The sequence below is a fragment of the Onychomys torridus genome, chromosome 6 (genome assembly GCF_903995425.1).
Source record: "Onychomys torridus chromosome 6, mOncTor1.1, whole genome shotgun sequence".
In the NCBI taxonomy this organism is placed as follows: Eukaryota; Metazoa; Chordata; class Mammalia; order Rodentia; family Cricetidae; genus Onychomys; species Onychomys torridus.
Genome location: NC_050448.1, coordinates 8,879,858 through 8,951,946, shown reverse-complemented (window position 1 = coordinate 8,951,946; position 72,089 = coordinate 8,879,858). Strand labels below are relative to the sequence as shown.

Below are 72,089 nucleotides of genomic sequence, written 5' to 3'. Positions count from 1 at the left end.
TGTTCCCCATGCTTGTAGTTTCATATTTCCCAGAATGTCATATAAATGGAGTCGTAAACCATAGTAGTTTTCTCAGTTTGTCTAGCTCTTTCATCTAGCAAAATGCATGTAAGATTAATGTATCTAGCCACAAGAATCAATTCTATGTTCCCTTTTATTGAGCAGTATTTTGTGTTCTGAATGTGTTGTGTTTATCCATTGGCTGAAAGATGCTGTTCAGTTTTTAGAGATTATTCATAAAGTGTGGGAGCCCACAAAACTTCCTAGTGAGATCTGAGCTTGCTTTACACAGCAGGGCAGCATTAGGGGATGGCTTGACCACATGCGTTGTCACCAGGTGTCTGGGATGCTCTGCACTTGGCTGTGCTGGGGGGAGGCCTTTTGCTCCACCCCTAGCATTCCTTTAAAAGCCCTTTAGTAGACACAGAAGGGGCCGGTGGACAAGGACCCAGGCCCACTCAAGGCTACCCTGTGTTTCTAACTGTCTCTCTCCTCTATATTTCTATTTAAATCTCTTATCCCTCACCCCTCAAGAGTCCCTGGGGTAAATAAATGCTGGAGCTGGTCTTCCACAATAGAGCTATAGATGTTTGTGTAAAAACTGGTTGTGAGCACTAGTTTTCATTTCTGTTGAAAATATAACTGGGATGATTGGGTCCCATGTTCAGAAGGAACTGTCCAGATGTTTACCAAAGTGGCTGTGAAGACTTGCATGCCAGCTGTTAATGAGCACTGAGTCTACATTCTTATTGGCATATATAATAACTGAACATTTTATTTTGGCTAATCTGTTGTTAGTTTTTGTCAACGACACAAGCTAGAGTCATCTGAGAAGAGGGAATCTCAATCGAGAAAATGCTCCCATCAGATCATCATGTTGGCAAGCCTGTCTGGGGCATTTTCTTAATGATTGTTGTGGAAGGGCCCAACACACTGGGGCAGTGCCATCCCTGGGCAGGTCTACATCCCTGGGTATATAAGAAAGCAAACTGAGTAAGCCAGAAGCAGTGCTCCTCCAAGCTCTCTGCTTCAGTTCCTGCCTCCAGGTTCCTGCCGCCTGGACTGACTTCCTTCATGATAGACTACAATTGTGAGCTGAGGTAAACCCTTTCCTTCCCAACTAGCTATTAGTCATGACATTTTATCACAGAGCCACAACTAATACCCTGCATTTTTGATACATTGCTTGTATTCCCATTATAATGAAGGTGTTGCTTCTTTCAATATAGCTGCTGGATTAAAGTGTCTGCTCTCATCAGCATTGCATTCTTATTCAGCTGTTCCATTATTGTTCATAAGAGCCCTGGATCAGATTTGCTCTTTAAACTCTCTCTTAATTTGTGGCTTATCCTTTAAGTCTTAATTGTATTTTGAACATATCCTTCTCTCCCCTCCTTTTCAAATGGTGCTACAGATTTGAATATGGGGTCGTATGTATGCCAGGCAAGCACTGTACCATTCACATCTATCTCTAGCTCAAGCTATTTTGATAAAGTTCAATTTATTAGTTTTTTCAGTGAGTGTGTTTGTGTTTGTGTGCACAGAAATGTGTGTATGTATGTGTGTGTGGACATGTGGGTAGATGTCAGAAGTTAACTCTAGCTGTCAGGCCTCAGAATCTATTCACCTTGGTTTTTGAGATGTTATCTTTCACCAACCTTAAGCTAGACTATCTGGCTAGAGATATGCTTATCTCTACCTTCCCCGCCCTGGGATTTCAAGTGCACACCATTATGCTACTATGCTTTTTAAAATTTTTCTTATTTTTAATTTTTTAACTTTCTTTTTATTTATTCTTAGTGTCTTTCACATCATGCATCTCAATCCCATTCATTTCCTGTCCCTGTGTATCCGCTCTCTGCCCCTGATAAAATTTAAGAGAAAAAATAAAAAAGAAGGGAAAAGAAATCTTGTCATGGAAGCTGTAGTGTGACACAGTGAGTCACACAGTAAACCCCTTTGTCCATGTATCTCTACTTGCAAGTGTTCATTGCAAAGAGTCATTGGTCTAGCTGAAGGACTCTGGCTTCTGCTACACTGTTGATGCTGGGCCGTCACTGGGACTCCTCTTGGTTATCCTGCTGTTGCCCTGTGTTGTGGAGATCCTGCAGCTGTGGGTCTGCAGGACCAGTTTTTTCACATGCTCCAGCAGATCACAGATGGGGTGGATATTGGGTGTGGTCCAGCCCCTAACCCTGGTCCTGGGCCTGGATACTTGCAGGGTTGGTCAGCCCACCCACTCTCCCTTGTCCTCACCACTAGGGTGAGCTCTCCAGCATTTCCCTGGCAAGTTCACTCCTTGCAGTGATGAGCAGGGGGTGAGGTGTAGTGGGTAGCCATCCCAGCATTGGCCTGGAAGTTCCAACCCCCACTGAGGCTTCGGTAATGGTCACGCCCACAAGGCGGGGTGGAGGAGGAAGCGGAAGACGAGGGATCGGGAAGAGCTCTCGCAGGGTTCCCAGACTCTGGGCGCTGGAGGTAGACCGAGCAGAGTTCTCCAGAGAACACCGCCGGACTGCGCTATACCCTTGCCAGACCCTGTAACCTACCCCTTCATTTGTAAGTTACCCCACAAAATAAACCTCCCTTTTAACTACGTGGAGTGGCCTTAATAATTTAACCAATATCTGGCGCTCACGTGGGGCAAATTCCAAAGGCCTAGGCGGCTCCCTCCCTCAGCCTCCTCCCCGGCTGGCGGGTACCTAAAACTGCCTGCAAAGTTCCATTTAACCAGGGGACACCTACACGGTTCCATTCCCGAAAAAGGGAGCAGCTAGTCCAGTCTCAGTTCCCTAGCTTATCCCCCAGACCAGCGAAAACCGCTGTGAGTGAGATCTTACCACTCCTCCGAGTGCCGTTTCCCCGCCTTCTTGGCTCCTGCCTTCAGCTGCCACCAGCCAAGGTTGCCAGCAGGCCCTGCTTTGGAGCTATACCAACGCCTCCTGCTGGCTGAAAAGTGCTATTGCACCCCCGAAAACCATGGAAAGATAAGCTTCTTTCAAGTAAAAGTACTTGATAATTTTACACCTTAAAACTGACTAACAAATTTTGAGTAATTCTTGTAATATGGCTGACAACATTACCTCACAAGAATTTAATAACCTTTTTGCCTGTATGCTGAATGACATTTTCCTGGAAATATACGACCTCCCTAAGACATATCTGGCCTGTACCATTTTGACATTCATTGTAATAATTCACACAGTGTTCAAACACTGGTTTAATAATAAGAACAAAGATGAGTCATTATTGGGACTGATACAGGCTTTAAAAGTTAGCAATGAAAGCTTACAGAAAAAGATTCTGTCTATGGAATCTGCTGACCAGGACTTACATAAACAGATTCTCTTTCTGGAATCTGCTAACTAGGAATTACAGGTTTTAAAAGATAGCAATGAAGGCTTACAGAAAAAGATTCTCTTTCTGGAATCTGCTAACCAGGATTTACAGGCTTTAAAAGTTAGCAATGAAGGCTTACAGAAAAAGATTCTGTCTATGGAATCTGCTGACCAGGAATTACATAAAAAGATTCTCTTTCTGGAATCTGCTAACCAGGAGTTACAGGTTTTAAAAGATAGCAATGAAGGCTTACAGAAAAAGATTCTTTCTCTGGAATCTGCTGGCCAGGACTTACATAAAAAGATTCTCTCTCTGGAATCTGCTAACCAGAATTTACAAAACAAGCTTGTACCCAAAATTGCTTTTATTGATAATAAATATGAGTATTTAATGGATAGAACACTAACTCTCCAGAGTGAAGTTGTAGCTACTCAGACAATATATAAGGAAGAAAAATTATCATTACTTGATAGGATAAGGTCCATGGAATCATGTGTTTCAGAAGAACATAAAAACTTCCATGATTCCATGAAAAATCTGGAATCCCTTACAAGAGAGGAGGTTTACTCCCTGGAACAGACCGTAGGTGCTTGTTTACAAGCCCTGGAGGAAACTCTAAATAAACATGACAAGGGACCTAATAAGCAGAAGGGCAAGACCATACAGGTTGTAACATCTCCAAATGGCTCTCATACAATGGCTTATCCTGTTATCATCCATGAGAAGCCAGCAGATGACACATACCCCGAGCCATATACAACATATACATTACAACCAATTTCAACAAGGGACTTTAAAAATATAAAGGAAGCAGTAGTTACATATGGGATACACTCCACATATGTAAAACAGATGTTAAATTCGTGGTCTACCTCACATAGAATCATTCCAGATGACTGGCATCAGTTAATTTCAGCTGTTCTAGAATATAGCCAGCAGTTACAGTGGAAAAGCTGGTTGAGAGAAGAGGCAAGAAATTTAGAACAACAAGGTAAACTCAGAGGTTTTGAGATGTCCCAAGATCAAATACTTGGTGAGGGATGTTTCGCTGACAGGAATGTACAAGCCATTTATGATGAGCATACAATATCCCTATGCCGTACAGCAGCTCTAAATGCTTGGGAAAAAATTCCAGAACCTGGAAAAGCAACTGAGGTATACACAAAGATATTTCAGGGACCACATGAACCCTTCACTGATTTTTTACAAAGGCTGAACACAGCTATAACAAAAGCTGTATCAGATAAAGAATTAAGAAAAGTATTAACTGAGTCCTTGGCATTCGACAATGCTAATGCAGAATGCAAAAGAATACTTACACCATTAAAGATCAGATCAGCTCCTTTGGAAGAATGGATTCAGTATACTAATAGTGTTGAATCTCTTAACTACAGTAATGAGGCTTGGATAGGAGAGACAAATCCCAGAGGTGTAAGAAGGCCCCGTGGTACCAAATGTTTTAAATGTGGTACACCAGGTCATATAAGTAAAAACTGTACATGGGGTAATCCTAGAAGTAATACTCCTTCTAGGAATAGCCTAAACAGAAGACCCCAACCACCTCCTGGATTATGTAGAAGATGTGGCAAAGGCCGACATTGGACCAGTGAGTGCAGATCAAAAATAGATATACGAGGCAACCCTTTAGTAGCAGGAAACGCCTCAGGGGGCCTCTTGCAGGCCCCCAAATCAAATGTGGTAAGAACATTCCCAGCCACTGTGGAAGACATTCCTCTCCAGGACAACTGAATAAACCAATGTCTAATGTAAAAACTGATACTGCAATGGATGATAAAACAGCTCTGATAGATGAATCACAGTTTACAAAGAACACAATAAAACAAATATTTTGGCAGACTTCCATAAATGAACAAAGGCCAAAGCTTAGAATTCGAATTAATGGCTTGGTTCTGGAGGGCCTGGTAGACACAGGTGCGGATGTGACTGTAATTACACCAAAATCATGGCATCCAAATTGGCCTCTTCAAGAGGTAGATGTCCAACTTTTAGGAATTGGCACCCTATCTCAGATAAAACAGAGTTCAAGATGGGTTGAATGCATAGGGCCAGAAGGACAGAGAGGAAGGCTGAAGCCATATGTAGCAAATGTAGCAGTAAATCTATGGGGCCGAGATCTGTTACAACAGTGGAATACCCAGATTAAAATTCCTACACTCTCAGAAAAGGAATACGTGCCAATGCATGTTTCTAGGAATAATATCATAAAATGCTATAAAAAACAGTCACCAACTATTCAGGCTGTACACAAACAGAGCATAACTGCTGTTGAACTCACAGAAGTACCAACTGCCTTACCTTTAAAATGGCTAACTAATAAACCTGTCTGGGTTGGACAGTGGCCTTTGACAAAAGAGAAGCTACAAGCTTTAGAACAGCTGGTTCAAGAGCAGTTAAATGCTCAACACATTGAAGAATCTACCAGCCCTTGGAATTCTCCTGTATTTGTTATTAAAAAAAACTCTGGTAATTGGAGAATGCTGACAGATCTGAGAGCTATTAATAAAGTAATTCAGCCAATGGGCTCCCTACAGACTGGGATGCCCTTGCCCTCTCTGCTACCCAAAGAATGGCCTATAATAGTTATTGACTTAAAAGACTGTTTCTTTACCATACCCTTACAAGAAAATGATAGAGAAAATTTTGCCTTCACAGTTCTGAATTATAACAATTCTCAGCCAGTCAAGAGATATCAATGGAAGGTCCTCCCACAGGGAATGTTAAACAGCCCTACCTTATGCCAATACTTTGTGCAAAAACCATTGGAGTTAATTCATGTAAAGTTTCCACAATCCATAATTTATCACTATATGGATGATATCCTATTAGCAGATCCAAAGTTAGACACATTAGAAAGCATGTTTGAAGAAGTAAAAAAAGTTTTGCCTCGCTGGGGACTGCAAATTGCTCCTGAAAAAATACAAAGAGGAGATTCTATTAATTACTTAGGATATAAGATAGAGTTACAAAAAATTAGACCCCAAAAGGTACAACTGAGGAGAGATCGATTAAAGACTCTTAATGATTTTCAAAAGTTGTTAGGAAGCATTTCCAACTTATTGGGTATCATGGGAATACCCAAAGATGGAGTACAAAATTTGGCTAATACTCTAGAAGGGGACAAAGAATTAAATAGTCCAAGAGAATTATCAGCCGAAGCTGAGAAGGAATTGGCTCTAGTAGAAAAGACAATTCGAGAAGCACATGTGGATCGTGTGGATCCACAACTTAAATGTATTCTTGTCATATTCCCCTCCAGACATTCCCCCACAGGTATTTTGATGCAGAGGGAAGATATTATATTGGAATGGATATTCCTACCACGTAAACCAAATAAGAAATTAAAGTCTTATATAGAAAAGATCTCTGATTTGATTCAGAAAGGTAAATTAAGACTTCGTCAGTTGACAGGAATGGACCCAGCAGAAATTGTAGTACCTTTAACTAATGAGGAAATTTCGTCACTATGGAAAGATAATGAATACTGGCAGAGAGCCTGCAGTAACTTTTTGGGAGAGATTAACAACCATTATCCCAAAAGCAAGAGAATAGAATTCATAAAGAAGACTGAATGGGTCCTTCCTCACATTGTACGACACAAGCCAATTTCTGGAGTCCTCACATTCTATACAGATGCAAATAAATCAGGGAAAGCAGGATACAAATCAGGAGACTTAAGTAAAGTAGTACAAAGTCCATACAGCTCTGTACAAAAGGCAGAACTGTATGCCGTTCTTATGGTACTGATGGACTTCACAGAACCCCTCAATATAGTCACTGACTCTCAATATGCAGAGAGAGTTGTTTTACACATTGAAACTGCTGAATTTATTCCTGATAATACAGAATTAACTTCATTATTCATACAATTGCAGGAAATCATCAGAAAAAGGGAACATCCTATATATATAAACACATATCAGATCCCATACAGGTCTGCCAGGACCTCTAGCACAAGGTAATGATGAGATTGATCAGTTACTAATAGGTAATGTGCTAGAAGCCTCAGAATTTCATAAGAAACACCATGTAAATAGCAAAGGTTTGAAGAAGGATTTCTCCATTACTTGGCAACAAGCTAAGGATATTGTGAAAAAATGTCCTACTTGTTCCTTCTATAACCAAACTCCATTACCTGCAGGAAGCAATCCAAAGGGTATACAAAGAAATGAAATTTGGCAGATGGATGTGTTTCTTTTGCAGAATTTGGAAGATTAAAGTATGTACACCATACCATTGACACCTATTCAGGATTTCAGTGGGCAACTCCTATGAGTTCTGAAAAGGCTGATTCTGTGATTACACACCTATTAGAAGTTATGGCCATCATGGCAATACCTGTACAAATTAAGACAGACAATGCCCCAGCATATGTCTCCAATAAAATGAGACAGTTCTTTGCTTATTACAATATAAAGCATGTTACAGGTATACCACACAATCCCACAGGCCAAGCAGTCATAGAAAGATCCAATCGAACTTTAAAGGATATGCTAAATAAACAGCAACAGGTAACAATGACTCCTAGAAATCGATTGCATAGTGCTTTATTAACCTTGAATTTTCTCAATGCTGATGAGAAAGGAACAACAGCTGCGGAGAGACATTGGACGACAGACAAAACTCCTGAGCTAAACCAACCAGTTTATTTCAAAGATGTGTTGACCTCAGAATGGAAACCTGGATATGTCCTACGTTGGGGAAGGGGTTTTGCTTTTGTTTCCACAGGAGAAGAAAAGCTATGGATACCAACAAAATTAATAAAAATTCGATTCGAACAGGAGAAACCCCTTGATGAGGAGAAGTAAAAGATCATCCACCAATGTGACATCTCTTCAGGTTGTAAGAAAAATTTAACAATCAAAGGTTGGGGTAGGGTTCTGTTTTTGTCTTTCCAGGATAATGGAAATACCCATCTTCAGGAAATCATAAGGCCTTGGATATCCAGATGTTTACAGCAGAAAGAAAGAATCTATTGGTACCAATCTACACAGGGTAAGATATCACTGTCTAACATCTATATCTATATCAATCTAGAATAGTTGTGGTTCCAATTTAATTATAAACCAAGCTGGCTTTGGAGATGGAACTGGCTCACTCCTTCTCTAAACCCAAGCATATTGATAAAAGAAAAGGTTGAGAGATTCTTCAGTCCCATATCAGAAGAGCCCTCTGGTGTGAGACAGAAGGAAACCAATTATAAGGGACCATTATCTTCAAGATTCTAATTCTCTCCATGCTTACTCTTGATTTCTTGGAATCCTTTCTTACATGTCATGACATCTTTAAATCCAAACCTTCCATTCTGATAAAAAAAATAAGTTTTTTCCAATAGCAATCTCTGAAGTCTCAAGAAGGAAGAAGGGGCCCCAACAACAACAACTCTACCCAATCCAGAATGATGCCATGGTAATCATCATCATATTACACTTCTTGCCAAAATTTCAGACAATCTTACCCATTACTCTGAGAGTTGCTGCAGAATCTACAGTTAGTCTAACTGAGATTTAACTATCTGAGCTTTCTCAGAATACCCAATAGAGGTACCATCGCTTCCTAAACAGCAGGAAGCAATTCTAAGAAAACGACGCCCCTTCTCCCTAAGGTTTCATATTTCTCAGGGTTATGGATAATGGTTCTAGGGTTGGGGGTGGAAGAAACTGTTAAACTCAGTACTCTCCTTAAGGAAAGAAAATATGTCTCAAAAAAAAAAAGGGATAAGAAGAAATGGAATGGATAGGTATAAGATATTATGGTAGACTGTCATATACATTAGTAAACAAATTTAGTAATATAGCAGCCTTTGCACTGTTATGAATTCTTATATGTTGATACAAATATAAACTTTTTACATTCCTATTTAAGATAATTTGTATATTGATACAAATACAGAACTATGTTTGTTATATTGTACATATATTTTTACTCTTATGTGAAATATTTGTATATTGATACAAATGTGAATTTATATCTGTCATACTGTATGTATGTTCTACTTCTGTTTAAGATATTCTGTATACTGATATATATTTAGGATTATTATCATATTGCATATTGCACTATACATTCCTACCTCTGTTAAAGATATTTTGTGTATTGTCACAATTTAAAGTCATTGTCCTTTTACTTTTCATTTGCTTACAGACTGTTTGCCTTATTTATAGGAAGCTTAGTCCTTAGGTTGTTTAGGTAGACAAGACTTACATAGTTATTGTCACCTATGCTTGTCATCTCTATAATTATGTTAGTTAGGTCATCCAGATTAATAAATCCATAGGTCAGATGGACAGGTAATCTTCAAACACTTCATGGACCTAGAGAACATGGCATTTAAATAACTTAGAATTCTGTTGACGTGAGACATAATTGCTCCTGGCAGCACCAATTTGTTCCCGAGAGAATGTTGGGCTTCTAAGACATTTCCATTTGGAAGTTTGTCTTCTTGGCACAAAATGCCCTACTGGGCAAAGAACTGCCCTTGCCTCAACTGCTGACAGTACAAATGCTGTCCTTTCTGGACAAGCGGGACACAAGGAAAGCGACCACTATACTTTGCCAAGACAGGGTAAGACGGTCTTTCAGAATTCCTGCTTCTGAAAATGGTCTGTCAGATACTTTAGGCCTGTAGCCAATTTGAATGCACCAACGATGCTGAGAAACATTAGGTGACTGTCCAGGCTGCTAGCTGTCTCTGTCTACTCTTGCAAGACTCCCGAAAGTTGCTTGCATCCTTCTCCCATTCCTCAGGTATTATTATATTCCTTCCCAGGTCTTTGATGAGGTTGGAGATTAGCAGTTATAGTTACAACTTAGTATATATACATATATAATATCTTAGATAGGATATATTAAGTATTACACTCAGGTTCTTTAGGATAGGACACCTTTTGGAATGATCTTTGTAACACGCCACCTACCCATGCCCTAGACTTCCCTGGATTTTACTATGTGTTTTTTGCTTGATATTGTTTGTACTTATTATAATTCCAACTTATCTAGGTCATTATCCCTCATTACTCCTAGACAATATTTGATAAGCATCTCTTTGTATATAGTCTTGTATTAGGTTAGAGCTTTCTTATTTAGACAAAAGGGGGAGATGTAGTGGGTAGCCATCCCAGCATTGGCTTGGAAGTTCCAACCCCCACTGAGGCTTCGGTAATGGTCACGCCCACAAGGCGGGGCGGAGGAGGAAGCGGAAGACGAGGGATCGGGAAGAGCTCTTGCGGGGGTTCCCAGACTCTGGGCGCTGGAGTTAGACCGAGCAGAGTTCTCCAGAGAACACCGCCGGACTGCGCTATACCCTTGCCAGACCCTGTAACCTACCCCTTCATTTGTAAGTTACCCCACAAAATAAACCTTCCTTTTAACTACGTGGAGTGGCCTTAATAATTTAACCAATAGTGAGGCCACTCTCCTGCACTCATGTCCTCAAGGTCAGTTCTCCCACACCTTCAGGGCCAGCTCTACTGTGCTGTCCAGGTGTGGCACAGGGGCCACTCTCCTGAGAGCCACAGCAGATGAGGGGCAGGATCAGCTCTCCCACCTGCCTCAGGCATTGATGGGGAGCATCTCCCTTCCACCCATGCCACCGAATGGCAGGTGAGTAATGGGGACAGCTCTTCCATGCTCACAATATCAGGGCTGGATTGCCCACACCTTTGTCAGTGGGGTTGGCTCTACTGTGCTGCCCAGGTGAGGTGCAGGGCCTCCCACTCTTCTGACCTCTGGGCCAGTCAGCTCACCTGCCTCAGGCGCTGATGGGCGTGTGTGCAGGCGAGGGCCTCTCTCCCCAGCCCATGCTACCTCATGACAGATGAGTAATGGGGACAGTTCTCCCACACTCACAACTTCAGGGCTGGCTCACCACACCTCTGCCAACATGACTGGCTCTATTGTGCTGTCCTGGCAAGGTGCAGGGCCTGCTCTCCCAAGTGTTGCAGCTGGTGCTATGCCTTTTTAAAAATGTGTGTGCTGGGGTTACAACTCAGTCCTTTACACTTGTATGGCAAGCACTCACTACAAGCTATCCTCCCAGCCCTGCTAATTTATCCTTACATGTGTTGTGTTCTCGGTGTCAGAGTTAGGAATCTTTGCCCAAGTCAGGATCACAGAGATTTCTCATATGTGTGTGTGCATACATATATCTGTATGTTTATGTATATACTTTCTGGTCTACTATTGGAGAATGAATCTAGGACCTGTGTTTGCTGGATAAACACTGTACCACTAAACTTTGACCTTATTCCTTTTTTATTTTGAGATAAAATCGCACTAAGTTGCAAGCCTAAACGTAGCCCAAGTAGTCCTTGAACTTATTGTTTAGATTTTTTTTTTTGAGACAGGGTTTCTCTGTGAAGCCCTGGTTGTCCTGGAACTCACTCTGTAGACCAGGCTAGCCTCAAACACAGAGATTCACCTGCCTCTGCCTCCTGAGTGCTGGGATTAAAGGCATGCAATATCACCATCCAGCTTTATTTGTGATCATTTATTTATGTCTATGTGCACATGTGTTTATGTGCATGTATGAGCACACAAGTGAAGGTGCCCTTGAAGGCTAGAGGAGGGCATCAGATATCCTGGAGCTGAAGTTTACAGGCTCTTGTGAGAGGACATAGGTACTGGGAGCTGAACTATAGCGCCCTGGAGGAACAGTGTGAACTTAACTACTGAGCTGCCTTTATTTACCCCAGGCCTTGAACTGTGATCCTTGTGCCTCAGCTTCCTAAGTAGTTGGGATTGCTGTGCCTGGCTAGATTTTTCTCATGTGCTTTTCCCGGAAGTTTTTTAGTACTGTGTTCTCCATTTTGTTCTGTAATGCAGCTTTCTGTAGCCTCTCTCCCTCCCTCCCTCTCCCCCTCCTCTATTTTTTGTTTACTTTGAAGGGTATGGATACAAACTCAGTCTAGGCAGATGGATATTCAGTTATTCTCTATTCAGATACTCAGTTATAGACTACTGGAAAGAATCTGCTTCCTCTACCGTGTGCCTTTAACCTTTGCTCATCAGTCATCGCCATATATGTAGATGTGTTTCTGGTCTCACTGTTATGCTCCTGATCTATACTATTATCTTCTTTGCCAATACTATTTTAATTTAATTGCTGTAGTTCTAGAATAATTCATGAAACCAGCTAGTATTAGCCTTTTAACTTTGCTCTTCTTTATCAAACTTATTTTGTCTATAAGAAGTTAGTTTTAAGAATCAGTTTAAGGAGAACTAATATATTAATAATATTGAGGCTGACCACTCATTAATAAAAGACATTATTAGTTTACTCAGGTCTTAATTTTATGGCAGAAATATTCTGGAGATATCAGTGTACAAGTTTTTGATATCTCTTTAGATTTATCTCTAAATATTTAGTGATTTAAATTTTTTCTCTTGACTATTACTCCTAGTTTATAGAGTCTTAAAAAACCTTTATTTATTTATTTTATATGCATGGGTATTTTGTATGCATGTATGTTTGTGGGCTATATGCATGCCGAGTGCCAGCAGACATGAGGAGAGGACAATGTATCCCATGGAACTGGAGTTGATGATGTTTGTGATCCACCATGTGAGTGCTGGGAATTGAACCTAGATTCTTTGGAAGAACAACCAGTGCTCTCAATAGCTGAGCCATCTCTCCAGCCCCCTATAGAAAAATTTCATTAAAACTTTATTATAAAGCTGGGAAGTGGTGGCGCACATCTTTAATCCCAGCACTCAGGAGGCAGAGGCAGGCAGATCTCTGTGAGTTTGAGGCCAGCCTGAGCTACAGAGTGAATTCCAGGACAGCCAAGACTACACAGAGAAACCCTGTCTCAAAACATCAAAAAACAAATAAACAAAAACCAGAAAAAACCAAAACAACAAGATCAACAACAACAACAACAACAAAACTTTATTATAAAGAACTTTCAAATAAAAAATTCACACACCAAAATTAACCAGACCTGCAGTCTGTACATCTCAATCAACTCTGATACAGTAACAATAGCCATTTTGAATAGAAATTTAATTAATTTTGTGTATTAATCTTGTATCATTCCACCTTGCTAAAAAATTTGTAGAAATTTATAAAATCACCTGAAAGAATAGTAAGATAGCAGTTAAAGAATTTAAATGAAGGCAATCTGTGTTAGTGGGAAAGGACACTTTGTTGGGAAACAAAACAAAACATTACCAGGTTGGGCTACCTCCCAGTGAATTAAAGAACATTGCCATTGCTGTTAGTTGTGTACCAAGACTAAATGCTAAGTCCCTATTATTGAACACCTCACGCACTTTTGCTACAGGACATGGAGAAACCTGTCTTGGAATGGTGTCTTAGTTAGGGTTTCTATTGCTGTGAAGAGACACCATGACCACAGCAACTCTTATAAAGGAAACATTTAATTGGGGTGGCTTACATCTTCAGAGGTTTAGTCCATTATCATCATGGTGATACATGGTGGCATGCAGGCAGCCATGGTGCTGGAGGAGCTGGGAGTCCTACATCTTGACCTGCAGGCAACAGGAAGTGGTCTGAGACATTGGGCGTGGCATAAGCATATTTGAGACCCCAAAGCCTGCCTCCACAGTGACACACTTCTTCCAACAAGACCACACCTACTCCAACAAAGCCACACTTCCTAATAGTGTCACTCCCTTTGGGGGCCATTTTCTTTCAAATCACCACAAATGGGATTGAAATTTCCTCTTCTTCTGACTACCTGTTGTAATGCCAGGAAGTACCATGCAATGTTAGGAGAAAATTGTCACATGCTGGAGAAGATGTGCCTGCTGATGTGATAGTGGTATAACTGTTGTAGGGTAACTCAAGTTGTGTTCTCAGCCCCATGTCAGGAACTCTACAACTGCCTGAAAATTCAGCTCCGACATCCTCCTTTGGCTTCCATGGGCGCACACACACACACACACACGCATACAGTTTTTAAAAAGTGTTTTAATATTTCATATTTGACAATTTGTGGATAATGTGCCATGGTGAAATCTTTTGGTTGAGTCTGGTTGGATGCTTTTGAGCATCAGGTACCTAAATATTCCTGTCTTTCTCCAGGCTTGGAAATCACTCATTATTTATTTAAATAAACTTTGTGTCCCTGTATTTCTTTCCTTTCTATAAATTTTAGGATATGAATGTTAGTTTTCCTGGTAGAATTCCATAATCTCCTGATTTCCCCATTTCTTTTCAGGCTTTTCTAGAGAAGGCTGATGTCCCACTCTCAGCAGTCATGGCCTCTGTCTAGGTAAGGATGGAGCATTGCGTAATTTCCCCCATCCAAGCTGGCGTGTCTACCAGTGTTGTTATTATGCAACTTCTTCATGTACCCGTGTTGGTGAGATGCCATTGGTGCAGCATCCCTGTCTTGTCTAAAAGTGGATGTCCTAGTCCCTTGCCTCTAACAATCTTTCCATGAAGTTCCTGAGCCTTATGTGAAGGGGTTAGTTTGCAGATTTACCATGTGAGACTGGGCACCCATGCTCACTTATTTTGTGTATTTTGATTAGTTGTGATTTCTGTAGTATCCTGTGTTTGCTGCAAAAAGAAACTTCTTTGATAAGGAGTGAGAGCTACATTTAACTGTGGGTATAAGTATTTAGAAGATAGTATTTAGAATATAATTTAGAAGTTATGTTGGTTTGTGAGAATGGCAATGGTAATTCTCCTCTAGGGTCTGTAACCTTTTAGCCATGAGTAGTTGGCTAGGATGACAATACCAGACACAAATTTCCTCAACTTTGCTTTTCTTTATCAAACTTATTTTGGTTATATTAAGTTAGTTTTAAGAATCAGTTTAAGGTGAATTAATATCTTAATAACATTGAGTCATATCATTCATGAACCAAATATATTTCTCATTTTATATAGGTTTTAATTTGCCAAATTCTACTAAGCAGTTCTTAGATCCAATTAGCTAGCTGTTTGTTACTCCCCAAATAATAGTACCATGATTGCACCCTTGGAGATACCTTGCTAGCCCAATCATTGTTGGGGATTATGGGTTTTGTAGCTGTGCAGGACTGGCAATTCCTCTCTTCCCTTGGCAGCGTCCATACCACTTTCAGATGCTCTGAGAGTTGGTCCTCAGGGAGGAGGCTCCAGCTCAGTTCCAGCTCCTTTGCCAAGTCCTCTGTCCAAAGTGTGTGATGTCTTTAGCAGGATTCTTACCTTCACATCTGTACTGGCTGGTTTTGTGGGTCAACTTGACAAAAGCCAGAGTCATCAGAGAGGAAGGAGCCTCGGTTGAGGAAATGCCTCCATGAGGTTCAGCTATAAGGCATTTTCTCAATTAGTGATCAATGGTGGATGGCCCAGTCCATGGTGGGTGGTGCCATCTCTGGGCTGGTGATCTTGGGTTCTATAAAAAAGCAGGCTGAGCAAACCATGAGTAGCAAACCAGTAAGCAGTACCCATCTATGGCCTCGGCATCAACTTCTGCCTCCAGGTTCCTGCCCTGTTTGAGTTCCTGTCCTGACTTCCTTCAGTGATGAACAGCAATGTGGAAGTGTAAGCCAAACAAACCCTTTCTTCCCCAACTTGTTTTTTGGTCATGGTGTTTCATCACAGCAACAGAAACCCTGACTAAGAAAACATCCTGGGAAGCAACCAAGAGAAGTGCAGTAGCTGATAATGTTCAGGGCTCTCTTGTACTCTCCTGAGGAAACACTTGAAGGAAGATTTCCCGTGCCTGGTCTTATGATTTTTGTTAGACACACACACACACACACACACACACACACACACACACACACACCACACAGAGACACACTTAAGAATTAAGATAAAATCCTTAAGAATTATATCTATCTCTTTGTTGAAAATCATATATATTATTTTTGTGATTTTTATTGTTTACTTTTACTCCTTAGGCACTTACCAGGCTATTTTAAATTAGTTGTTTTTAATTGATTGTCAAGCAATTTGTTACTTTCTGTGTTTTCTGGTTGGTTACTGGTAGAATCATGGTACTCCTGTGGTAGTATCATATTTTGTTTTTTCATAGCCCTAATTGCCTTATCTGATGTCTGTCCATTTAGTGGAGCAGTTGTTTCTCTCAGGCCTTGTGGACTGATTTCAATGGGAAAGACCTTCATCTATATGTGGGTGTGAGAGGGTGTTGGCTAGATGGGACATGGCACCTTTGATTCTTGTGAGGGAACAGTACCATAGTCTCTATGCTGCTCTGTCCCTTGAGATTGATGAAGGTTGCATGAGTCCTCAGGATGTCCACAAGGATATCCATGACAGCAGGGACTCTGGAGGCCTTTGATAGCAAAGGCCATTGTAATTCTTCTGGTTTTTCTTCCTCCCACAGGGGAACTCTTGATTGGGGGTGTCTCTTTTGGTGCTGGGTCCAGATTATTGGCAGTGATTATGCCAATGTCTGATGAGTGGTTCTTATGTGGTGGCCACAGAGCCAAGGTTTGGAGCATGGGCAGGCACATATGAGCTGTAGAGGGAGGTGGTAGTACAAGTGTCTGGAAGACAGGCTCCCTGATTGCTGAACCACTAATGCCATGCAAGGAGCATGCGCTCATAGGAATGTGGTGGAACCAGTGCCCGAAGCACACAGACTGCAGCTCTGGAGGCCCGAGTGGGTTCATGTCTCATCTACTGAACATTCAGTGGAGTCTAGAGCACAGAATCACCAGAGACAGTGGCCCTAGGCACCAGGTGCAGGCTCCCTTGCTGTGGCAATGAATATGATGTCTGAGGCCTGGGTGTTCACAGAGTGTGATATAAGCACCATGGCCTATAGTTTGGGCACACTCAGAGCGGTGACAGTGTATGGCCCAGAGTAGGCCTTGCTTGTGACAGCTTTAGTGTCTGCAGCAGGGGTGTATGCAGAAAAGCCACAGCTCCAGGGCCCAGGATGCACATGGGGCTGGGTAAAGTGTCAGTTTCAGTGGCACATGAGTTGATTCTTTGGATTGTGTGTGGTAGTGTCTGCTTCTTTGTGGTGCTCATGGCAACAATAGCTTTTGGTTGTGTCAGTGATGAAAATTGCCAGTATCCGCTGTAGAACAGGCCCCTGGTGGATGTGGTGACATGAGCGGATACCAGCATCCTCCTTTTCCTGTTCTTCACCAGATATCGCGTGTATGATGATGGTCCCGTCAATCTGGTCAGTGAACTTTTCCTGTCTTTTGTTCCACTCTGTCCCTGCACTTCTTAATTGGACCCTTGAGCCCTTTTGTGACTGTTTTCACGTAGGGATAACTATCTAATTGCTTTGTTTTTGAAAGGGAAGAAGCTGGTGTTTCCCACTGTGCCCTATGTAGATCTTAAAATCATAGTTTGTATGTTTAATGGGTGGGGATGATTAACTCCACAGATTGAGAAGCAGAATAGAATATATCTAATTGTAAATTAGAGATATATTATAGCAGCAGTATGACTACCAAAAATTTAATCCGAAGAAGAATAAATAAAAGACAGTAAGATTAAAATTTTAAAATTAATCAATTGATTTATATATTAAAAAGAGGCAAGGCGACAGAGGCCCTGGCTGTGATTGTAGCCAGTAATTAGGAACTTTGAACACAAAAAACTTGGCTGGACCAGAACCAAAGTCAAAACCACAGAGTTGCGTCCTGCTGTTCTTTCTTACATCTCCCTGCCCCCACATCAGAAAGGTGTGTGGGGGAGCTGCAGCACAGCCTCTTGAGAGCCCTCTCGGCTTCGGGGGATGGGGTCGGGGGCTCTCCGCGGAGCCCCGTCTGTTCATTATTTTCTGTTTCATTTGCTTGCACCCTGACAGCCAGCCCCTGAGCAGTCATTGGCCACTCCAGCCCCTCTCTCGCCCCAGCACCGCCTGGGGGCGGGGCCGCTCGCTCCTGCTCCTGGGAGGAAGACCCACTTAGCAGCAGGCTGTCCTGCTCTTCAGAGCTGCCTGAAAAGGGAGCAGGAAACTGAGTTGGTTCGGATCCTCTGCAAGGAGTGCCCGCTCTTAACCACTGAGCCATTTCTCCAGCTCCCCAAAGGAATCGGAGCCCAGTGTTTTCAACTAGTCATTTTGTAATTATTGAATATCCACAAATTACCTTAGTACCTGTCTCACATCATACAGAAGTTGAGACCAAACATGGTCTTATGCATAAAAAGTAAACCTATTAAAAATATTTAAATTGTCTTTGGGGATAGGCAAAATTTTTAGGCAGTATATGAAAAAGTAGTTGTCATTAAAACAGATTTTTTTTTTTTTTTTTGCCTTTCAAGACAAGGTTTCTCTGTGTAGCCCTGGTGTCCTAGAACTTGACCAAGCTGGCCTTAAATTTACAGAGGTCCACCTGCCTCTGCCTTCTGAGTGCTGGATTAAACATGTGCACCACCATGCCTGGCTCAAAACAGATGAATTTGGTCACATCATAATTAAATACTTATCATTAAGAGCATAGAAAAATTAATAGTATGGGCTTAGAATGAAATAAAACATTCACACACATATTTGATAATTAATTGCATCTCACAAGGCATAATAAAGTACTTCCCTGTTCCAGATGCCTCTGGGATCTACAGTTTTCAAGTACAAAGTATCATGTTTGTCTCTACCTCATTTTATGTGCACTTTTGAAGAATTTTTGTTTGCTTTTTTTTTTTTTCCAGTCAGGAGACTAGATTTCACTGATGTTTCGAGTGCTCTGCTAAAGTCAATACCACAAGTGTCTTCTTCCTGTTTTATCGTTTTGATTTATAATCAGGCTAATCTGTTCGTTAAATCTTACATCTTAAAGGAATGCCAGTAATAGAAAACTATTGTCTTCCAAGTTCCAGTGTCACAACTGACTCAAGCAAGAATCGTCACACAGGCTAAAACCTTGCATAAAAATGTGTTAAAGAGAAGACGTCCACACTCTGTAAGCAGAGCATTAGGACACTAGTTTACAGATTTTGAGGTCACTGCCTTAGCCAAATGACCAAATAGCCGTACCCATCATAGAACAGTCTAGCATTACATTTCCCGAGATGATGCAGTAAGACATTCAAAAATGCACTCACAGAGGATTTTTGCCAAAGTATTTTGTATTAATTTAATTGTGGCTTGGTGACTGGACAGATCCAGAGAGTGGGACATTTTACTTGATTACCAACCTTAAAAATGGTAGTGCTGTTGGAGCTCTCTAAAGCAGTGAGAATTTTTCTAGATTGAGAGAGATCTCTGAAGACATAAGTATAAAGGAGAAAGTTTTATTAGATCACAACTTACAAACACTTTTTATTTTATAGATGTTTCATTTGTGGGTGAGCTTTCCACAGACCCTTATTCTCTGTGTTTTGACTAATTGTGAATTTCCGTGTTAACACCATCCACTACACAAAACAACGTCTCTGTGGGTACTGAAAGCTCCACTTAGCCATGGGTAAAAATTAAGTACTTAGGGGTGCTTTGATACAAAGTCCATTAACAAAACAATAGTAGTATTTTCACCCCTGGAGTGGATGAGCCCCCTGCCATCTTAACTCTTTGTCAGATTTAAAATGACCACACATGCGTCTCCTCCTTCTAAGCCTGACTTAAACCTAATTAGAAAGTGATTGATTACCCCATAATTAATATGCATGCCATTTTAATGTCTGTAGTCTATTTGCAAATGTTTAGCATATGCACACATATCAGAAGGAATATGAAAAATAGCTGATAGCCATGGCTGAAGATATGAAAGTGTTTATTGTAGCATTCTTTCACATTCTTATGCATCTTTGAAACTTTGAAAAGAATGAGAAAAGCCCTCGGGACTATTGGGGTTGTTCTAGGATGTTGACACCAGGGGGTGCTAGCGCTTCTCAAATAGAGCTGAGCAGGCAAACCGCTGATGCGCGCGCTCTCAGGAACATTTGGGTGGAGCCCAGACTGCGGTGGGAGCCTTTGACTTTGCAGCTCTCCACTCTTGCATTATTATTGTCTGTGTAACCTGAAGAATCGCAGGGATGCAGTTTCTCTGCTCCTCTGGATTCCTTCTGACGCTTCTTACTTCCAGGCTTCTATCAGAGTCTCACAAGGAATTCTCACAGCAGAGTTCTCTGTCCCAGATGCTACTGTTGTGGAGTAACTTCCTGAAGATTTCCTTCTCTATAAGCTCCCAGTTTCCCTAGGAATCGTTTCTTCTCTTCTCTGGTGTTAGGGTTACAATACTCATCCTCATGAATTCTCGTTACTGCTTTTCATTAATCCCGCTCCTCCTGAGATACAAGGCTGTCATGTGTGGAGGTCAGAGGACACCTGTTGGGAGTTGGTTACCTGTTCGTCATGGGAGTTCTGGGAACTGACTCGGTTGGGAGGCTTAGTGATATGCACCTTTACCCATTGAATCTGACAGAAGAGTTCGGCACCCAAGGTTGTCCTCATGCCGATGATGTCTACCGTCTAGACCTTTCTTTCCACATGCTGGCTTGCCATTTGTAATTCTTCCTTTGTGAAATGTCTGTTGTCTGTTCTGATTTTTGCTATCTTTCTGAGTTATTTCTGCCTCTGCAGAGGTAAAGAAGGAAGGAATTCGAGCATTACTTGAGGTTCTGACTTGTGGAACTATTTTTGGGTAGGTGGAACTCAAAAGTAACTTTTCAAATTATGTTTATCTTCCCCACTCAATTATAAAATATGGATTGTTTGCATTATTACAGTTTTTTGATTAACAATTCATCTATAATTTATTAGAGTGGGAGTTCTGGCTACTCTGTGGTGGCCAGAATTATTTGTGTTCACAACCAATGACTCCCTCCTTGTTGGAAAGGGAAGCCACAATAAGTGAGTAGGCGTTTCCTAATGTGTCCATTCTTTCCTTTCAGCAGTTCGTTTACAGCTGAGAAACCCAAGGCCAGGAGAGCGTGTCTAAGCTCCCAGAGCTGCGAGTGTGTCATTCAAACCTGGTCCTCTGGCTCCAGAATTGTGCCCTCTGTACTTAGCGGTCCGCCAAGGAAATGGGGCAAGTATCCGCTGGGCTCGGTAGCGAGAAAGAAGGAAAGGATGCTTGGGCTACAAATGTCTCACTGGGACAATAATTGAGCTCCTCTGAAGGCGCTTATGTAATAGATGTATGATCTACCAGTAGAGTGTGGTATGGAGTGGCTACTTTCACTGTCCCAAAAAACTCTTTGTGACATCCAGTGATTTCATAAGACAAAATAACCAGACACGTAGTTGCGGAATTGCCTGGGTAAAATCCACACTGATAGATTTCAGGTCTTATCTGGACAGCAAGTGGACTCTGGAATGCACTAGGAAAGCACATGAACAACAGCACATTCAACTTTGCTTTTCCCTAGGGTGGCAAGAAGCCAAACTTCAGACCACAGATTGGCATGAGAACACGTGCACATTAGCTTGTGCTGAGTCCTCCAGAGGAACAAACATGCCTGTAATTCTCAGGATAGACTCTGCTCCCTAATAGGGAACTGGAGACCGCCCTCCACTGCCACTTCTGCATCTACCAGAGATTCAATTTCAACTGTGATCTCTAGCATCAGAGCTCACCGCCTGGGTGAGCGTGTACAGCTGGTAAAGCACTGGCTGTGGAATCTTGAGAACTGACTTAGGATCCCCAGGGTTCATGTAAATACCTTGGTGCAGTGGGTATGCATTTGGAACCCCAGCTGTGGGACTGAGTGCAGGTGGAGATGTAAGCATGAGCCGGGTGGAGACAAGTGAGTGTCAGGACTTGCTGGCCAATGAGACTAGCTGAAATGGTAGGTTCTAGGGTTTGTGAGAGACCATATGTCAAAAAATAGGGTGGAGAGCAGTAGAAGGAGATAAATATCTTTGGTCTCTACAATGTGTACATGCACACCCCCCCAGTAACACACACACATACACACACACACACACACACACACACAAACAACCTTCTATCAAACATTCCTCAAAATATTTTCCTGCACTTGATATACTTGAAAATAAAACAGAAGGAACCATGTGATCTTTTGTTAAGCTCTTTTCCAGGGCTAAAGTGAAGTAAATGTGCTTGCTACTGATGGAGATTGTTACTGTGGGTTTCCTAGTGACATTTTGGACTAATGGAAAACCACTATGCTCTGGAATAGATTTTTATGTAGAAGTTGATGTGTTTTGATCAGTTTTGAATTGATTTACAATTTGTGGGGCCCTTAGATGCCAGAAAATAATGACTGCTTGTGAGGTGACTTGGTGGAAGTGATAAGGATGGCCAATAGAGGTCAAAAGTGTGTCCAGGCAGGGGCTGGATTGGCTAGACGCTTAGTGCTGGTGGTAAACAGGCCGTTTGGTAACAGGGAAGGGCTGGCCCAAGATGGAACCTGTGTTATATAACTATAGTTTATTTACTCCTACAGGATATTGTTTAAATTAAATTATTTTTAGAGTCAAACTAATATAATACCTAGGAATTATGTGGAAACTTACACTGGGAAATTGGAATTAGTGTAGTATGAGACACCATGGAATGTAGTGTAGGATAGGACACCATGGAATTAGTGTAGTACAGGATTCCATGAATGTACTATAGGATAGATACCATTACAATATATTGTGCTTTTTATTCTCAATATGTAGTCTGGACCATGTAGTTTGGCTAACTTTGACCAGGAAATGACTTTATTTTCTTCCTTACTTCTCAGTGAAGGTCAGATCATTGGTATAAGCCAGTCCAAGCTCAAACCTGGGTCTTAGAACCATGGTGCCCCTGAAGTAGAAAGGACCTCAGTGGCCATCCCTCATGTGATATTTCCACTCTTGCTTTTATAGAGGTCTTGATTACCCAAAGTCTGAGAACCTAATCAAAATTAGGCACTAATGCTCACTCTACTGAATAGTCATGTCTGCAAAATCCTGAGCACCTTCGAGAAAGAGCAACTTTATTCGTGCCGAGGTATAGCATGCACCAGTGTAGGAAGCAGCCGAGGACATTGTCAGGTGATATTGTGAATGCTTTGTGGAGGTAATGGTGAAGACTGTGGAAGAGATCAGGTGCTTTGCTTGGGGCACACTCCAGGAAGGAGAGGCTGGGGCCTGTGTTCAAGGAAGGTTGAATAGGTGACTGGGGCATTGGTGTGAGCCAGGCAAGGAAGCCACCAAGGGGCTCGATGAAACTTGCTGTCTCTCTCTCTGTCTCTCTGTCTCACACACACACAACTTGAAACCAGGGGGGAGCCTGCTGAAAGAAGGGGTTCAGAGGGAGAGAGCATAAGAGAGGAATGAGGGAGAAAACTGACTAAAATTCAGCAGGTACGTATGAAACTGTCAAAGAATAAAAATGAAAATTTAATAAAATGAAAGCCTCAAAGAGTCTATGTGTGCTCTCCCAGTCTTGTTTTTCCATGTGTGACTGTTTGTAGACACGCTGTGAGAGGAGGTTGAGGATGTTTGTGTTTACAATGGTTGTTGTCAGTGACTGTGTCATTATTACAGCCACAATAGACCAGGGGGAAAAGAGCCATACAGTGGCCACACGTCTACAGACATCACTGGATACATGTGATAACCAATCTGTAGAAGAAACGCTGTCTGAAATGATCACAGAGCCTGAGGTAACTAGGTAGTGAAGTCACAGCACCAGTATTCCATCTTCTCCTAGAACCACCTGGACTGGGGTTCCTGGCTCAGGGCAACCCGAATCTCCAGTTGCTCAACAACTTTTATTTCCCAATCACAAAATAATGTAATGTTTAGGTAGTAAGATGCACCTCTCATGTCACATGGTGCTGTGCCAGACCTTAGCAGTCCTCAAATGTTAGCTCATTTCACTGAGAACAGTCTCAGAAGGCAGCTCCTGTTCTCACCACTGTTCACCAAATGCAGAAATGGAGAGACAGCGTGGTTAAGTCACTTGTAACTAATACAGAGCTCCACCGGACCTAGGTCATGATTCAGGCCTGACCCTTCTTCTTATCTCTTTATACATGGGATCCCTGAGCCAGGCAGATCTGGGACTTAGCAGGGAGTCCTGAGCCCACAGGCTGAGCAGGTGATGTGGTGAGTAGAGCAAGACAAATGAAAGCCCTAGGCTGCAGCAACTCTGGGTGGTCTTGGCAGCGCCTCTTCCACAGTACCAGGACATCAGCCTTGAACTCCGAGACTAAAAGGAACAGTACATTGCCTCTGGCTTTCAAACTATTACATGCCTTTGTGGTCATTTTAGCTGACCTACATTGGACCCTAATGTAAACTAAAGACCAGATTGCCGTTGGAGAAATCTGGGGCCCAGAGCAGAACAGTTGTGCTCTATTCTGAATGTGGGTTTTCGTTTCTCAAGATTATGATTTGAATTTATCTTTGATGGAAACGCAGGTGATGAGCAGTCTATCAGTGTGGACTCTGAGAACTTCACGGAGCCATCTTCGTGGCACAGCACATTGCTTCTTCTAACTCGGATGAGGAATTCTGTCCTTGCTGCAGCTGGCTTTAATCTCCCTGCCTCCAGGCCTTTCAAGGGACAGGGATGCCAATGCAGAGCTCAGCACTAGTCACTCCAGCATCCCCTAAAAGCAAACTAAAGAAGCCAAGAAGCAAGAAAGAAAATGGAGAGACAGCATCGCAGAGCCTCTCCTGCTGGAGTAAGAGCTGCTTCTTGCTGTTTTTAGTTTGTGTGTGTGTTTGCCTGCATTTATGTATGCCTATGCACCATGTGCATGCAGTGCCCACAGAGGCCAGAGAAGGGCATCAGATCTCCTGGATCTGGAGATGAGCTAGCTACAATGTGGTTGCTGGGAATCAAACTCTGGTCTTCTGGAAGAGCAGCCAGTGCACTTAACCACTGAAGCATCTCTATTCGACAAGATTAAGACCATCTACCTCCTTCTAATCCACTGAAAGCTGCAACTGCAAAAATACACATGAGTGTCATCAACACTTCTTGATGAAGAGTGTTGGTGTTGAGTGAATATGGATGTGGAAAGTGAGGGAGAGATGAGGTTTGAGCACCATCAGAAGTTGGCTTATGCTACCTTTTCAAGAACAAATAAAGTAATGAGTTCTTATTTGCTCCTAAAATTCATAAGACCAGTTGTAGCATATTGCAGAGGAAGGAGCAGGGACCCGGGATTCAGAGGACTTCGTTTGAGCTCTGCTTGACTTTGTACCAGTTGAGCGAGCTTGTACAGTTGCTTAAATTTCCAGTGACTTGGGGCTCTGTTATTAAGACAGTGATAACAAGGCCTGGAGAGATAGTTCAGTGGTAAGGAGCACATGCTGCTCTACCAGAGGACCCGACATTAGTACTCATATCAGGCTGCTCACAACTGCAGGTGACTCCAGCCCCTGGCACCAGGGGGTCTGACCTCCTCTTATGGCCAGAGTGGACACTGCAACTCTCTCACACACACACTTAAAAATAAAAATATATATTTTTAGTGGTGGTAAGTGGTAAGCTGAGTCCAGAATGGTGAGAACGTTGTGGGGCGGGTGGGGGGGGGGACTGTGTGTGACGGTGGAATGGGTTATATAAGGCAAACACATTTTATAGTTGGAGACTCCGACACTCCCATCAGGAATCCACAGAACAAGTGGCTCTCACCCCTTTCAAAAGAGTCAGCAGGATACACAAAGGACCTGACTGGTATTCACTTAACCCGTGGAGCTGAGTACTCAACAGTCTCTCCACCAGGGTCCCTTTAGTAGAGGCTTCTTTGTGTCTACTTTTAACTTGATTAAAAAAGAAGTTTGAAACAGTCTCAGAACACGGGAGTCTTGTTTCACAAACCATGCAGCTGTCTCCCCTTCCCGCCTTGGTCATTCTGTATTTGTGTCATTTAGATATTTGCTCCCTTCAGGAAGTTGAGAGTGAGGGCAGGTGCCTTCTTATGTCTGCGGTACCTCTTTCCCGGATCATGAGGTCAGCAGGGGTTGGGGTGGGGAGAGCCAGAGATGGGCACAGGGAAGTATTTTCTGTGACAGCAATCATATGGGAGAAGAGACCCATCACTGGTCACAGGCAGGTATTGCCGCTGCTCCACCAACCTGCTCTTTTCTCAGAAATCCTCACCACCTGTTTCAGAGTCCAGCAAAGTGGTGCTAGGTGATGCCATAGTTGATGGTTTCAGATTCCCAGGTTGGTCTCCCTGGGTGTGAAACTAGCTCTTTACCAATTTACAGTAATGGGACAATATGGGAAAAGTTTATATATCATGTCAAAATATGCATAGTATGTTATGTGATATGATTACAAATGTCTGAACATATGCATATGAATGAGTGAGCAGCCGAACATGATGCATTGGCCTGACTTCCCCTGGGCTTCTGCTTACCCCTGCGGTGAGGTGTATATGCTTTTGCAGGGCTGAATTGGAGGTGAGTAAATAAGATTGGGGCTTGGAACAACACAGACATGCCAATTCGAGAACACGCTCATGAAAAAGGGGCTTTGAGTGTTTTGAATTGGGAACTAAATTACTTTTAGAATTAAAGAATTGGAAGATGGATAGCCCCAGTCACTTATTTGAAAAAACAGAGGAGACCTGATGGAGCTCATCTTAGTGTGTTAGGAAAACAACCTCTGTGCTCCTGCTGACAGGACACTTTCTCCAAGTGCTATTAATTAGAGTGTGTTATTAGCTGACAGCAGGAAGTACACGTCCTTTGCATGGTAAGTAAAATGCAAACGCCATTTAGCTAGTGGGGCTTGCTCAGTCTTTAAAACTGTCTTAATCATTAGTGCCTTAGTTAAACTGTAACATTATGAGATAAAAATAATCACTGGTGTCACTGGGGAACAAGTCTGAACTGGACTGGTCATCAGATGTTAGTACACTCAGTGCTGATGGCGTTGATTACCAGATGACAATGGACTCAGCTCAACCGCTGTCAATCTGCTCACCCATGGTTGTACAGTATCTTGAGATCAGTGTGATGGAGAGGTCGTGGTGGGGAGGGGTAGGGGGAGGGGAATGGGACTCGGGCTTCATCTTCAGTTCTCAGTCACCCAGAATTTTACAGCATATGATTGTAATTCATGTACTTCTGATGCTTTACTTTGGGAGGTCTTGAAATGATGGTGAAATGAGGCATGTCTCCTTGGCAGAGCTGGAAAGATTGCTTCAGAATCAGTGCAGAGATTGTGAAGAGAGGCTTATGTTTTCTTTTATGGGTGTCTCCTTTTCATTTTTTTTAAAAGTGTGTGTACATGTACATGTGTGTGAGGTAAGTAGACAGAATGTGTGTGTGTGTGTGTGTGTGTGTGTGTGTGTGTGTGTGTGATAGGTACCAAGGCAGAGAATGTGTGTATAAGATAGTGTAGCTAGAGTTTTTCTGGTCATGCCTGGCCCACAATCAGGACAAATCACTCAATCGCCAGTCCCTAAGCCACTCAGACCCAACCAAGTAAACACACAGAGACATATTATTTATAATCTGTATGGCTGTGTCAGGCTTCTTGCTAGCTAGTTCTTCTATCTTAAATTAACCTGTTTCTATTAGTCTATAAGTTGCCATGTGGCTTGTGGCTTACTGGTATCTTAACATCTTCTCATGGCGGAGGCTGGCAGTGTCTCTCTAACTCAGCCTCCCACTTCCCAGAATTCTCTTCTCTGATTGTCCCGCCTATACTTCCTTCCTGGCTACTGGCCAATCCGTGTTTTATTTATTAACCAATCAGAGCAACACATTTAACATACAGAACATCTCACAGCAAGATAGATAGACAGACAGATAGATAGATAGACAGACAGACAGATAGACAGACAGAAGTGTGTGTGTGTGTGTGTGTGTGTGTGTGTGTGTGTGTGTGTGTGTGACAGCATGCATGTGGAGGTCAGAGAAAAACTTTGTGGAGGGAGTTCTTTCCTTCCACCTTTACATGGGTCCTAGGGATCAAGCTCAGTAGACCAGGCTTGTGTAGCAATCACTTTGCCCACTGAGCTGTCTCATCAACCCTATCTCTGGCTCTTGATGGTTGGCATATTTTTCTTCTGCCACTAATAACCCAGACTTAACAAAGCATACAAGGCTTAATTGGGTTGGTTTTGACTTATGCTTTTAATGTTGACAAACATGTCTTAAGGGACCTGAGAAGATAATTTTATCATAACTTAAAAAAAATCTAATTCTAAGCTAGGTGGTGGTGGCATATGCCTTTAATCATAACACTTGGAAGGCAGAGGTGTAGTTGGCTTTTTTTTTTTATTCTTTGAGGGCCTGTCACCCAGCTCCCAAATACATACATGGAAACTTATTCTTGCTTATGTATGCCTGGCTTTAGCTTGGTTTGTTTCTAGCCAGCTTTTTTTTTTTTTTTTTTTTTTTTTTGAACTTAAATTATTCTGTTTCTGTTTCTTTTCTTTTATGTTTTGCCTCTGGGCATTTTACCTTTCTTTATTTTATATGTCTTTCTTTCCTTCTTACTCTGTGGCTGGCTGTGTGGCTGGCCCCTGGAATCCTCCTCTCCTCCTTTTTCTCCCTCCTTCCTCTTCTCTCAAGCCTAGATTTCTCCTTCTATTTATTCTTTTTGCCTGTCAGCCTGCCTATCCTTTTTACTGCCTTGCTATTGGCCATTCAGCTCTTTATTAGGCCATCAGGTGTTTTAGGCAGGAAAACTATCACAGCTTCACAGAGTTAAACAAATGCAACATAAAAGAATGTAACACACCTTTGCATCATTAAACCAATGTTCCACAGCATAAACAAATGTAACACATTTTAAAATAATATTCCACAATAGTAGGTTCTATGATACCCTATTTCCAAAAACAAACAAACAAACAAACAACAACAACAACAACAAACTCCTAAGTTAGTGTATCTACCACCATCACTGATGGGAACATCAGATTACAACAGAGAAGGGAACTTCCTGGTGTATTAGGTTTCCTAGACTATCTGAGAGCAGGTTTGGGTTCATAAAACTAGTAGTCTGCTGAGTTAATACAGTTCATATATTTTCCCTAGTAGTCAAAGAGATGTGAAGTCAGAACTAGACGTGAGCAAAAAAGAGACGAAAGATTCCAAAATTATCAGAAGAATACATAACCCTATTCCTTTCCCTCATATTTCTTTTCTATAAAGCTTGCCTTATACGTGCCAAATTGCTACTAAAACACTGGGCCACACCTCTAACTCCCAATACTTCTCATTGATATAAATTTGTAAAACAACTGAAGATTTGATAAGTTTAATTTTGTTAAGAGTATAGGTTTTTAGCCGGGTGGTAGTAGCGCACGCCTTTAATCCCAGCACTCGGGAGGCATAGCCAGGCGGATCTCTGTGAGTTCAAGGCCAGCCTGGGCTATAGAGTGAGTTCCAGGAAAAGGTGCAAAGCTACACAGAGAAACCCTGTCCAGAAAAACCAAAAAAAAAAAAAAAAAAAAAAAAAGTATAGGTTTTTCAACAGGTGTATTTGGTAATAACCATACATACTAACACAATCCAGAAAAAAATGGCTTAACGCTTTTGTCTTTGTAGACACAATAGATTTTTAATGTTAAAATTATAGGTATTTTTGTTGCAGTTAATTATAATAATATGCAAAATATTAAAAATATTTATTATTTTGAGATAAAAGAAGTTTAGGGAAGTGGTGAAAAAATACAATAAAGTTTACAGCTGTTAGAGAAAAGTTTGTGCATATTCCTCACAATGATAGCATAATATGGAAAAGGAGACAGAAGGAAAGCTTATTTATGTACATGGATTTCTTGTTTGTTTTTCAGTCATTGATGGTAACAACTTACTAATGTTAGAACCCCATTGAATAGAATACAGTACTTACTTCTATGTATAACTATTGTACACATAAACAGCATGTGTATATGTGCGTTTGTGGGGGGGTTAGAACACAGCTTTTTTAGCTGGTTCCCCCCTTTCACCTTTACCTGGCCTCTGGCCATACAGTTCGGCTCTTCAGGCTCGTGGGGCATCTTGTCAGCCCTGAGAACAGGAGCTTTAACAGTGATATGTACCATGTTCTGGGAAGTTGCGTCCTTGTCACTTATTTAGATGTGAAATGAGAAATGGTGGATGCCACATTAGAAGGTGGTGGTTCCGACTTGTCTTATCCTCCGTTTGCATCTATTTATAGTACGGAACTTTCTGGCTGTGAACCATAGTCCGGCGGTAAGAGTCCCGCGGCCTGCAAAGAGGAGCTGTGGTTTCCCATCTTTGTACAGTTCACAGCACTCTAAAACAACACGCTGCTCATGACAAGTGTTCAAATAAAGTTATTGAATTAATGTATTTCACCAAAAGGATTCCCCATTCCTCCCCTGCCGCTCCCAGCCTCTAAGTCAGTTTTCGTTCTAACTGAAGACAAGATGGCTGCAGGGGGCACAGTTTGGGCTAAAGAGTAGTTCATTTTTTACCCTCAAATAAGAATAAGGAAAAATGCTTGGAGAAAAAAGTTCACAGTTAATCAATAGAATTCTTAATTTTTTATTAGTGTGGGTATTTTCCATATAAACTAAGACAGCACCAAGCATTTAGCAATGTACTTATGGGCAAATATAGTAGTTGTATGTAAATTTCTAACTTAAGACCAGTTTCATTTTATGATAATTTTTAAAATGTACAACAAGTTAGAAATGAATACAAACACCGTAGAGGGGTCAGAGTGGCTTGTTCTCCTGCTTATGATCTTAACGTAGAATTCAGTTGAAATCCTATGCACATGGAGCTCACACTTCATGCACTGTCTTCATTTAGGACACTGGAAGCACAGATATTGCCTAACAATTGTTGCCTGCTCCTGTGCAACAAGGTGTCAAAAAAGCATATTTGGTGCATATACACTGGTAAATAACATGTTTACAATTTTAAAGAATTAGTAACAAGCTTTGATTTTTGTCCTCCGAATGTAATCCATATACATATATATATATAATATTTAAATACAATATGCAGCATTTTATTTTGTATTTAGTATTATCCAAAGAAATAATATTATATATAGACCCCTTAATGTACTATAACTTAGACAAAAACACATTTTAAAAACAAAATAAAAACTCTTATAGTTAGATTCCATGGTATTTTCTCATTGACTTGTGATACTTTTCCCTTGAAGTAAGAAAATATTAACTTGAACTTGTGAACTCCATTTATTTAAAAGAACAACTGGATCTGTCTTCTATGCCACCATCTTTATCTTGACAGCATTTCTGTGAACACCAGTTCTAAGTACCATTGTGGAGTACCCCTCTATCCTAGGTCCAATAGTTCTGTATTTGATCCTCAGGTCTGTTTGCTGAGGTCAGAGATGATATCATGCCTACCTTCAGTGAATGCACCTGAAGGAAAGTGAAAGGCATTCATGGGTCACGAATTCCCATGTCTTTCTTAACTCGCTATTGCACGTTAAGTTTCATAAAGTGTGTGAACAATGTCTCACTACAGCTCAGAACGTATTACAGAGTGGATCGTGCTTAGGAAGGCTGGATAGAAACTTCGACAAAACCCTTTATTGGATGCCCAGACAGCAGACAATAATGAGGTGCAACAGTTATGTGGCCAGACCAAGAAGTCTAGTTGTACTTCAGACAAGGTGAGAGAAAAATCACCTTTGTAAAGACTGTAGAGTATGAAAATACCACTACAAAAATGATACCTGGAAACTGAACATTCAAAATCACATCTAATTTTCCTGGAAATTAATGTAAGTAGTGACAGGTTTGTGATTTACCATTGAAGGCCAGTAGTTTTTTTTAATTATGTTAATTAGTACATTGGTCACCATCATTTAAAACTTTATTCACATTCTATTTCCTTAGCACATGCATAGGGTTGATCACTGATAGTGATGGCTCTGCATCCTCACATGGAGTTTTAATTGCGTCTGTAATGAGCATGCACGGACTTTTTCTCAGCATTATTGTCTAAACAATAGAGCATAGTGATGATTTGCATGTGTTTACATTGTCTATTAGGAAATTTAGAGATGATTTAGGATCTATGGAAGATGCTCCACTTTCTCTAAGGCCTTGAGCATCTGTTGGTCTTGAGATGTGCAGTGTGAATGGGGAATGCCCATCTTAGCCAGGACACGATGTAGGATACTTACATTTCTGAGACAGAACACTTGATGATTGGAATATCTTGAATTTAAGGTCAGTTAAAAATAACTAGTTATAACTTAAAAGTGATCTTTGGGATTCCTTTGAAAAACTTTACTACTTTATTCTCTCAGAGATTGGGGCAGGGACCATGATTTGATAGAAAGCACATCCATCCATGTAAAAATATTCAGCTCCTGTATCACTTAGTGGAACTATGAGCTTCCCAGAGGCTGTCAGCATTCTGAATGCAGTAGAAGATTAGAGCCCTGCCTCACACAGAGAGCCTAGCACAAAAGTCTCCACTGCCTAAGTTTACTTTTGATTGGCTCCTGAAATTTCAAGTGTGAAAAAGAAAAGTCACCCAAATTTTCCACAAAGGAGTAAAACAAACAAACAAACAAAAACAAACAAACAAAAAAACAAAAACAAAACAAAAACAAAAAAAACCCCAAAGTTAAAAAAAAGATAGACATAATTTTCTGTTGGTTTGGACTGCATGTATGTGAACAAGTCTGACCAAGAATAAGCAAACAAAACACTAGATTGAGTTAAGCATGGTGGCACTCACCTGTAATTCCACACCCTGGAGGCAAAGGCAGGAGGATTATTACAAGTTGGAGGCCAGCCTGGTCTCCATAGGGGTTCCAGATCACTGATCACTACACAAATGTTTTCCTAAACAGAGAGATAAGATGGGGAGAGGGAAGGAAGGAGGGAGGAAGAGAGACAGGAAGGAGGAAAAGAAATGTGTTCAGTGAGGTTTTCCATGTGTCAGGAGCACCTTGTTTTTACAGGTGCTTTTCACTGGGTGGGTTTGGTGGCCCAGGTCTGTAATCCTGGCACTTGGGAAGTAGGGACAGGAGTTCATGAGCCCAGCCTAGGCTGCATGAGACATTGACTTGATCCCTCCCCCAAATGAAAAAATTGTTTTTTGTCAACACACATCTGTCTATCCATCCATCCATCCATCCATCCAGCCAGCCAGCCAGCCAGCCATCCATCCATCCATCCAGCCAGCCATCATTCATCTATCCATGAATGACTGATCTGCTCTCTTTGTAGGGAAAACAGCTTGGAGACATTTTAGTTGCCTGTGTGTCCCTAACTGTAATTAGGGACAGCATTTCCAATCTGTCTACAGAAGTGAGGGCACCTAGAATGTCCTGGCCACACAACAGATGTTAGTGCAACAATAGGGTAATTTATATAGGACCTATGCATGGTAAGACAGAGAAAAAGTTGAAAGGGGATGACTGTTGTGAGCCAGGGAACCCAGTTGGTGTTTCTAGAGAAGTTAAAGAGGGTTTTTTTCTTTTTTTAAAATTAGGTCTGAAAATCAACTTCTTTTGACAAATCTTAATTAAAAATTTTTTTTTAAACGAATAGAGCAACCTGTTATTCCGAATTCCCCTGTGAGATTGACCAATTTGTTAGAGTTTGGATACAAAATGCCTGACTCCTGATGGTTTAAGTGTGTCTTGTAACACCTCAGACAAAAACACTAGTGGGCAATTAAAATAAAATGAATAAAAGTACAGCATGAAGTTCTGAGGTGAGGAACTAACATGGTTTAGACACTGATATTCACTGACAATCTGGGCTCTGCAGCTAGGAAAGATGAGTGTTAGAGACAAAATACATCAAAGAAACTAAAACGTTTTCTCTTACTATAGGAAGATTTTGGTAGCTATAAAATAGTTTTTCATCACAAATAGAGTTTAACATACTCAGCTATTCTATATAAAATATGGAAAAATAATATTAAGCAAAACGCAAACTCTAATACAGTGAGAGAGGCTGAGGAGGGATAACAGTAATGTCAGTTTGAACATGAGCCTTGCTGACACAGCCAAGTCCTTTAGCGTCACATCTGTGACTAAGAAAATTCCAATTTAATCGTGTTTAAATATATAGATATTACTTGTAGCTTCAGTAGTCACATGCTTCAAAAAGCAATGATATGTTATATCAAAAGCACTTCAATTTCAGTTTTTAAAAAAATGAACAGGGCTAGGAAAATTGTAACACACTTTCCCTGTAGAGTATCAGAATAACATCCCCGTTGATTTACTTTATTAGGAATTTTGCCGTCAAAAAATAGATTCTGTAAGTTAAAAAAATATACTTTCTTTGGTAATATTTGTTGACATTTTCGATCAGAGTCTGCAAATTCTTCAAAAGGTATAAAACAAAACTCTTGGGTGTAGACGTACGCTCTTGAAGGGATTGGTTAAGAGGAAACACGTGGTCCCTTCTCCTCTGTCACTGGGCTTTGGACAGGTCACCCTCAGGCTGTCTCTGAAGCCGCCAGGAATTGCATTTGCACAGCAGCTTTGCGTGGTGGGGCCGGGCCACTCTTCTTCCGGAACTCTGCAGCGATTTCCTCAAAAGACTTTCCTTTGGTTTCTGGAACTTTAAAAAATGTGAACAAGGTGAAGGCCAGGACGACCCCAGCGAAGAGGAAGAACACATAAGGCCCGCAGAAATCCTGCAAGGAGAGCAAACAGATGTGGTCAGCAGCTGCACGGCCTGCTGGGTCCTCGGGGCTTGCACAGTGTGGGCGCTTACCGCGATGTACTGGAAGCAGAGAGCAATAATGAAATTGCAAAACCAGTTGCTGAAGGCGGCCAGGGCCAGAGCAGTGGGGCGGGGTCCTTGGCTGAAAAATTCAGCAACCATGAACCAAGGGATTGGACCTGGTCCAATCTCAAAGAAACTGACGAAGAGGAAAATGGCTGTCATGCTCACGTAACTCATCCAGGAGAATTTATCCTGAAGACAAAGAGAAAGTTGTAAGTGGGGCAGGTGGCCATCGGCTGCAGCCTCCTTGAGTTTAGCAGCATCTGAGTTCTCTCAGGCTGAGCGCAGAGGTGGGCGCAGCCCTCTAACCATATATATATAAAAAATCAAGTTCAAGTTACTCTGGTTGAAACAAGTTAGTCCAACCCAAATCTTGCTTCCATATATATATAATCAAGTTCAAGTTACTCTGGTTGAAACAAGTTAGTCCAACCCAAATCTTGCTTCCATATATATATATAATCAAGTTCAAGTTACTCTGGTTGAAACAAGTTAGTCCAACCCAAATCTTGCTTCCATATATATATAATCAAGTTCAAGTTACTCTGGTTGAAACAAGTTAGTCCAACCCAAATCTTGCTTCCGTATTTGGAGCCCCTGCCCAGCCAATCCCTTACATTAGGGCTTTTTGAATTTTGTTCCATCGTTAATCTTTCCCTGTGACAACCAAGAAGACCCAGAATCCTCGGTCTTCCTACAAATATGGCCAGAGAGGTTTGACTCCCTGTGCAGGATGAGATGCTAGGGTGGGAGGGAGGTTCAGGTACCTGCCCATGGTTATTCCAGCAGGCCAGCCACCCGTGCAGCCATTCTGCTGCCCTGGATAGTAAGTGGCATGCTGGTACTCCAGTCTCTAACTCCAAGAACATAGTTCCCCTTTCCTTCACATTTCTCCTCTTTGTTTGTTTCATAAGTCAGTCTCAAGCACTTATGTATAGAGCTCTTTAACCTGGAGGCCAGAGATGTTTGCATGTGTCCAGGGAGCAAACTCACCAGCAGCACAAGGCCCACAGACATGAAGATGGCGCAGAAAAACATCCCAACCATTCCAGCTAGAAACAGGGATCTCCGCCCCGCCTTCTCCACAAGCAGTACCTAGGGAAGTTAACACATTGTCTCAGTATCCTGTGCCAAGCAATGCTGCCTTTATACTTGTATACTTCCCCAGTAAGGAGCTGGTTTATTGTATGTAGTGGGGTGGAGACAGTGCTGTGGCGCCATTTTACAGATGTGCAACTGAGGCGAGAAGTGACACTTGTGTGTGATGGTGGCGCTAGCCTCGGTAGACAGTGGTAGTTAGCTAAACATGGGCTTCATTTGACCACGTTGGTTGAGAAGTTCCCAACACTCTAGGGCCATCCCTTTGAATACAGGAGGGAGAGGCAGTACATCCTGGTGTCTCCTGAGAGTAACTCTACAATGAAGCTGTGAAGATCTGCATTCATCGGGGCTGGGGCGGGAGCTCAGTGGCAGCTTACTTGGCTCATACGCTCAGGCCCTGGATTCAAGGAGAACAACTGTTGTGCTACAAAGAAAACGGTGACCTGGTTTCTCTCCTGCTAATTTAATCATTACAAGGGTTCATGTGCCACAGACATCTGAGACAGTGCAACTATTCAGGTGTTAACCATGCTCATCCAACTTCTCAGTGATTAATAAAGTCAAGTTATGACTGCTTACCTGGTGATGTACAGTGAATTAGATCACTGTGCCAAAGCAATGAGCTCTGTATTTTCCTGGTGTATATACCTGTTGTGGGAGTGAACTGCTGTGTATTTGAAAAGAGAAGACATCACAGCAAGATGTTACAGTGCTTCTTCATGGTGACCGAGGAGACCTGTCCTCAGTCTTTGAGTCATGAACCTTTGCATCAATCAGTAAGGTTGACTATTAGCCAAGATCAACACTTTTTGACTAGAGTCTGACCCTTGGGATCTTGTCAACACTGGCCACACACACAAACACCATAATTTCCCATCTTGGTGAGCAAACTGGCTATGCTCATCAATCTAAGTCAACAGCAAACCAACACCCATAGCATGCTGAGCTCTGTGTCTGCAGACATCTGTGGAGCATTTGTCTTCACCTGCAGTGAAAGCCCTTATCTCAGAGGCACACTCAGACCAGTGTTTCGGGTCACTCTAGAAAGGACGACAAGCTGAGTGCCTACATTTACTTACTAAGAAGTAAGCAAGGAAAACACTCCTATATATTTCTTAAAAGTTATTTCATTTTACATATGTGATGCTTTATGTGCTTGTATGTCTGCCAATCATATTCCTATAGTGCTTGTAGGTGTAAGTGGGGGATCAAATCCCCTGCGACTAGAGTTAAAGGTGGTTGTGAGCTAAGAAGATGGGTGGGTGCTGGGAATTGAACTCAGGCCCTCTGGAAGAGCACCCAGTGCTTTTAACCACTGGGCCATCTCTCCAGCCCTCACACAATTTTGGCTCTTTCAAAGCTGGAGGGGTGATACATGATGTTGACATAGTATTTTCAGGGTATGAGAAAACAGGAATATTTTCTGCAGGAATATCTGTTTCTTCTGTCTATGAAAAATATTAACTGGATAATAAAAGCTAGAAATGTGTGTGTTGAAAGCTGAGTTGCATTCTCTCCTGGGAACTAGATGACAGTCAAATGCACAAGACCAGTGGAAAAGCAGGGCCCAGCACTGGTGCATCTGTTGGACTATGGCCCTCACTTTTACCCAGTATGCACACCCCTTAGGTCCTGGCGCCTTGCTGGAGCGAGGCAGCTATTGCTTTGCTCCAAGAGCCACCCTGCCTCTCAGTACCCCCATCTTTCTTCCTGTTTTGTTCTTTTCTCAAGATCATAAGCACCCTTCCATCAGCTCATTGCTATGGATGAAAGCACATTCACAGTGTAGTTGAGACTGTCTCTGTTTGTCAAGCAAATTGACTGATTCTTATCTTTGAATATAACATATTTAAAATGCTTTTGAGTTTTAATATTGGTCATTAATGGGCTAGATGATTTAATGTTGCTCCCGGGTTAGTGAAAACAAAACAAAAAAAGCTACGAGTGCTGATTCTTTCTGCACATTTGGTTTTCAAGTTCAGGGACACAAAACTAATCTTTGTTGGGCTTTGATATGGTTTGGTTTACTACAATGTCTTGCGTGGGGCCTTGCTGGATGTGGACTTGATATCCACCTGCCTCAGCCTCCTGAGTGCTAGGATCGATCACAAGTGTCTACTACCACTATTTGGAAAACCTAAGTAAAACACTTCACTGCTTTCTGTAATTGTGGAGTTCTAATGAAGTGATTAGAACTGATTTTCTTTGTGTATCAGCCATCTACTTTAAAACCTTTGTAAAAGAAAAGAATGAACTCAAAATGTTCCATACTCAAAACAATTAAGATGCATATTATGTTTATAATTTATAATAATTATTGATTAAACTGCTCCTCCATTCAAATGAGTTTGGGTACAGAGGGAAGAAATAAAATTCTGCACAATTTTTTGTTTTGTTTTTCCTCAGAATTTGAGTTACCCAATTTTAACAACATGATGCCTTATATAGCAAATCCTATTTTAAGTAACATGCTTTAATAATAATGTCCATTTTGTAAAAAAAATACCATTTTCAAGGGACAAAAAGGACAAAGAGTCCCTTGGATTGCACCCCAGTGATGGCCTTTATTGATTGCAGAGCCTTTGGCTTGGCTGGTGCTTCTCTAGAGTGGAGAATGCAGAAACACAATATTCTGTTTGGTCTGCACTCCTTTAGCTCTCCAAGGTCCAGCAGTGTGTGACGAGGTCTGGGGAGCCAGGCTGTAATTTATTGACCACCCTGGGCTAATAGTTAAAGTTCATATACAGACAATAAGAAACCAAGTGTCAAAATAAGCTGAGTATAGTATTCCGACCAACATTAAAACACAAAAGCGGAGGGTTGGGGACTTAGCCCAGTGGTAGAGCACTTGCCTAGCAAGCGCAAGGCCCTGGGTTCGATCCTCAGCTCAAAAAAAAGGGGGGGAAGAAAGTGAGCAGAACAAGCTTCGCTTTTAAGCCAGGGGGTGGTGGTGCACGCCTTTAATCCCAGAACTCGGGAAGCAGAGGCAGGCAGATCTCTGTGAGTTTGAGGCCAGCCTGGGCTACCAAATGAGTTCAAGGAAAGGCGCAAAGCTACACAGAGAAATACTGTCTCAAAAAATAAACAAACAAACAAAAACAAACAAACAAAAAAAACCTCAAAAGCATTTTTAATATGTTGTATTCAAAGGTAAGAATCAGTCAAGTTAGTTTCATTTTGAGTGAATTTCATTAGTTGAGAAGTACAAAGACTTCTTATTATGTCAAAATATCAAACTAGTCCTTGGCTTTAAAAAAGTAAATAATTTCTTTCTTTTGTTGGAATAGGGAAGACAATGAAATTTCATATTTTATTGCATATTGGAATGTATCACAAGGAACTATTTACTTGTGAACTGCCTGGAAGTTCTGCCCAGTGATCTAACATCATAGGAATTTGCCAAGTTTGTTTAATTCTGTTTACAAGCTTAGTTATCTATTAGCTTTTTAAATGATTTCCCCAAGATACCATGATGAAATATCTCCAGCAGTCCGGGAGAGGCTAGGGAATGTTCCCAATGTTGCTGTAATGGCAAGCTGTCAGCCAGCCCTGAGGTGTTTAAGTAGAGAAGAACCAGAACCTAGAGTCCCATAGAGGGAGAAAGTCTTGCCAGTGAGTTATTAATTCACCAAATGAATGAATGCCTGGCACCCTCCACAGTGGGAGAGCCAGTGACTCACCACCTCAGCCAGCCTCATCTCAGAACAGTGGCTGGTGTATGCACAGGACTTTCCCCATTGTTCACTTATCTGTACACACACAATGCACGTGGACAAAGTTGCTGATACTTTAATCATAAGTCACCATCCCACCTGCACTCCTGGACCAAGAGCGAGCATAGGCTCATTTAACTAGTGACTTACAGAGATAGCAGTGAAGATCATGTTGATGGCACCAACGCCAATGGTAGCATACACAGGCTGGCTGACACCAGCTGTCTGGAAAATGCTGGTAGAGTAGTAGAATATCTGCAGAGTAAGAACAGGCCAGTCTTACGGGAGCCTCCAACTGAGGCCCCCAGAGCAAGACATATGGCTGTTTATTTTTAGTTTGTGTAGAACCATGATCTCTAAAATCCTCTAAAGTTTACCCCCACCCTCTCCTCAGACAAGTCTTCCTTCAGTGTTTAAAGCTCCTAGTTGCTTCAAAGTTCTTGGCTTTAACTGAAAACTCCAATACTTCATTTCCTGTATTTGTTTTAATTCTAAACTTTTTGTTAATGTATAACCATATAACATGTACACACAAGTGAACAGCTCCATTGTGTTAAAAACTGATAACAACCATGTAAAGAGAACCCAGGTAAAGGACTGGCTCATTTCTGATGTTGCAGAACCCCTCTGTCCTTCATCCGTTGTCCTAAGGGAATCACTCGCCTAACATCTGACATGATAGATGAACTTTTGCCAAGTCCTGTACTTAATGTTAGTGCATCATACACACTCTCTTGTTTTGGCTTCTTTTGCTAGACATTGTCTCCATGAGGAACCTTTTTTGGACACTTCATTGTCCAAATGTGGTATTCTGATACACCTACATCACTACACTTTAGTTCCATTCTACTGACGGTTGCTCTTTTAGGGTGTTCATGAGTAATGCTGCTTTGGTACACACTTTTTGTTCTTGTATTTTGAGACAAAGTCTCTCTGTGTAGCCCTGGCTGACCTGGAACTCACTCTGTAGACCAGGCTGGCCTCAAACTCATGGATATCCACCTGCCTCTGCCTCCCGAGTGCTGGGATTAAGGTGTGCCAGCACTCCTGGCAGACACACACTCTTAGCAGTCATTTTGTTGGAATGTGTGAGAATTTATACCCAGGATTTGAGGCACTGAATCATCATGTCTGTTATAAATTTGATATAGATGCTGCCCAATACTAACCAAAAAGTAATACAAATTTTATATTTTCACCAGTGTGTAGAACAGTTCTAGTTGCTATTCATCTATCTATCTATCTATCTATCTATCTATCTATCTATCTATCTATCATCTACCTACCTACCTACCTGCCTACCTGCCTACCTACCTATCTGTCTGAAGTATACCATCCAAATGGAACTGTGAACTCCTTTTTGTGTAAATTATTAGAAACCTGTGATGTCATATTCCAAGAACCTTCTGATTTAAGTTTGGGGGTTGGTAGCTTAAATAGTATTCCTTTCTCACCATGCATTCATTATAGCTTTTGCCTTTCACTTCCACCCCACCTCCCTTGTCTGGTGTATGCATGTGTACATGTTTGCATTTGTGCATGTGTGCACTTGTGTGTGCATGCATGTGTGTGAAAGGAGGAGGTCAATGTTGGGTATCTTCCTCAATCTCTTTCCACCTTGTTTTTTGACACAGGGTCTCTTAGAATCTGAAGTTCATCGATTGGCTGGGCTAGCATGCTAATGACCCAGGGATCAACACTTATCCAAATTGCAATTATGTAGGTGCTTTGTATATGGGTGCTGGGGCTCTGAATTCAGATCTTGGCATTGTAGTGATCTGTCAGCCCCATTGCCTTCTTCTTAAAGGACCCAAAGTTCTATTGATTGTTGACATTTTAAAAATATTGAGCTAATTTTAGACAGCCATTGAAGCAAATCAAGGGAAATCAAGTACTACTGAGAATATGTTGTAATAATACTTGATGTCAGCGTTTATAAATATCTTTTAGTAACTTAAACCTACACCTCTTTCTCTCTGTCTCGGCTCCCTTTGCTCACTTAATGTTAGGGGTTTTTAAACTTACCCCATTGATTCCAGAAAACTGCTGAGCCATGTGCAGCATTAGTGCCACTATGATGGGCTGTCGGTAATTGGAATCTGTGAAGAGCTGTAGCACGGAGACTTTCCGCTCAGTAGATGCCTCTTCCTTTTCTTTTCTCATCTCATTAATATCTTTGGTGACATCCTCAGTTCCTCTTAGTCTTTTCAAGCCTGACCCCGCAAAACAGGTTGAAACAACCCAGATCAGACAAAAATAAATATTTTTTTTCTGGTCACAAAGGTGCTACAGATCTGCATGCCCCTTTCTTTGACCTTTCTTTGGCAATTCTTCTTCTCTGTTTGCTTAAATTAAATACTGTTCTTTGATTAAAGAAAGAAAAGCAAAGCAGAACATCTGACTTCATCTGGAGAGAGAGAGAGAGAGAGAGAGAGAGAGAGAGAGAGAGAGAGAGAGAGAGAGAGAGACTCTGCTCCTCATCACAAAAGCGCAGTTCTGAGAAGGGTGGATTAGGAGCCTCTGGTTAAGCCCAGCAAATGCATAGCATGCCAGGCACATCTAAGTAAAACAACACAGCAGCCATATCTGTGTGTTCTTCTGAGCAATCATCAACTTCATCTACAAAGTCCTCATGTAGATTTTATTGAGCAGCCATTCACATGTGCTATTTGGTATTAGCTGCTAATTCCTCAATAATAGAAGCAGGTAGTTCCCCATACACTCACTTTTCTTTGCTTTGACTTCCTCTTCCAGCTTTATATAAAGGTACCGGGGGCTTTCTGGACAGAAGAGTAGCAGGAGACACTGTAAGAGAGCTGGTACAGCAGATAGTCCAAGTAGGATGTGCCAATGATCCTGGTTGCCCAGAATAAAGCTGAGGCCAGCTATCTGAAAAGACAAGGAAGGAGCATATCAGTCGCCTAGTACTTTGGGCCTACCTTCTATAGCAACTCATGAGAAAATGCATTGTATTTTTAATAGTGGTCCTTGACTGTTAGTTCATATTGGCACAAAGGCGAGGCTGTAATTAGTGAGTCCCATTTTAACTAAATCAGGAGCAATTTGTTCGTAAAGAACTCAGCTATGCTTGTCTTCATTCACTCCAATTGGATGTTTATGCTGGAGATCAACTCAACTTGTAAAGACACACATGACATCAAAAGCAAAACACAGTGTTCTTGGAAGCAACCAGATGGAATTATATGGTTTGAATTGCTACTAGGTGTGGAAGCAGATCTCTGGAGCTCACTAGCCAGCCAATCCACCCCAACAGCAAGCTCAATTTCAGCAGATCAGAAACAAGGTGGAGAATGACAGAGGACACCTGATATCAGCCTCTGGCCTCTATAGACACTCATATTATACATGTATGTGAACATGTGCATCAGAGAGAGAGAGAGAGAGAGAGAGAGAGAGAGAGAGAGAGAGAGAGAGGCATGACAGCATGACTTGCAGCTTTGCTTTAAAATCCCTTCTTAGGTTTTGCAGAACTCAAATATTTCATAGAACAATTATGTAATGACGACCAGATTTATGACAACAGTTACTTAATGCCGACCAGACCAAGTTTATGATACCTATTGCAGTGGTTCACAGGCTTCCTTTTAGATATCTTAAGTGTGGAGTTCCAAAGATCCTTCTGAGGCCAGAGGGTAGAGGGGAAAGAGAGAGCCAGCTGAAGAAGAGCTTTTATCATAATTGTTTAAATTTAAATTTCCAGGCAGCTCACTCAAAACAAAGAAAACTCAGTTAAAAATCTAGGGTTGGAAAATTCAAATGTTAATTCTAGGATTGCATTGGAACTTTCCCATGCACTGTCAATCCCACCACCAGCTCTGAGTATGATGTAAGGAGTGGATATAATTCTCCTTTGAGCTAAAAAGCTGGCTTTTCACACTGCCTCTTGTCCATGTTGGACTCTCCTTCCCGGCCATGGTAGTGTGCAATGAGAAGTGACAGTTGGGAGAGGGAGATGAAGGAGACGGGGCTAAAGTCAGGGATGAGGAGGTTTCACCTGACTAATAAGAATGCCTGTGACAAGGGCCAGTTGGTGAAGAGTGCCCAGGGCACCGCGGAGCGTGGTTGGAGCGATTTCACCAATGTACATTGGAACCAGTCCTGAAATTAGTCCTGTGTGAGACATAAACATGGAAATGTTAAAATGCAACCTGAGACATTTCAGTAACAATTATGTATTCAATTACAGTCAGCACCCTTACTGAAAGTCACTCCCCAGGTATTTTGAAGGAGCCACTGTCCCCAACCATGGGCACAGTTTATGTAGAAAACATTTCTTCTTTTCCTTCTTCTCCTTCTCCTCCTTCTTTTTCTTCCTCTTCTTCTTTCTTCTTCCTCTCCCTCTCTTTCTTCTTCTTCCTCCTCCTTCTTTCTTTTTTTTCAAGACAGGATTTCTCTGTGTAACAGCTCTGGATATCCTGGAACTCGCTTTGTAGACCAGCCTGGCCTCAAACTCACAGAGATGGAATTAAAGGCATGCACCACCACTGCCCAGCTGCAGAAAACTTTGGTTGATATTAATTCATACAGAAATCCTTGGCTGATATTATACTAAATGAAGGTGTAATTGGAAATATTAATAGAAAGCACTGCTTAGTTGTGTATTTGGCAGTTTCCATGATCTTAGTGTCTAGTTCATATCAGAGTGGCTAAGGATGTCTTGAAAAAAGAGCTTAGGGATGTTTTAGTATTCATCCAGATTTACAGGATTAAAGAGAGTCAGGAATGGAGAGATGGCTCAGTGGTTAAGAGCAATGGTTGCTCTTCTAGACTACCCGGGTTCAATTCAAGGTACCCATACTGCAGTTCACAACTGTCTGTAACTCCAGTTCCGGGGGATCTGACACCCTCACACAGACATACATGCAGGTAAAACACTAATGCACATGAAATAAATAAATCTTAACAAAAGGAAGTCACAACATCAAAGGAAAGCCAAGGTTCTAAGAGAGGTGAGAAATGACTCACCCAGAATCAGTGGAGTAGAGTACCACATGTAGGTTTCATGCCTAGCTGAGTCCACATCACATGGGGATACCTCAATATCTCTCTTGGGTGGTTATGAAGTACAGAAGAGGGAAGAGGATAAGGAACTCGAGGGCTCTTCCCCAGCTGTCCCAAAAAGGATTACATAGCTTCATTACTGCATCAAAAATCTTAGGTTCAAATACTTGTAAAGTGAATCCAAGAACACTTCAAAAAGATTATTCAACATGACATGACAAGTGTTTCACTTGTTGTACCGTCTCTCTCCCTTTTTCCTCTATTTTTCTTCCTTAAAAGGCATATTTCCTTTGATCTTATATGTATGAGCATTTTACCTGCATTTACATCATGTGTGCCTAATGCCCACGGAGGCCAGAGGATGACCTCAGATCCCCTGAAACTGGAGTTACAGATGGTTGTGAGCTAGGTGGGTTCTGGTAATTGAAACTAGGTCCCCTGGAAGAACAGCCAGTGCTCTTAACCACTGAGCTATCTATCACTCTAGACCCCCGTAGCTTTCTTAAACATACAGGCAATTAGGTATGTTGTAAATAGTGCCATATCCAGACATTTGCTAATTGCAGAGTTTAGTGTTTCCTTAAAAATTTTAAAATATGGTTTACTATGAACTTCCTATTTCAGAATGCCCACCTTCTAAATGAAAATTGATGGTCTTTTGACAAAAGGTACTCTTGTCAACTATTTATAATTAATATATAACTTTAGAATCCACATGGTTTTATACATTCACATGGTTGGTATGGTATTTGCACTTCTACAGAATTTTACATGTGACTCTGACCTGTGACCTGTGGAGTCTGACTAAGAGAGTCCTTCTCTATATATTTCAAGGCTAGGATGACAGAAATTAGCTCCCAGGTCTGAGGAGGTCACAGGAACTTGAATTTAAATTCTATTTCTGGTCATTTTTGGCAAACTTTAGTACTCGGAATGAAATGAGACTAGACTTTAATGACCGTGGACAGTACAAGTCACTTGGCGGTGCTAGCTCTGTGCTACTGCATAGCATGTCTATGTCTTTATTTTCTCATTTGAAAATAGAGTAATGTTTTTCCACACTGTTTTAAAAAGGTGTGTGTGAGTGTGTGAGTGTGTGTATGTGTGAGTGTGAGTGTGTGTGTGTGTGTGTGTGTGTGTGTGTGTGTGTGTGTGTGACAGAGAGAGAGGGGGGTTACTATTTGGGCCTATTCATCTTTTATAGAAAAAACCAAGGCTGAGCCTTAACTAATCTGTCTAAAGTAGAGGTGGTGCCTTCTGAATCCATGGTGCATTCCACATCAACCTGACTCTTCTCCTTTTATCATTTGTATCAACAGTGAAATAATAAGGAGAGATATTTCAGTTACACTTTTGCTTCAACTGATCATTGAAGACACGGGGAATTACAATCTTTTCTTCAAGTAAAAGGATTGGAAGTAATCATAGAGAAATTTTGTACCCTTGTCTCTTTTTCTCTATCCCTCATGGATATCTGTGCCTTTGAGGTCAATTCCAATTTGTAAAAGCAGTTTAAAATGGCAGCCCGGAGCCATTAGAACGAAGGGTTCATTGATACTGAGAAGTCCAGTGTCCTTCATTTGTTTGCAATTGAATTTTTCTGTCTCTTTTCAGACCCCTGCCTCAGAGCATTTGAAACCCTGTCTCCGAACACTAGTGCTGATGCTCAGACATGAAGTCGAGGAGAGGAGGGACTCCATGAGATGCTTCTGTCCAGTTACCTCTCCCTTTGGACACCACAGTTTGCTGCTCCAAGCAGCTGTGTCTGGAATCAAAGAGGGTTAGGTACTATGGTCTAAGAGATCAATCTAGGAGGTTGGGACTCACCCATGAAAGACAGACACTGTAGCACAGGCTACGAGCCCAGGGTTAGGGTCTGAAGAGAATGGCCTCCAGCTGCTGGCTGCAGTACCAGAGTAGTGGCAACAGCTAGTGATTATCTTCACTTGGTGTCTGCCAGATGCAATGCTGGACACTTTCCATGTATTTTCCCACTTCCTCTAGAGTAGTGGCTCTCAACCTTCCTAATGCTGTGATCCTTTAATGCAGTTCTTCATATTGTGGTGACCCCCAACCATAACATTATTTCCATTGCTACTTTATAACTGTAATTTTGCTACTATTGTGAATTGTAATGTAAATATCTGTGTTTTCTGATAGTCTTAGGTGACCCCTGTGAAAGAGGTCATTCAACCCTAAAGGGGTCATGACCCACAGGTTAAGAATGGCTGCACTAGGCAGATGGATGAAGCTGGAAAACATCATCCTGAGTGACGTAATCCAGACTCAGAAGGACAAACATGGTATGTACCCACTCATAAGTGGACACTAGATGTAAAACAGAGGATAACCAGACATCAACCCACAACTCCAAAGAAGCTAGCTAACATGGAGGACCCAAAGAGAGACACATGGATCAGCCTAGGCAGGGGAAATAGATGAGATCTCCATGAGTAAACTGGGGGTGGGGGGCAGTGGAGGGTAGGGTAGGGGAGGGGAGGGGAGGGTAAGGGAACAGGATGGTTGAGCTGGAACAGGGATGGAGGGGAGAGTAATGAAAGAGATGCTATAATAGAGAGAGACATCATAGGGATAGGGAGAAACTGGGTGCTAGGGAAGTTCCCAGAAATCCACTGGGATGACCCCAGCTTAGACTACTAGCAGTGGTGGAGGGGGTGCCTGAACTGGCCTACCCTGGTGATCATATTGGCGAATGCCCTAACTGTCATCATAGAGCCTTCATCCAGTAACTGATGGAAGCAGGTGCAGAGAGCCACGGCCAAGTATCAGGCTGAGCTCCAGGAGTCCAGTCAAAGAGAGAGAAGAGGAATTCTATGAGCAAGTGCATCAGGATCATGATGGGGAAACCTGCAGAGATGACCAAACCAAACTAGTGGGAACTCATGAACTTTAGACCAACAGCTGTGGAGCCACTGTGGGACTGGACTAGGCCCTCTGCATAAGCGAAACAGTTGTGGAGCTTGATCTGCTTACAGGGTCCCCTGGCAGTAGGGTTAGGATCCATCCCTGGTGCATGAGCTGGCTTTTGGGAGCCAACTACCTATGGTGGGACACCTTGAACAGCCTTGATACAGGGGGAAGGGGTTGGACCTGCCTCAACTGAATGTACCAGGCTCTGCTGACTCCCCATGGGAGGCCACACCTTGTTGGAGGAGGGAATGGGGGTTAGATTGGAGAAGGAGGTTGGAGGGGCAGGTATGGTGATATTTTATTTGTACTGAAATGTGATTTTATTTGAATGTTAATAAATAAAGTTGCCTGGGGGTCAGAGCTAATAGCAAGCCAGAGCAGAAACTTGGTGGTGGTAGTGAACGCCTTTAATCCCAGCACTTGGGAGGCAGAGCTAGGTGGATCTCTGTGTGTTCAAGGACACAGCCAGCATGGAGACACACACCTTTAATCTCAATACCAACCATAGACGACCTGGAGGTCTGTATAGACAGGCAGTGACAAGGAGGTCATGTGGTTGGGTTTACAACCAATGAGAAGGCAGAACAGAAAGTCAATAAAAGGACAGACACACAGGAAGTAGGTCTCCTGCTGAGGGGGAGGACAGCAGCAGCAGTGAAGGGTAAGAAAGGGTTTTTAGCTCTTAGCTATTGCTCTGACCTCTTGGGCTTTTAACTCTGCAATTGGCTCCGTGTTTCTTATTTAACAAGACTGTTACATGTACAGGCGGGAGGAGGGAAGAGAGGGGGACCTGTGGTTGGTATATAAAGTGAATAAAAATGTCTTAATAAAAAGGAACCACAAACAAAAAGAATGGCTGCACTAGCAGTAAATGTTCTTGTCACCTTCATTTCACAGATCAGGAAAGAGAGAACTAGCTACACAATTTGTCTGAGGTCCAACAATTAGAAGTGGTGTTCTTGGAGGGGACAGGGACACACATGGCATCATGGCTGGCTCTTTCTTTCCACCTTTGCCTTCCTTCTGTGAGGCTCCACAAAGCTTTGCCTAGAGTGACTCTCAGACGATGACATGTATGTGTGTCACTCACCACAGTACAGTCCTGCTACACTTCTTCCAGCAATGATGAGGATATGTGATGGTCCGAATTTGGAACACCCCATCAAGAGAGCTCCAGTCAAAGAGAGACTGTTTGCTGCCATCATGGCTTTGATCCTGAAAATTTAAAAACAATTTTAAATTCAGCACCAAAATATGAAGAAATTACTTGTTTTCAGACCATATTGAGATTTTTGCCTATGAATAATTATTTTTAGTTTTACTGAAAAGCTAGTTCAGAACTCTTGAAGCATGCCTGCTACTTTCTCATCTATGAGCTGATGTATTAGCAGGGAGTACTATTCATAATGTACTTTCATCTACTTGTCTCTTATTTTCATAGAGACAAGCCCCTTGATTTGCTTTGTTTTTGTGTTTTGCAGATGTGGGTCTTACTCACTAGCCCTGGCTAACTGGACCTTACTTTGTAGCCCAGGCTACCTTTGAGCTCTCAAAGATTCTCCTGCCTCAGCCTCCAGAGTGCTGAGATTATAGGCGTGAGCCACCAGGCCTGGCTAAGTAGTTGACTTAAGGTGGCACTTCTGGTACTTACTTGGTTATTTGATTTTTCTACAACTCGTTTGTTTTAAAGAGCAGTGTTTTGGTGACTGAAAACTGATTTTGTAGTTGCTATCCATCATTTTCTCTTTATTGTTTTGTTGATAGTAAAGATTTTTAGCTGCTTCTTTGAAGTCATATTTCCTTTTGGGCCTGTTTTGGAAGTAGATTAAAACATTTTTCTAAAATTTGTCATAATTATGGTTGTCCTTGTTTTCATACAAAGCCAGAATATTTATTTGTAAAATCTATCAATTAATTGTAACCAAATTTAAGGATTTATATTGTTTTTGAGACAAGATCTCATGCCAGAGTCTAGGTTGGTGCAGAATTCACTCTGCAGACTAGCCTGGCCTTTAACCTGTGGCAAGTCTTATGTTTCAGTCTCCTGGGTGTTAGAAGTATAGGCATGACCCACCATATGCACCTACTGTAAAGCACATTTTGAAAGCTGACAATAGCAATAAAAATATCACTAAGCAAAGCAACCATGTGAAAATCACACACAAGCTTTCTTGAAAGTTAAGTCAAAGATAATAAAGCCAATACAAGAATATCAGCAAACAGGTTTGGCAGTGTTTGTACCACAGTGACATGTGCATCCCTTGCTGTGGTCATGTGGTCACTTTGCCTACTAGGGTTTCAGACTCTGATGATAAGTGGGCTTTTTCTAAGCAAATATCTTCAAGACCAAACACACTTTTTCCTTAGAGAATACAGTTATGTGTGTACACAGCAGTAATTGCCTAGCAGCCATGTGTACGCTTAATGGTGTCCTCCAAGAGCCCAAGTCCTAATCCCAAGATCTGTGAACATCACCTTATCCAGCAAAAGGTGTTTTGAAGATGTGGTTAAAATAGCAGTCCTGGACAGGAAGAGTGTCTTGGAATATTCAGGTAAACTCAGTGAAATCACAGGTGTCCTTATAAGAGCAAGGCAGAAGAGAAGGAGAAGATATCATAGAAGTGGGGAATGGATGGTGTGCTCAGTAGTTTTATGTCAACTTGACACAAGCTAAAGTCATCTGAGAGGAGGAAATCTCAATTAACAAAATGTCCCCTTAAGATCGGGCTGTGGGCAAGCCTGTAATGACATTTTTAAAATTAGTGATTGAGGAGGGTCCAGCCCATTGTGGGTGGTGCCATCCCTCAGCTGGTGGTTCCAGATTCTATAAGAAAGCAGGTTGAACAAGCCTCGAAGAATGAACCAGTAAGCAGAACCCCTCCATGGCCTCTGTGTCAGCTCCAAGTTCCTACCCTGTTTGAGTTTCTGTCCTGACTTCCTAAAATGATGGATAGTGCTGTGGAAGTGTGAGCTGAATAAACCCTTAATTCCCTGAGTTTTGTTGGTCATGGTGTTTCAACACAGCAATAGTAACTTTAACAAAGATAGAAGTTGGTACCAGGAGTAAGGTGTTGCTCTTATAGACCTGCCATGTTTTGGGGAAGATTATGGAAGGACTTTGGAACTTTGGGCTAGAAAAGTCATTGAGTGTTGAGAATTTAGTGAGCTCTTCCTTGGGAGCCTGAAAAATAAACATTGAGGACAATGTAATGCAGAAGCTGGAGGCTGGCTTGTGAAGTTTCAGAGGGAAGTTTAAAGACTCTAATGGGGCCATTTGTTATTTTGAATTAAGAGTCTGTGGTTCTGGTTAGCTAGGGCTGAAGAATTAGCTGTGATTAACAAGACACCAGAACTACTAAAGTGAAAAATTTGCATTGTTGGGATACTCGATGCTAGTTAGCTGGAGCTGAGAATTTAGTGGTGATTAAGAAAAGATCAGTAGCCGGGCCGGTGGTGGCACATGCCTTTAATCCCACTCACTCTGTGAGTTTGAGGCCAACCTGGGCTACAGTATGAGTTTCAGGAAAGGTGTAAAGCTACACAGAGAAAACCTGTCTCAAAAAACCAGAGAGAGAGAGAAGAGACCAGCATTGTTGAAGTGAAATCTTCTGGGAAGTGTTTCTAGAAAACACACAGAAGCTGTCTTCCAGAGGGAAGAAACCCTAAGACAGAAGTTGGTAACAGGGACTGGGATATTGCTATGATAGGCCAGATCATGTTTTTGTTTGAAATGAAATGGATGGACTTTGGGAGTTCAGGTTAGGAAAGCAGTGGAATGCTTTAATCACTGCTTAATGGCCAATACTAATAGGAGCATGGAAGACAGTGGTCCTGAGAGTGATTGGAGCTGTGGGGGCTGACTCAAGAGGTCTCAGAGAAGAACATTACTATGTGGCCCAGAGATGATTCTTGTGATATTTTGGTGAAGAATGTGTCTGGTTTTTGCCCTTATCTGAAGAGTCTACTTGAGGCTGAAGTGAAAAGGTTTGTATTTATTCCACTGACAGAGAGACTCCTGAAATAGCCTTGTATAGACTCTGTTGTATGGTTATTAGTAGTAATCTAATGGTGACTTATAATATAAAGGAGCAAGCTGAGCAAATAAAATACAGAATGTACAGATTGAGAAAAGGGACACCAGGAAGTGGAATGGAGCTAAACCTTATGTTTAAGGAGATAAGCAAATTAAGAAATGGAATAACAGGAGTGGTGACCTCAGGGCAAGACCCCACCCAGCTAAGTTTCCAATTTGTGAAAAGGAACTAAAGAAAAGTTTAGAGCTGGGTATGATGGTGCACACCTTTAATCCCAGCATTCTGAAGGCAAAGGCTGGCAGATCTCTGAGATTTGAGGCCAGTCTGGGCTACAGAGCAAATTCAAGGATAGTCAAGCTTAGGCAATGAAGGATAGAAAGCTGGTGAAGATGGAATCCAATGAGGAGGCCATGTTCCAGTCTCAGCAAACAGCAGAACTTGCCAGCTTTGGCCACATGGCTCTGGCTTTAGAGTCAAGGAGGAACTAAGGAAAGCCATTGAAGCCAGGCATATGTCAGAGGTGTACCTGAATGGAGGCTTAGAGAGGCCATGTGTGAAGCTATAAAGTTGAAGGCTGGATTGCCTTGGAGACCCCAAAATGTTGGAGATATCAGAGTCATTGGATACCTGCCAAAAAAGACTTGGAACTAGCTCAAGAGAAAGAAGTGTGTTGCAGTCAACAAAGCTGAAAGGAGTTGGAGATCTGAAGAGCATTTTGACATCAGAATGGAGATGCAGAGTTTGGAGTTGCCCAGCTGGTTTTCAGTCTTGCTTCTGTCCAGTATTTCCTCACTATACTCCTTTCCCTATGTTTTGGAATGGTAATGTATACACGGTGCCATTATATGGTGGAAGTATGTGATTTGCTTTTTGCTTTTGATTTTACAGGATATTACAGTTAAGATATTGCATGAATCTCAGAGAGATTTTGAACTTTAGACTTAAATAAGTTTGGGACTGTGATAAACTATGGATACTTTTGAAGTTGGACTGAATGCATTTTTGCATTATTATATGACTACAAGCCTTTGGGACCAGGGAGTAGAATGTTGTAGTTTGAAAGAAAATGGCCACCAAAGGGAGTAGCATTATTAGGAGATGTGGTCTTTTTGGAGTAGGTGTGGTCTTATTGGAGAAAGTGTGTCACTGTGAAGGCAGGTTTTGAGGACTCACATAATGCTCAAGCCACCCGCAGTGAGATTGACCTCTTCCTGTTGCCAAGATATAGAACACTCGGCTACCTCTCCAGCAGCATGTCTGACTGCATGCTGCCATGTCCCACCATGATGATAATGGACTGAACCTGTGAACTGTAAGTGAGCCACCTCAATTAAATGTTTTCCTTCATAAGAGTTGCCATGGTCATTGTGTCTCTTTATAGCAAAAGAAACCCTAAGACAGTGGCCAATTTTGTAATTCATGCTGGCAGCTCAACTTGATAGTGTAAGAGTCACCCAGGTGGTACTGGTTTTGAAGGCATGAAGGGGCCATGGAAAGCAGCTGAGGCTTGGCACTGAAAGGCCAGAGAAAGACACCATTGGTGAAGGTGCAGCCATAGTGGCAACTGAAGACCCAGGAATGAATGGGTCATGCAGAGAAGTTGAGGTTTGGCTGTACAAAGAGAACCTAGGAGAGGCTGTTGGTGAAAGTGCAGCCCAGCTGCAGCATAAATGCCCAGCATTTTGTAGATGCCAGTATGAGGGATGACTACAAGAACAGCAGCAGCAGTGGGGTGGAGCCTGCCTGAGCTTAGAAGGTAAGCTGTGTGTGCTGCCAAGGGTGGAGTCAGAGACGCCAAGCCATTGTCTGGAGGAGCCCAGAAGGTGGTGAGTGAATCCCAGACAATGGACATGGAGTTAGTTGGAGCTTGCTTTTGCTTTGTTCAGGTTATCACTCTGACCTGGTTCTTCCCCCCAGGAAGTAAGGAAGTATTTATCTTAATTTTGATTTTTTTACAGGAGTCCACAGTTGAGAGATTTCAAACTTTCAAAAGGGACAGAATTTTAATATGTTTTTGTGAAGACTATGGGGCTTTCAGAGATAGGAAAGGGCCATGAGCAAGCAACAGGGCAAAGTATTAACTAGAGAGGACGAGACTCCTTAGAGTCTCCAGAAGGAACTAGTACTACTAAACTCTTGGCCTTCATCAAGTATAGTGAATATTGGAGTTCTGACCCCCAAAATTGAAAGAAAATTAATTTGTGTTGTTTGGGTCACTAGGCTGGTGATAATTCATCACAGTGGCCAGAGGGTATAAGGAAATCATGGACTACCTTAAGAGTAGGCAGTGTTCCAGCACTGGCTAGTCCTGGGGCTACAGTGCAGAGACCCAGGTAAAGGATGGCTCTCAGCTCAGACTGCTAGGAAATGCTTTTTGTCTTTGCGAGGAAAGAGGATGCACAAAGTTAACAGTTTATTCACCCTAAGAAGTTGTTACAAGCTGATAGCGTCTATTCTGTCAGGCAGGGCAAGACGAAAATAGAAGATTGGGCCAGTCAGCAGTCAGTCCTCCTGGAGCAAGGGTCCCATGAGGCCTCAGCCCTCCCCAAGGATCTATAGACAGCAAATGCTTGCTGAAAGAAGGAGAAAGATTGTTTTCAGTGGTCTAACAACCACTAGATGCCCACGCTCCTGCAAACAGCCCCTCCTCCATGCTTGCATAAGTCATTAATTAAACTCATTCACTAAGAAAGAAAAAGAAAGGAATAAGGGGAAAGAAAGGAACGGAGATGAAAGCATAGGGGGTACTAGTTAGTAAGAGGGAGGTGTAAAGGAGTGGGACCGGGATATTGGGGTGTAAATATAACAAAATACATAGTGTACATGTATGGAAATGTTATAACGAGACCCACTACTATGTATAATTAATATATGCTTAAAACTTAAATAATTTAAACTTATTTAGTAGCCAGTTGTGGTAGCACATTTCTTTATTTCCAGTAATTCTCGAGTAGGGAGGCCGAGGCAGGCAGACCTCTGGGAAATCTCATATAAAAGTAGGAGTTTTCTTAACGGAGGCTATCACAATAACCTGAACTTACTATATACTTGGAAAGGAGTTACCTTCATGAACAGTCTACATTGTTACTGTTTCTTTGTGTTTTATACAATTTCAGTAGAAGAAAGTATCAGAATTTTAATAATTAGTGCCTCCAAAGCTGCAGCTTACATTAGGGATGGAAAAATGAAATGAATTAAATCCAGAATTATGAAGCTAATTACCAAATTACCTCTTTCCTTTTCAAAAAAAATTTTTTTTTTGCAATTTCTGAATTTTCTGTGTTTGGCATGTGTTAATTCTATTGTGAAAATAAAGGGTAATTACCACACAAAATTGGATTCAATTAATAGGAAATCAATGTAAAAAATAATAACTTTCTGTTCTAACTTATCAGAAGCCCCAGCTTTGGTACACCTGTTAGTAAGCATATGAAGGAACTGACCCCACCGATGTAGTTTTTAGATTTGTTTTAAATTTTGAGTATGTGTGTATGTGTCTTGGGGGTGGGTTGTGCAAGTGTGAGTTTGGGCCTCCTCTTGGAGGCCATGAATGTGAACTGGGTCACCTGTAGCTAGAGGTACAGGTAGAGGGTGCTGGGAACCAAATTCAGGCCCACTGCAAGCACAGTATTGCCTCTTAGCCACTGAGCCATGCCTCTCTCTCCTCAGGCACTGATGCTTTTAATCCAAACGTGCAATAGGAGGAACTGGAGTTGGGAAGCTCTACTGCTGTGATCTCTGGTTGGGGCTTTGAGGTCTTAGCAGGAATGGCAGCAGAAAGTAGAAGCCCTGTGCCCAGTGTGTGGAGACTTGTCAGGATGTGAAGGTGACCATCAGACTGGACTAATACAAGTGTCAACTTTTAATTTAAAAATGAAAACAATGTTTGAGAACTGGTGTAATTTGGTGGCACTTTCCTCACAGGTTTTAAAACTTGCAAAACCAGAGGAACAAAGTCCCTAGAAATACACATCAGATTTACATTTTCTGCAAACACTTCCACAGTGCCAGGATTTACTAGCTGATTGCAACAACATTTTCTATTGATTTGACCTAACAATGACCTAGCTCACAGGATTCTAAGTTGAAAAACCACTCTAACACTGTCCCACAAATGGGAAGATAGTGTCTCTCTATAAAAAACAGTAACAAAATATTAAAGCTGTGTTTATATTAATTTATAAAACTCACCTTCCAAGCCTGTCTCCTAGCCACCCACCAAAGAATGAGGCGACCATTCCACCCACTGCGAAGCTGGACACAGACAGAGACCAGAACATAGTGATGATGTGAGGAGATCCTGCAGCCTCCCTTTCAGCCCAGGAGTCTGGGGTTGCATATGCTGGCGTGACTATGAGTGGGGGGTCTGTGCTGTTGGCAACATAGTTACTGGTAGCTCTTCGGTCATCCACTGCAATGCCCAAAACATGTTGGTAATGGGATATTATTACCTGAGGAAACAGGGGAAGACATCCATGACTTCAACATTGCACATACAGCCTATGATGGCCCTTTCAACGTCTGTTAGGTGTTCAAACAGGGCAGCCTAATTGTGTGAGCTTTGCAATACAGATATGGGTAGACAGTCATGTCCTGTAAAAAAGAGGTAATGGACACAGGCAATGGAGCAGGGTGGCAGGAGGCACCAGAAGTAAGTGTAGGGTACCCAGAAGCAGACCCCAAAGTACACGTCTACTGTAGGTCAATGGCTGCAAGTGCTTGGCTTTGTGGCATGGTGGCATCTGCCCCAGCTGAGCAAGGGGGCTGAAAGAAAAGGCTCACTAATGGGTAGCCTCTGCTTTTTTAATATCTGCCAGAGGTCTTGGCTTTTATGTTGACAACTGCTTACACTGAAAATGTTCTTCAAGTAGAGAAGGCAGATACAAGTGTTAGCATTGCACAGATGGTCTAATAGTAACATAAAAGGGAAAGATAAAACACCGGCAAAGCTCCGAGGAAAAACCAAACTCAGAACTATACAAAATTCTAGCACCTGGTGGTATATCCGTGGTAGAAGTGAGCTCTAATTTTAGTCATAGACTTTGTAATAGTTAATGCAAATAGATCCAAATGGTCAAGTCTAGAGTTGATGAATTTTCAAGATAAAAACAGCTTAGAACTGTGAAGGTATAAAGACTTCTCCTATGGGTCCTCAGAGAGGTCAGTATATCCCAAAAGAAAGAGTCCTCAATGCTAAATTTCTAGCCACATTTCACATGATGCTTCTGTAGCCATGAAGAGGCAGCCCACAGCCTCTCTTCCTCCACATCATCCTTCTCAGCACTGATTGATCATTGTCCAGCCTCCATAAGTTGGGTAGTTCCTCTCCAACAAGGATCTGGACCATTGCTGCTCCCTCTTCCTGGTTATAAATAAAGTTCTGTTTGTAAAGCAAGCTGAGCCACAGGGAGATTCGCCATCCTCTATGCAAGGTCTGCTCTCATAGATGGCTCTCCTGTAGAGATAGCAGGCATGGAGAAAGGCTGACAGGAATTACACAAATGTTCTTAGCAGTTTAATATATGGAATAGAAATAATTGCAGGTGATTTTTATCTTCTAGTTTCTGCAGTGGGCAAGTGTAATTTTTATGCTCATGAAAAATTGTGTCTTAAAAATACCTTCAAATGTTATTCAACTGGTAGAAAATACCGATAGGGGTCTGTGTTTTTAGTTCTGCTCAGGCTTAGGTTGAAGGAGGGGAGATCTCAGTCTATTCTCTCTGGCAAGACTAGAGAGGATGGTTTTAGTAAGGATGTGAAAAGGACTTCCAGAAAGGAAGAATTTCTAGCTTGGCCTGGATCTTAGGAGGCTGAACAAATCAGCACACTCCTTCATCATCCACAGAAAAATATCTGACTCTGGTCTCCTGCCCCGCCCCTCACTCTTGCATTATTCCCTGGAAGCCAGAACAAGAGGCTTGGTACACTAAGGATGATGTGCTCTTAATGAAGAACCATCTCTCAGCCCTAGGAGCTGAGCAGCAGTCCTTGTCAGACTGTGGTCTGCACACACTCCAGTGTTCACAGCCTGTGGTGTCTTACACTTTTCTCACTTTACTGTAAGAAAAGCAGATAAAATGATGAAATATGATGCGTGTATTTAGAACACCCCACACACCCTGTGCTTTCCTTATTGCATCCCTTCCCAAGTAATATTCACTTCTGTCTGAGTTGGAGCTCAAGGGCGTGGCACAGTCCCCTAACTAAAGGGCTGTGGCATCCGGGAAGAGTGAGGTTTTTCTCTGAGGATCTACTGCATAATAGAGAATGCACCCAGAAATGGTAGGAATTCTCTGACATGTTTCCTTACAAAGTGCCACATCCTTTCTCCATTCACAGTGAAGAAGATCCAAACTTTTTGAACCTCTTGACTACTGAGCTAACGTTTGTACTTTTTGTGCTGAAGGTCTGTGTGAGACAAGGAGAAGGAAGGACAGCTATCTTTTCAGTATTTGGCCCCTAAAGTTTTTAATATGCCACAGAAATGAGTCGAAGTTTGGGATAATCTGGTGGTGGAAAACCTGATGCAAACATTGGTGAATTGAATGGACACGTCCTTCTGTCGTTCCCCTGGTTTCTGGTGTTTTTCATGCCTGGGGGACAGCTGTGACTGAATGCTGCAAGACATTCTTGCCTTTCGATCTCCTGAGCAGGAGGCATTAAGTTAGCATTTTCTCTGAGCTCAGAAAACAGCAGTGTCAGAGATAAAAAGTTGTGCACTGCTCTTTTTGACTCAGAGGGTTGTTAACCCAGGAGTCAAGGCCAAATTACCAGCTGTGAAGCAATGCACACTGTACTTGGCCGGCCAGGCTCACCTCGTGTCTCTCACGTGGACAGTTTATCTTAGTGTGTGAGGAACATATGATCCTCTGGGCAGGAAGAGCTGACAGGACTTGCCCCCAAAGAACTGTGCGTTTCACTTACGTCCTGAGGTGCGTTGATCACCCCGATGTCATAGCCAAACTGGAAGGAACCGAGCACAGCAGTGAAGACAGTGAAAGCCAAGGTTCCCGTGATCTGAGGATGAAAAACAAAGCTGGGAAGCAGCAGATCCTGCCACCCAACCTCCACATGGATTCCCCCAGGCTCTGGTTCTTCCCCTCCCACAGCCAATGCTGGACAGGGCAAGTGTTAGTCTAGGAAGATGAAAACTGTTCACCATCGTCTCATATTGCTAAAGCTGAAGGAAAAAAGAAAAAAACACAACAGGACAGCTTTTCCAGAGCACAACTTAACATTCTCTTTGTGTCTTAAACACACATGCATGTACACACACACACACACACACACACACATACACACATACACATACACACACATACACACACACACATACACACAATATACACACACATACACACACATATACACACACACATACACACACATACACACACATATACACACACATACACACGCATACACGCATACACACATACACACATACACACACACACATACACACATACACACACATACACACACACACACACACACACACACACACACACACACAGGACAGGGGAGGAGAGGCGGGCAGAAAGGAGGGGTAGAAACCATAGGCTAGGCAGGTTTTGAACTCCCTGGTTTGTAGTTGAGGCTGATGCTGGTCTCCATGACCTCACCTCCAGAGAACTAGAATTACAGGCATGCACCACCATACCCTGCATATGGGCTGCTAGGGGCAGGCTCACGCTTTGTTCATGTTAGGCAAACGCTTCACCAACTGAGCTTAATCCCCAGTCCCACATCAATATCTTTTCAAGATTCAAAGTCAGAACTGAGAATTGGATTGCTGCTGACAGGAAAAGGAACTGCCGGGCAGAACAGTCCTGCAGGAGCGTCAGTGGAGGGCGAGCTTTCCAGACCCTTCTACTCTGCAGGAACACTTCAGCACTCACTCAGAGTCACCTTGGTTATCATGATCTGTGCCAGTAGCCAGGCAAGAGTGCTTTTCAGGATTTTCGTGAGGCTGAGCATGGAGGTGTGAGTTAAGTTACCCTAAAACTGCAGAGCGTTCAACTCACAATTAATTACTCATCCAGTCAGCTGACAGGAATCATGCATGCAGATTCACAGGTCAGGGTAGAAAGAACTGTCATTCAACAGGAATATCAAACAGGTTCAGTCACATCATGATACACATCAGATACATTCAACACGCTATGCAGCAACTCAAAAGAATAATGTGACCAAATACATTGGCTTTTGTTGTTTGTTTTTGTTTAGAGACAGCGTCTTACTTTGTAGCCCTGGATAGCCTGGAACACATAATGTAGACCAGGCTGGCCTCAGACTCAACAGAGATCCTCCTGCCTCTGCCTCGAGTGCTGGAATTAAAGGAGTGAGCCACTCTACTCAGTTCAACTTGTTTTAAAATGGTAAATGAAATTGAAAACCTTACTGAATGATTTGTCACGTGATTGATTCATTGATGCTTTACAGTGCTAGGAGTCAGGCCTGGTGCCTTCTGCATGCTGGGAAACTCCGCCTGTAAGCTACAGCCTTAGCTCTCTAATGCTCTGAAAGGACTTACACACAAATAGTATTGGACTTGTACATACAATGTTTCATTGAAGAATAAATAAAAAAGTGACTCTTTTGAAAAGACTGTAAGGCTGGAGAAGTACAGGTAAAAGAAATATTTCTAAAATTCATGCTGTTAGGTATTTTATAGGGAAATGTTGTATGTATTTTCATATCATTTAAAATTTCAACCAGGAAGCACAGGATATAACAGGTATTTTGTTGGGTGGATGAATGAGTCACATCAGCATGGATTTTGGTTCCTTTTATTTTTATTTATTTTATTTTATTTATTTATTTATTTTTTACCTTAAGTGGCTCTGCCTACTTCATTATAGCATCTTTGGTTTTTGTCTGAATTGTAAGATTGTAAATCTCTGCACTCCAGCATGAAGGATAAATAATTATCCAGGACCCTGATTCTCTAATAAAACTCCAGCTCAGTCATCAAAAAAGTCTCACGGACCTTCCTAGAGACCCTAGAAGTTCTCCATCCCAGTGACTCCGAGACGAGACTCCGTCTGGGGCTTAGGACCTGTGCAGCACCTAGAGCACGTTCTTCTATTGGATTGGAATCTCACTTGGGTGTGTGCAGTATGTAAGTTTACACAATTCCCTTCTTTTTATAGCTTTAGTTGGCCGTTGTGCAGGCCACTGTCAGCAACTTTGTTCTGAAAGGACTGCAGAAGAGATGCAAAGATGTCTGTCTGTCTGTCTCTCTCCTCTGAAGATACATACAAATATTCATGTACATCACATGTATTATATATTTATTACAAAGAATATATACCTATTTACACATAATAATATCTTATACACAAGCAAGTAATATTTAAAATATACATACACACATGTATGCCATATAATGTATAGACTTATGCAAGGTTTTGAATGACTTTCTAAAATGCAGTAAGACATCTGGAACTCAAAAAATTAAAATTTAGGATGGGATTCCATTTGCTGGGTGGGTGGTTTATCCTGAAGTCATCTCCCCTCTCAAGCTGTTTCCCAAGAATTAGGATTTCTTTTTTTTACAGAAAATAGTTATCAGCAGCAGCGAGGAACCAGGTGTATGGGGAGGGCTCTGACATCCTCTCCATCACGTAAAGACAACTTCAGAGCCCAGAGCTGAGGATGCTTCCTGAATGCCCACTTGCTCCTTTATATGGATTATCTCATTTATTCCCACCATTCTTTTTTCACTGATGCTATAAAAAATTCCTAGCAACTCAGTGACTGAAACAATGCAACCTAATTTATCGTTATAATTTAGAGGTCTAGTCTGAGTCTCTGCAGGCCAAAATCAATATGTTAGCAGGCTATGTTCCCTTTGAGACTGGAGAAGAAAATTTGAGTGATGGTAGAATTCACTTCCTTGTGGTGGTAGGACACTCAGGTTTCTTGCTGACTATAAATTGGGGGCCTCTCAGTTGCAGAGGCTAGCGTGCTCCTTAGGTAATGGTGCTCTTCCTCCGTCTTTACAGCCAACAATGACAGGTCATATCCTTGTCATATTGCATCTCTCAGATCCTGACAAATTCTTCACTTTCAGGATGTATTATGTTAGATTTAACACCTCTGGATAAGCCAAGACTATCTCTCCATTTCAAGGCCCTTAGGATACTGTATCCGGCCAAGCCATCTAGGTGTATGTAGTCTGGAAAAGTTTTGTTCATGACAGAGAAATTTCGTGAAAAGTGCTAAGCACTAACAATCCCATTTCCCTGCATCCGACCATTCTAACGGCAAAGAGATTGGCATGGCATCTGTATAGAGCTAAGACAAGCAGTGAGGACTCCGCGGTGCTCTCACTCAGTCCAGGCTTAGGGGTCCTAAAGGGTCATCATTTCACACTCAAGGAAATGTGGAAATGGAAGTAACTTGTACGGAAGGCAAGGGAAGGAAAATCTTCAAGTCTTTTCTCTAAACGTCTTCACAGGTCATGGCATGATAAGCTGGAAACATTTTGAAGGTCAATTGTTACTTGGGATTTAAAACATTTTGGTTAGAGAAATAAGTTCCCATGTCCAATTTAAAATATACTGTAGATAAACATGGAAGAACAGCCCAGCATGGGGCCAGTGAGCTGGCTCAGCATCTGCAGGTAGATACTGACAAGCTTGTGAGTTAAATGCCTGGGACCCACATGCTGGAAAGTGAGAACTGACTCCTGAAAGTTGTCTTCTGACCTCCGCATGTCATGGCGCACACGCACACACACACACAAACACACGCACCAAAATAAATACATTTTTTTAAACTTAATACAGAAGAAGTTGAATCTTAACCTGAAACAAAACGTGGCATTTATTTTGTGGCTTAGAAGTCATATGTCATATATTGACATAGCCAAGTAGTTGTGAAAGTCAGAAAACTTAGAAAGGGCTTCTAGTATCTGTGCCTCAGTTTCTCTACCTTTTCAATGGCCGTAATGACAGGCGATGGGTGGGATTATGAGATTAGCCAGCTGTGGCTGTGCTTAGGAGTTACCTTGGACAGGATTATTGTAAAAAGGAAGATCAGTAATGTACTCCCCTTTAAGTAGAGGGCACACAGCAAATGTCTTTCTACCCATATCACCACTATTGCATGGACTGTGTCTATGAAACAACCATCTATCAACTTTTCATACATCATTACTAATATCCAAAAACAGCATGAAAAGCAGACTGGATCTCAACTCTGTGCTGTGGAAACCAAGCTCAGGGAGGGTTAAGAGGGTTGTGCCTGACCATAACCATTCTGTGGCAGATATCCTAGGACAGAACTTTAAACTTCCACTGTTAAATAAGAAAGCAGATTTTCCAGCAACTGTGGATTGACTAGGAAGGGGAAAATGTATGATTTGCCTCCACATGCTTCTAAAAGCCAAGCCAAAGATGATTTTACATCCAATTTTGAAAAAGGCCAAATATTTCTCATACTATAGAATTTTCAGACTGAACGGAATTTAAAAAGTGACAGATGTTTATCTGATCCCTCGACTTATCAACAGAGGAAGTGGAGGACACACAGACCACGCCCCTCATCTGATTGTCAGTGCACTGTGGGTGTGTCCAGACTGGCACTCACTTTCCCCAGCCACCATCCCTGGTCACCCTTTAACCTCCAGTGGTTGACAAAACTGAAAAGCCCTCTCTATGTCAGTCCGTAAAGCTCTGTGTTCTGTCATCAGGCAGTTCCTTGAAGAAAGTTCTTACAGTTTAGTCTCAGAAGCACCAGGGGAATTTACCAAAGCCTGAAGGTTGGCTCTGAGATGGTCCCTTTGACAACATCTTCTAGACATTAGATATATGGATGCTGCCCTATCATATTCGCTGGATCTGCACACTATCCCTGTAGTTACTAATTTAATATTTATCCATAAATCATCATTACAGTTCTCTCTGTTATAACTTCATCCTGAGCTATAGCACCCACAGAATCATGATTCCAGGGTCATTCTTTAAATGTGCATTATACAAATGCACAACTGATATTTAAACGTTTGTTCTCTAAGCCTTTCTAATGTTATCTTTACTTACTCTCAAACTCTGAAGAGATTACTTCATTCACAGATTACCAAAATAAAGCCTAGATAGTCCATATCAGGCCCCAAGAATCATCATTTTATTATAATATAGAAAGCACAACGCTCAGTTGATTTAATCTGAGTTTCAGCAGCAGACGTAACTTTAGAATCCACATACAAGCCTGGCTGATTTCACAGCACCTGGTGTCTTTCATGAGGCAATGCTCAGGTCAGTATGTAAGGGTCCCACTCTAACAGAGGTACAGATTTATCCCCTTCTATTGTCGTATGCAGGAGTTTGAGAGAGCTTGTAGACACAGAAAAGTAACATATCCTTTCGAAGGTTTTATTTGGAAAAGGACTTTATCTACAGAGACGTTGAAATACCAGAGCAATGACAACCACAGGGAATTCCCTTTGCTTCCCGGTGATTACCTAACATTCGCCACATTTATTTCATAATGTGTATCGTTTTGGCTGAACCATTTAAAATAAGCTTCAGATTATTTGTGTCACCCTATTCCTGATGACTTCAACAAGTACTTTCCGTAAGAACAAAACCTCTTCCTGTCTGATAGAGATATTCTCACCCAGAGATATAACAGAGTCTGCTAATATCAGCTAAGAGTCATCCAAAGCCAGATTCTCCAGAGAGTGCTCCACCAGGTCTTCTTCTCTCTGTGGTCTGAGGTAACCCGCAACAGTGCCATCAGCTCTCCATCTCTTAATCTACGCCAGTCTTTCCCTTTGTCTTTCCTACATGGGCATTTTTAACATTCCAGATCCATTTCAAGGTTAGATTCTGGTGAACTTGCCACAGGCTTGTGGGTGGTAGCACATTTCTCCAGTGACAGGCTATACAGTGGCCCTTGGGAAAGTTATGCAGACTAACCAGCAAATATCCTTAAAACTCCAATTACTGAATAAGAACTCAGGTTTGCTTAACAGCCGAATGGATTAGTAATTGACCAAGTGAAGAGGTAACTGCGTGCAGTGTCACCGACAGTTTTATATGCTCGCTCACTTGAACAGATTACCAACCTCCTCAAAACTAAATCAAAGGAACCCAAGGTTGCTTTACCTTGTCTTCTGACATTGTGTGTGTGGAGTTGTCTTCTTAATCCCAGATCCTGTACTGAATGTGGGTGAGCAGCTGACCAGCCAGAGTCCTCAGCTGCCTGGTTATACATTGTAGGAGGAGGAGCAAGCAGAGCTGAGTTCTAACCATCACCAAGATTGGAGTATCGATGGAGCTCCAATCAATATACCCTTTACCTCGCTGACCTGTAGCTTGGGTGTCTCTGCTCCCTGGGAAAGAAATGAGAGTAGGTATAAGTCACAGAGGCAGACACATGTTAAGGGCTGGTAAGTGTGGCAAAGAAGCAGCCCGTGGGGTGTTCCAAAGAAGCTGAGATACGCTGTGTTGTGGGAAGACAATGGCAGGTGTGTGGAGGGTGCACTTCAGTTTGCTCTGCAGAGAAGCAGTATTGTGGGCTTGTGCTGCTGAGACAGGCTTTGCGGCTAAAGACTATGGAGACATCAGTTCCCTGAATGAGCTTGTGTGAGGTGTGTGCTTGGGTTTGAATCACAGTGTTTTCCTGAGGGTGACCTTAAGAAAGGGAGTCATCTTAGGTTTGTATTGTTGCTTGCTTTCTGACCTGATAAAAAGGAGATAAATATGCACATACTTTGTTTGGTTGAGGGGGTTAAACGAGATAACACGATGTGTGTTTGGCACAAAGTAAGTTCTCAATAGATGGCAGCGACACATTTTCTATTGTTATTATTAATTCAGCGCGTTTCAATATGTGATTGCAGAACCAGATGTGGCACACATCTGTATTGTTAGCACTGCCACCACAAGGACTGTGAGTTGGAGGCCCATTGGATTACATGAGAGTTGCTGGCTATCCTTGCCTACACAGAGAGACCCTCATTGGGGGAGAGAGTGCACTTTGTATGATAGCCTTGGATTCTCAATGAACTCAGGTTATATGTCTTCAGCCTGTTTCTTTCTAGGAATTCCCTATGACATCTGATCCAAAAATGACGGAGGAGATAGCAAGTTAGTTTAGCTTTCACTGTGACCGGCAGCTGTGCTTCCTGGTCCTCAGACATCACAAGGAGCAGTTCACAGCAGAGGGACTGTAAGAAGCAACAGCGAAAGGACAGGATCCAGGGTGGGGAGGGACTGCATTGAATTTGCATGACATTCCTTCCTCTCCTCATTCCTCATCTCCATCCCCTGCATGTGTGGTATACATGCACATGTGTGAGTACTCCTCTGTGCAGAGGCCAGGGATTGATGCTGAGTATCTTCCTCCATTACTCTCTACCTCACTATTTGTGACAGGACCCCAGAGACCTTGAAAGCTCCTGGTATTCACCCCAATCTACCCCAGTGCCAGGATGATAGGTACATCCCTGCCAAGCCTAGACTTTTTAATGTGTGTTGGGGACTTGAACCCAGGCCCTCTGGTTTTCACAAGTGTTCTTACCCACTGAGCTATCTCTTCAGGCCCTCATTTCTGGAAGGTGAAAACACGTGAAGCAACCAGTTTTAGGAAGCAAATAATTAAATTCAAAGTCCAAACTTCAGCAGAGCTTAGTATGGTTGTATTCTCTAATGTGCAGCCGGATGAGACACAGTCCCCTCTTGCCAGGACTTTACACTGAAGTGAGGACATAACCTGCTGTGTCTCAGAAGGCAGGAGCTGATAGTGAGTCATTAATCTTTACAGAGTTCCTTTCTGAGCCAGCCTCTGTCAGCACTTCCCTGGGCTTGACTGGTTTAATCATCGAGTGCTCCAGGTGGTGGCGCTCATCTTTGGCCCCAGGCCTTGATGTGCTGGCCTGGGAGTCCTGTCCTCAGCACCACGGATGGCCCTGAGAGGAGATGCCTAGGCTGACTTGGCTCAGTACAAAACACGCCTGGGCAGCTGTCAGGAAGGAGAGCTGCCCTGTGTTTCTTTTCTGCCTTTGTCTTCTGAAGTCTGCTTTGAAGTAATGGTCTGAAGGAATGCTTTGAAGTCTTCCTTGTAGCTGTGGCTGGGAGTCCACTACTACTGCGCTTCTCCAGCCCGGTGCTCAGGGACATTGCTCCTCGCCCATTGGAGATGCGACTATTCAGCAGCTGGGGGTGGGCTAAAACTACCTGCAAGTTGAGGGTGGAGGGAGCATACTGCACAGGATGATTTTGGCAGGGGCACTCAGACCACACACCTGCCTCGTGCTGAGTGGCTGATGTAGCTTCAGGGCACTCTGAGGAGCTGTGGGCTTCTGTGGGATAAAGTCTGGAAATGAAACCTGTCCTTTTGCATTTTGCCCTGAGATGACGTCTACTCACTGAGTGTTCATAATTATTCAGAGATCCCCTGCTGCACTGCAAAAGCAGCCTTGCATTGTTCCCATCTGTCTTAGGGCCCTGTGCAGAGGTTTCAGGCAGGCACAACCAGTACTGGGTAGCAGGGAGTGGGTTCAGGTCCTGGTGTTTGCAGAGCATATGCTCATACCCACTAGGCCGTCTCCCCACTTTTAAACCTTTCAGGTCACATTCTGATTACATCATTAATTAAGAGAGGAAATGCCAAGGGTTGTAGATGATGACCTCACTTCCCTCTCTACCCTTTTAGTCAAGTGAGAGGAGTTAGTTTTTGGTTTTGTTTTCTCTATACATGAGAGGAAATGGCCTGGAGCATTCCTCTGTTGCATTCCTCTCCAATGGAGTCAGGTGCCCGTAAGGGCAAAAGGCATGCCTGCAAGTTTGGCCAAACCAAGAGGGCAAGGGCTCAGGGGAAGAGCTCAGTCCTGAAGGTTGGGTCCCCCTGCCTGGCCTCCCTGGTCCTCTGGTCCAACTGCACTTTCTTGATGTGGAAGTCAAGACTGATTTTAAAGGTTAAATCATATCATGAATCCTGCTTGCAAGTCCCCAGAGCTCTGGCATCCCCAGCCAGCAGGGAGCTCTTCCTCTGCTCCTTGGCCTGAGAGGCCCCTTGAGGTAGGTCTGATTCTGAGGCTGTCTTTCCTACTCAGGACTCAGCCACCTGCCTCCAGTTTGTCTGTCTAGTGCTGGGGAGACCGACAGCAGCCATGGACCCGCAGGACCTTGTAGACCATGAGAGTGGCTAGAATCCACGTGAATGGCAATGGGAAATCACCAGAGGGCGGAGTCCTATGACCCACTGTTTCTTCTAAGAACACTTCTGCTGGAGTTCTTCTTCGTTGTTTTTGGGGTTTTTTGTTGTTGTTGTTTACCATATCTGACAGTTACAATCAGTATTGGAGCTCTTCTTTCTGATGGCTAGGCACATGGCTCAGTGGATAGAGTGCTTGCCTGGTGTGCACAGAGTTTCGGTTAGATGTGATCCCCAGCACCTCAGAAACTCTGGCTGTGGTGACACATGCTTGTATCCCTGTGCCCAGGAAGCAGAAGCAGGAGTTCAAAATCATCTTCAGCTACTTAGGGGGTTCCAGACCACTTAGAGTACACGAAGCCCTGTCTCAAAAAATGGTAAGCACCCCCAAAGAGAACAAAAAGATAATCCCCGTTGTTGTGTGAAGGGTGGATTGGATGGGAACATCAATGAAAAAGAGAGACAAATTACAAGCGTGTTGTGACCATTCAGGCTTGCTTCTGGCTGCAGAAGTAATGGCAGGGGAGAAAGAAAAGTGAAAAACTCAAGGTATATTTGGGTGTTCAAAGAACACCGCATTTAGGAGAACTAGGGATGGGAGATGACAAGTCACTTTCTTGCTTCCTAACCTGGGGTAACAGACACATTTACAATTGGAGGTGCTAGAGGTTCAATCATCTGAGTAGTGATCCAGTGCTCCCTCCAGGACCCCATAAAAATGAAGCAGATTCACTTTGCTCCACTTTGTAAGAGATGAAACTTTTTGAGGCATTTACCAGTCTACATGCAGTTCGAGACAACATGGAGGGCCCATGTGCACTTTGCCCTGGTTCCTCTTATAACAAGCAACATGTAAGACCATGGCTATAGATCATGACCAGGTTATTAGTATGAGTGGCCAAGGTCCAAGGTTCACCCCTGGAAACACAAGGATCCCTAGTCTGTCTTCTGCAGCCATGCCCACTTTCCTCTTACACTTCCAGACTCTTCAATCTGGGCAATCACCCTCTTCTCTAATTGTATGATGCTACTATCTTGATTGTGGTGATTTAAAACCTAAGAGAACATCCAGCTTTACTCAAGATCTGCCAGTAGAGATGCAAGTCCCATCTAAAGATACCTTCACAGAGGCATCCTGAACAATGTTTGACTGAACATTTGGACGTTTATGATCTAGGCAAGCTGTCATATAAAAATCATCATTATCAGACATTGTGTTTGCTTTTTTAACTCAGCAGAATTCCCTCAAGAGCTACCCAACCTCTGTGTGTCAGCAGTTTTCACTGCTGCATAATATGCCACAGTATAGATATGGTATAGACACACTGCTGTTGACATGTACTTGATGCACATTTGAAATATTTCCAATATTTGGCAGTTAAGAATAGAGCTCCTATATAATTCATTTAAAAATACCCTATGTGTGAACATCTACTTTCTCTTGAAAAATATTGTTGTGGGGTTATATGCTGGTTATATATTTCCCAGCAAAAATGAATGAGTGTCCTCATTTTCTTATACAACCTCACTAAAACTTGATATTGACTTTAAAAAATTCAGCCTTTCTGAAGTATGTGTAGTGATACCTCATTTTGGTTTTAATTATAATTTTTTATTTTATTATTATTTTGTCCGAATGGGTGTTTTGCCTACATATATCACCCAACGCATGACTAGTGCCTGTCGAGGGAGGCCAGAGAGGAGCTGTGGAACTGGAGTTACAGACAGTAGTGAGCTACCATGTGGGTTCTAGGAATTGAACTTGGGTCTTCTGAAAGAGAAGCCAGTACTCTTGATCACCAGCCATTTCTCCAGCCCCCTATCTAGACTTTTTCAAGGCCAGGGATACTGAATATGTTGTCCCTGACTTGACATCTGTCTATCTTCTTTGGTCATTTTCTGTTAAGAAAGCAACTGCATTTACCTGCTTCCTTTGTGTGTTGTAGCTTTTTACTGCTGAGCTCACTCCCCTGCCCCATTTGATTCATTTTCTAATTAGATCTTTGTTGATGTTGTTGTTATGTTTCTTTGAGTCCTGACAGTTCATTAACACATTTTTATATACTAGATTTTTATGGAATGTATAGTTGGCAGATATTTCCTCCTACTCCTTAGCTTTCATCCTCTTAGTGGGAATTTTCTAAGCAAAATGTTTAAATTTGAATGAAATCAATGTACTAATATTTCTTTTTATGACATGGCATCCGAGGTCTTTGCATAACCCTTGTTTTCATCTCATTTTTTCCGTATCACTCACTTCCCAAAAATATTGTGGTTTTGCATTTATTTTTATGTCTGTAATTCACTTTGAGTGATTTTGTTTTTTAATAAAATGTAAGACCTTGGTTGAGGTTCCCTGTCCCTCTGGGTGTCCACTGCCCCAACACCGCCTCCTTCGCTGAAAACTTGCTTCTGCAGTTTTAGACTTTGGTTTGCTTTCTGCTTTGTTTTATCTGGCCTTCCTATTATTTATTTATTTATTTATTTATTTATTTGTTTGTTTGTTTGTTCGTTCATTCATTCATTCATTCATTCATTCATTCATCTGTCTGTCTGTTTGTTGTGGGGTGTGGGTGCAATCTTTGGCAAACCTGTGCATGGCAGAGGGCAGCTTGTAAGAGTCTGTTCTCTCCTTCCACCACCTGAGTCCTGAGGATGGAACTCAGTTCTGTCGGGCTGGATGGCAAAGCACCTTTACCTCTTGCTGCATTTTGGATCAAACCCAAGGTCTTGTCCAAGTGAGTTGGACATCTGTCTGTGGATTTATTTGTGAGTTCTTTTGTTCTATAACATGGTCTGTGTCATCTTATCACCAACACCTCCAGGTCTTGATTGCTATAGACATATGTATGACAAATCTTGATATTGGAAGGCTTATTTTTTCCACTCCGTTTTTCTTTCTGAAAATGTTTAGTTTTGTTGCTTTTCTGCAAAATCTTTAGAATAAACTTTATCTATCCAAAGATTTTGATTGAATTAAGCCTGAGTAGTACTTGGCATGAGTTGATATCTTTGCTATATTGAGTCTCCCAACCCATAAACACATTTTATGTAATCAGTTCTGATTTCTTTGATTAGTGTTTTTCCTTTTTTGTGGACCAAAGCATGTATGCATTTTGTTATGTTTACAGGCAGTTCTATTTTCCTTGGTAACAGCAGAGGGCATTATGTTAGCAGCAGCAAGAGCAGGAACTAGCCACAACTGCAGGCAGATGCTGTGGCAGCTGGAGGTCTTCCCAGAGAACTCAGCTGAAGCTGGACTCTTGACCTGTCGCACACAGGAACTGCAGAACTGTCACTATAAAGTTGGAGTTTATTCTGAGATTTTAAGCAGCTTTAAGAATGGACATTAATAGAAAGAGCGTCAGGAAAGGGCATACACGGTAGGCATGGACGTGCTTCTCTAGAGAGCTGTGCACAAGTGCCTAACAGTCGCGGTGTGTATAATTTGGGTGGCTTCTGAAGCTGGATCTGAAAGGATTGCTATGGCATTTGGTTTTTCAGTAACTGAGATCACAGGGTCTCTCCTGAGGTGCATTGCATAGGAATACAATCGGATAGGGCTGAACCAAGCACAAGGTTGCCCAAGAGGACTAAGACAAGTCTTTTACTGAAAATGAAGTCTGTCCTTTTGATTGTGGTATTCCTAGTGCAGGTTTATATCTGGAAAAGGGAAAAAACTACACTCAAAGGTTGTATGTGCTTAGGCCTGAAGCATGGCTCACTCCTATTTTAATAATCTTAATTTAGAATATTCCTATCTAGAATAGATGTTGTTTCCATATAGGCAACCCTCACAGCTGTGCAGAAATTCTTGACTCATCTGGTGAGGGGCTTCACCAGATCCGAAGGTGGAGAAGCCCTCCCCATCCTTTCTCCTGTTCCCTGACTTTTATCCTGCTTTCATCCTGTACTCTGTATTTAGATGCCCATGCATTTGTTAGAGCTTATGAAGTGATGGTTTCCCCGAGGCTTCAGGTTAGCTGCTCTATCAGTTGAGATAGGGATATTGAGGTCTACAGTTATAACTGGATTTGCTCCTTATTGCCAGTGATAACTGAAGCCCAAGTTACTGATTCTGCTCCTGTTGACACCAGGATAGGAGAGGTTCCTCAGTAAAGCTGGGTAAGCATGGGATTTTTCGCTCCCAGCATGGGATTTAGGGCACCATGGCAGAGACAGCCATTACTAATGATGGACAAACAGTGAATTCCTAACTCTCCATCACACCTCCTCTGGCCA

At 42.2% G+C, this 72,089-nt stretch overlaps 1 protein-coding gene across 1 annotated transcript; it reads right to left on the bottom strand.

Annotated features, from left to right (window-relative positions):
- Positions 1 to 34,583: 34,583 nt before the first annotated feature.
- On the bottom strand, positions 34,584 to 64,918 carry Slc2a2 (solute carrier family 2 member 2). The gene is made up of 11 exons (XM_036190215.1): positions 64,796 to 64,918; positions 58,602 to 58,694; positions 55,869 to 56,128; positions 48,734 to 48,858; positions 43,706 to 43,821; positions 42,417 to 42,579; positions 41,716 to 41,903; positions 39,841 to 39,945; positions 35,870 to 35,971; positions 34,865 to 35,068; positions 34,584 to 34,784 (listed from the first exon to the last, which is right to left on the bottom strand). Exons 1-11 carry the CDS (start codon positions 64,808 to 64,810, stop codon positions 34,584 to 34,586), a joined length of 1,572 nt encoding a protein of 523 aa, XP_036046108.1. The 5' UTR covers positions 64,811 to 64,918.
- Between the last annotated feature and the right edge of the window lie 7,171 nt (positions 64,919 to 72,089).

Coding starts and splice junctions, on each gene's coding strand:
- Slc2a2 (XM_036190215.1), bottom strand. Junction 56,129..58,601: donor TGATCAACGCACCTCAGGAC/GTAAGTGAAACG, acceptor CTGTTTCCTCAG/GTAATAATATCCCATTACCA. Junction 42,580..43,705: donor CAGGCATTCTTATTAGTCAG/GTGAAACCTCCT, acceptor TTGTCTTTTCAG/ATAGCTGGCCTCAGCTTTAT.